This window comes from Bidens hawaiensis, unplaced genomic scaffold, assembly GCF_021521415.1.
Source record: "Bidens hawaiensis isolate Kalapana, Puna unplaced genomic scaffold, B.hawaiensis_p1.1 tig00015852_1, whole genome shotgun sequence".
NCBI lineage: Eukaryota > Viridiplantae > Streptophyta > Magnoliopsida > Asterales > Asteraceae > Bidens > Bidens hawaiensis.
Genome location: NW_027492416.1, coordinates 348,952 through 421,040, shown reverse-complemented (window position 1 = coordinate 421,040; position 72,089 = coordinate 348,952). Strand labels below are relative to the sequence as shown.

The following is a 72,089-nucleotide window of genomic DNA, read 5'->3' as shown; positions in this document are numbered from 1 at the left end:
ATGCCATTCAACACCACCTTACTGATCATGTCATTGCCATGCTGTTTAAACCTGTAAAACACAAGCATGTTGCCATCTACCATAACACTTGTATCCGAGCCATATAATGCCTTTATCGACCCCCATTCACTCTTACTAATTTCGACCGCAGCATCTTCTTTCTCCCACAATCCACTCATCTTCAGAACCCAAATCTCCCAACAACCATTTGCATTTGCTGATTCACATATTAAATTATATCAACATTTGAATTACAGATAAGGGTGGTTTGGATAATGATCTTGTGGGTTGGTTGTGAAGATCAACAATAATAATTAGTTTGTTATTTTAAATTTTAAACTTTTGCTTATCGTTTGTTTTTGATTTTCTGTTTGTTTTAGAATTTGAGTCCTATTAGAAGTTGGATAGGTTTTGTGGTAGGGTATATATACCCACGTAGACTTTGGTTAGTATGCATGTTTTCTTTTTAATAAACAAAGTGTTTCTTTTGAGTTCTGAGGCAACTTTCTTCTTCCTGTTCGTCAAGAAGGAGTTTGAGATATAAAGGTGTCTTCTTGTTTGGGTTTGCGATTATCACTGTGAAACGTTAATAGTTTAACAAGTGGTATCAGAGCCAATCACCGTTACGTCCGTTCGTATTCAATTCTCGACCGAAGTCCAACCTTTACGAGTCTCTCGAGTTGATTGCTTTTTTTTTTGGCGATTGACTGGTTGTAGGTCGAAGAATTAAACCGGTGAAGAAAAGAAAGAAACAAATCCAATAGTCATAGCGGAATTCCAAGGTCTCAGTGGCGTGAAGAAGTTGAACAACTCGAACTACAACACATGGTCTACTTGTATGAGTTCGTATCTACAAGGTTCGGATTTTTGGGAGGTTGTCAACGGTGAAAGCACGATGGAGCCTAGGATAGACACTAATGGGGCGATTCACAAGTGGAGAGTTAAAGTCGGAAGAGCTATGTTCATTCTAAAAACAACGGTGGAAGATGAACTGTTGGAGCACATCCGAGATCTCGCAACACCGAAACAAGCGTGGGACGCGCTGGCCACTTTGTTCTCGAAAAAGAACGATGCCAAGTTGCAACTACTTGAGAACGAGTTACTCTCTGTAAGTCAAAAAGAACTCACGATTCCTCAATATTTTCATAAAGTTAAAACGTTGTGTCGGGAAATCGGTGAACTCGACCAACAAGCGAGAATCGGTGAGGCTCGATTGAAAAGAATAGTTATCCATGGGCTTAAGCCTGAATACAGAAGTTATGTGGCGGCTATACAAGGGTGGCCCACACAACCCACCCTTGTTGAGTTTGAAAACTTATTATCAGCTCAAGAATCATTAGCCAAACAATTGGCAGAAGCCTCAATCACCGAGCAAGTCAAGAAAGAGGATACGGCGATATTCGTCGATCGTGGTAAAGGGAAAGTTCGATCCAACAGAAACCAAAACGAACGGGGTCAGTTCGATCGGTCCAAGAAGCAAGGTAATGTTGCAAAAAGTAATGTTGCAACTGTGGTTTACGGGGGCATATGGCAAAAAGTTGCCCATCTAAAATAGATGAAGAAGGTAATGTTGCTGCTGTACGAGAAGAGGAACAGTGGGATGTCGATGCTCATTATGCGAGTGAAGAACCGGTTTTAGCCCTAACAACCTCAATAGAGAGTAAGAATAATGTGGTAGATGAATGGATCGTGGACTCGGGTTGTTCAAATCACATGACAGGTAACAAAGGGAGGCTTAAAAATCCCGTGAAATATGAGGGCAATCGAGTCGTTGTAATCGCTGATGACTCAAGACATGATATAGCCCATGTCGGGCAGGTTCGGTTTCATTCGGGAAGCAACAAGGAGGAGTGGGTGTTGGATAATGTCTATCACGTACCGGGCATGAAGAAAAACTTACTTTCGGTACCACAAATTACCGAGACGGATAGATATGTTCTATTCGGACCAAAAGAAGTTATGGTGTTCGATGAGTTTGAGACCAAGTTGAAACCGGTCTTACGAGGGAGAAAGAACGAGATGGTGTATGTTCTCTCGGCTGGAATGGTGTACGTAGAAAAGACAAAGTCGAACCAAAATATAGACATATGGCACAAACGGTTAAGCCATGTAGGGTATGATAAGCTCGAACTGATGATTAAACGAAGCTTAATAGTTGGTCTGCCAAAGCTAGAAGTTAACAAAAATGTGGTTTGTGCCGGGTATCAGTTCGGGAAGTCTAAACAGCAACCGTTTGAAAGTTCCACACATCGATCAACCAAACCACTAGAGCTCGTGCATTCCGATGTGTTCGGACCTGTGAGACAAGCTTCAATATCAGGTATGAAATATATGATAACCTTTATTGATGATTTTTCTAGGTTTTTGTGGGTGTATTTCATGAAGGAAAAGTCCGAGGCCTTTAGCAAATTTAAGGAGTTTAAAGGCGAAGCCGAACGGGAGACAAAACACGATGTCGAGTGTCTTCGGTCCGATAACGGAGGAGAGTATACGTCAAGGGAGTTCAACGAGTATCTAATAAAGTGTAAGATACGAAGGCAACTCACATGTTCAAATACACCGCAACAAAACGGTGTATCCGAGCGGAAGAACCTAACTCTAACCGAACTATCGGGAAGCATGATTCATGATAAAAACGTACCGGGACGTTTTTGGGCCGAATCAATGAAAACCGCAGCCTACGTTAATAACTGAACACCGCAACAAAATATGAAGTATTTATCACCTTTTGAAAAATTATTTAATACTAAGCCAGATGTTAGTTATTTTCGTGTTTTCGGTTGTGTTTGCTATGTGTTCGTTCCAAGTCATCTTCGACATAAGATGGATAAGAAGGCGATTCGGTGCATCTTTGTAGGGTATGACAATGAAAAGAAGGGTTGGCGTTGTTGTGATCCTACAACCGGGAAGTGCTACGTATCCCGGAATGTTATTTTCGATGAAGCATCATCATGGTGGTCCGATAACCATGAGTCTTTACCCGACTCGCCGATGCTGAAACAAGAGTACGAAAATCAAGTAACACTTAATTTTGATGTTCCAAGTACATCAGTTGAAGTTGAAGAAGATGAAACAATCGGTGATGTCGATCGGTCCTCTCCTAGACGTAGTCCGTGGCAAACAGGTACAAACATTGAGAATCGTCAACGTAGTGTTCAAACCGAAGCAAACGAGACCGGCGAACCAAGTGTTCGGCGATCAAACCGTGAAAGAAAACCGAATCTAAGTTATGCGAATGTCGCTATCTTAGAAAATAAAGAAGAAACGGAACCAGAATCGATTGAACAAGCAAAGTACAGATATCAGTGGGCGTGTGCTATGAAAGAAGAGGTTAATGCCTTGGTGAAAAATCAAACTTGGGAGTTAATCCCAAAACCGAAAGATGCGAGGCCCATATCATGCAAGTGGGTATACAAGATTAAAGAAAAACCGACGGGTCGGTTGAACAGTTCAAGGATCGTTTAGTAGCCCGAGGATTTTCACAACAATTCGGGTTGGATTACGAAGAAACATTTAGCCCGGTAGCTAAACTTACAATGGTTCGAGTATTGTTAGCCATAGTCGTGAGTAAAAATTGGACGTTGTGGCAAATGGACGTGAGTAATGCGTTCTTGTATGGTGACATCAACCATGTTATTTACATGGATCAACCGAAGGGGTTTGAAAGTCTAGAATACCCGAACCATGTGTGTAAGCTTAAAAAGGCGTTGTACGGGTTGAAACAATCACGGCGAGCGTGGTTCGGTAAAATTGGAGAATTTTAGAGGCGAACGGGTTTGTTTCTACTTCGTCCGATACAAGTTTGTTTGTCCGAATCGAAGGGAATAAGGTGGCGGTGGTGCTTGTTTATGTAGATGATCTTATTATTACCGGTGATCTAGTTGATGAAATTGATCAACTGAAACAGAACTTGTGTGTTAGGTTTTGTATGAAGGATCTAAGAAGGTTGAAACACTTTCTTGGGTTAGAAGTTGAGTACAAGTTGGAAGGGCTAATACTGTATCAAAGGAAATATGCAGTGGGATTGTTGAGTAAATTTGGCATGGCATGTTGCAAGCCAACTTTAACTCCAATGGAAAAGAATGCACAGCTTAGTGCTGAAGAAGGTACGCTTCTTGAGGACCCAACTATGTACCGGAAGCTCGTTGGTAGTCTTATCTATCTAACGCTTACGAGACCGGACATATCTTTTGCGGTTGGTGTCCTTAGTTGTTATATGCAAGAGCCGAGGAAACCTCATTTGGAAGCGGTGCGGCGTGTGCTTCGGTATGTAAAGTCGAGTTCGAGTTATGGAGTATTGTTCAAGAGGGAGACTAAGATCGAACTAGTCGGGTTTTGTGAGATGCCGACTACACCGGTGATCTAAGCACTCAACGATCTACCATAGGTTACATATTCATGGTTGGGTCGGGAGCAATATCGTGGTGTAGTAAACGGCAACCAACTGTTTCGTTGTCCACCACCAAACGGCAACAACCATTTGCATTTGCTGATTCACATATTAAATGATATCAACATTTGAATTATAGATAAGGGTGGTTTGGATAATGATCTTGTAGGGCGGTGGTGAAGATCAACAATAATAATTAGTTTGTTATTTTAAATTTTAAACTTTTGCTTATCGTTTAAGTTTTTGATTTTCTGTTTGTTTTAGAATTTGAGTCCTATTAAAAGTTGGATAGGTTTTGTGGTAGGGTATATATACCCACGTAGACTTTGGTTAGTATGCATGTTTTCTTTTTAATAAACAAAGTGTTTCTTTTGAGTTCTGAGGCAACTTTCTTCTTCCTGTTCGTCAAGAAGGAGTTTGAGATATAAAGGTGTCTTCTTGTTTGGGTTTGCGATTATCACTTGTGAAACGTTAATAGTTTAACATCACATACCAACCCCAAGCTTCTACCATACTTCACAAGCAATGGCTTTGAACAGCTAGATTCATCATACGGAATAGGAGACGAAAGCACGTTCCATTTTTCAAAATACGCATCAAATTTTAGGATGCTGTTATTCGATAATAACATGTAGATCGAACCGCTCACTGTGATTGGTTGCGAATCAGTCAAGTGTACACAATAATCCAACATTACATGCTTTAGTGATCGCCATTCCCACATCATCGAGTCGAATATATCACAACCATACGTGCTGTAGAAATTTATAAAAAAACACTGCAACAAATTTATAATGTTTTAGAGAATCATTGCAACCGTCTCAGAACACTGCAACAAATTTATAAAAAAAAATAACGTAAGTCACCACACACATTATATATATCATTAATCCATGGTTAATATATATCGTTGTTATTTACACTTGTAGAGAACAAGAATGCAACATTCACATTCTAAATTAAATCACAAATTAAAGTATGCAAGTTACTTAACTTGTATTGAAACACTAACTTTTTATAAGTGTTAATGCATATAGTTTAGACTATCTTGTAAAATATATGAAGTTGGTTAAATGATTCTCTAAAACATTATCAGTTACAAAGAGCGAAGGACGAGAGAGACTTACGCCCGGTCAGAAAACCTGATGATCTTGTAACGTAATGGCTTCGAACCCATCACTACAATCGCAAACTTCCCTACCGATTCATGTGGTTTGGGATTTGGCAATGCCAAAACCTGCTTAGTCACAGGCTTGCAAACATGGTATAACTCTTTCATGAAATCCATTGGATCAGGGTTCCGAATCACAATGATTCCTTGCTCCGACGTCGCAAGAATGTTAGCATATATGGAAGATGACCAAGATCAAGACTGGCTGAATGAATTGACGAAGCAAACTCTATGTTGTACATCCAACCTCTTCTTGTATTTTGCATGAGATAACCAGACACGGTCTTTTTATTTTTCTTCAGGGAATCGTGAACACACCGTTCTTGTGCGAGTTTGTTGAATTCTTTGCTAACGCAACTCATGGTGCCGAGATTTTAAGTCAGTTCTTGACAAAATCTCGATGAACATATTCTCGTTCAAAAACTCAGAATCCATCTGAGAGAAAACAAGGTTAACGTTTGAGGGCTTAAAGGGATTCGTTAATGTCGAAGAAGATTATTGTGGTTTTCAGGGTGAATTAAGGTTCTATCTTCGCTAGCTTGGTCATCTTTGTATAGGTGAATTGAAAGAACCTTGGGGGCCAAGGTTTATTGTGCTATAGTTATTTTTAAAAAAATTTTAAATAGTTACCATAAATTAATATTACTTATTGCATTTAAAGTTATTTTGTGCGTGCCTTTTGTAATTATTAGTTCTTTTTTCTTAATTGGGTTGACACTTTCACTGCACGTAACCAATAACTTAATAAAATATTTGTTTTTTTATAACTCAACTTAAATAATAAATATAAGTAAACTTTTAAATTTCAGGGTTATATTTTGTCAATATGCTTGTTTGGAAACTTGTTCGACAATAAATAACATATTGATTAGATGATCAACGTTTTCAGATCCGGTCCGAATACCTTACCAGATCAAAGGTCGGACGACCCGGAAGGACGGATCGGTGTGTGACCAGACATCATAATTATATATGTGTGTGTGTGGGGGGGGGGGAAAGTTAACGTACAAATGAAATTAACGTGCTAAACATGAGAATCAAGTAGATTAATTATATATACAAGTAGAGTAGTTATGCAATTACATCATAGAGTAATTACGTAATTACATCATAGAGTAGTTAACGTACAAATGAAATTAACGTGCTAAACATGAGAATCAAGTAGAGTAATTATATATACAAGTAGAGTAGTTATGCAATTACATCATAGAGTAATTACGTAATTACTCTATTATGTATAAATAATAACTCTACTTTATTCTCACATTTGACACGTTAATTTCATTTGTGTGTGTGTGTGTATATATATATATATTTATATATATAGGAAGGGATATTTTGAGAACTTGCTTGAGTTTTAAGAACTTTAAAAACTTAATTATAGTCACACATTTAATTAAATGATTGGTTTTTTATGATTGTAATTAATTTAAAATTTAATATTAAGAGATGTAAGAGAATGAAATATTTAATGATAAAAGGGTACAAACATAAAAACACTCACAACAAAAAGACAAAATATCTATCATCATTTTTTTTATTCAATATTTTATTTATCTTTTGATCATATTTTTAAATAATAAAACCCATAATCTAATCCAAATTACATAAATTAATTTTATTACAGAAACTGCACAAATTACAAAAATTACCTCAAGAGCACAATTTACCCGAAATTACTACACAATACGCAAATACCATATATATATTACCCAAATTACATCTAAACCAATTACACAAATTACCCTAATTACATCTACACTAATTACACTAACTATCTAAATTACATTAATTTTCAACCACGAAATACACCAAATACATAGATTAGCAATTGCATATAATACACAAGGTACATAAAATTCAAAAAGTACACAACAAAACACACGGATTTAATAAATTACACAAAATACACCTCCTCCGTAGTTTAATTTCAAACTTTGGCATGTTTTTGGACAAAACGATACCACCGTAAAAAAAATGTGAATTAAGAAAAAATTGAAATAACCATAATAATATATCAAAGTTTCAATCAAATTAGAATAAAAGAAATAAAAAAAGAACTAAATTGAACTAGAATTTAAAGGATCCGATTTTCAAATTAGATTAAATTACTATATCTATTTAAAAAAACTACAATTTGAAAGAGTAAATTATTAACCTCATTTTGAATAAAATTTGATATCGTGCCAGTCTCCTTTAGAATAAATTTATAGCCGCTAAAAAAAATTAATCTCATTTTTTTATTCGAACGTTTTATCTTGTTTAAGATTAGAATGAACTTCATAATTTGATATCCATATTTTAAACCCAAAAAAATTGTAGTCTTATGTTCAAAACCGCTATAAATACAAAGACATTAGTAATTATTCTTTTTTTGAACGACTAATTTTTTTTCACTATAGGATTTAAACCCATGACCTCCCACTATAGAAACCGTAAAAGTTAACTCCTTGTTTTATAAAAAAAATCTATTTATTGAATCACAACGTTGAAGTATTTTGTTGGTTTTAAAACATTAAAAAAAGAAAAAAGAAATAAAGTGTGTGAATATTTTTCTAAAACTTACTAATCCCACTTCTTTAATTTATGGTTTCATGTTTGAAATTAAAACCCAATAATTTTTTAATCCAGTGAGTTCATAGACAAGTCAAATAAAAAGCACAAAATAAAAAAAGAAATACATAAAACAATTACCTCCGTATTATAAAACACTCATATTCCTTAATAAATTATTTTTAATTTTTAGTCAGATAGGATGACTTACAAGACAAGTGGAGAGAGAAGAAATAATATTTTATGTTTTATAGAAAGAGATAAAAATATCAATGACTAAATTGCTCTTTATTATTTTAAGTGTATAATGATGTAGTTAAATGTGGTCCATTCAAGTTGTTCTTAAGTTCTTAACACTCATATGAGTTCTCAAAAGAAATCACACACACACATATATATATGCAGGAATATGTGTCACGTTTTATATTAAATTAATACAAATAATAACGATACTCTCGTTATTAACATGAGAAAATAAGTAGTACAAATATCGTAATACAAAATAAAATTAAACAATGAAAAACATAACAAATATGTTAAATATAAAACTCAAGAACTTCAAATGATAAAGTCTTCAACTTGTTATTCAGAAACATCTTCTTGTAATCTCACTGACAATAACTTAAAAATAATTTTTCTGATTTTTACCACGACAACGGCTGCAAGAATGAACAAAACAAAAGTTGACGGTTGAGGCTGAGGCACGTGTTCAACACGCTTCCCTTAAAACAGATTTCGCGCATCTACATAAGACAAAGCATCTGTCTCCCAGGATACAACAGTCGAAGCAGTTTGTACTGTCGGAGATGTTCACGCGCCCGAGGTTACATCATGTAAATTATAGTGTTAGGACTTTCGGAAAAAAATAAAAAGAAAGAAAAGGTAGATGAATCGAATAGAGAAACTCATCTCTATAGGTTCTCAACATATGTGTCTTCAAGACTTTCTTCTTCACCAAGAACTCTTCATGTATGCATATATTTTTCCTTGTATTTAAAGCTTATATTTTTTCTAGCATTGTAAAAAATAAGGCACATAGCCTACTATGTACAAGAGTTATGGATGTCGAATAATCTCTTTTAATTAGAAATTTAATTAGAGACATAAAGTCTAATAAAAACTAATCAAGTAATAAAGAGCTCTACTCAAGAGTTTTTACCATATGAAGATTTTAATATTAATATAAATTCTAATAAATCAAAACAAGTTACATGAAGAATTTAATATTAATAATTCAATAAATTTCCATTCACATTATCCAATTTTTCAACAATATATAAATATATATATATAATTCATACACATATAAAAAATAATAATAATAACAAACTTTAATATTTATTTACGTTTTATACATTTCTTTTTAAATATATATGATATATGGTTTGATCAATAGATACATTAATTAAGTTTGGTTGGTTAGCTCATTGGGTAATTATTAAAGCTTCTATCTCTAAAATGACCCAAGTTTGAATCCAGACATGCACATTTTATTTTTTATTTAATGAAAAAAAGGGTTTTACCAGTTCACCCGCCGGATCAATCTGTTCGGGTCGACCACCACCCGGAAAACCGGGTCGGGTTTTTAGAGACGGCCCAAATACACTGACCCGGTCCGGTATAGGGACCGAGTCTCGGTTGGACCGGTCCGACCGGCCAGGCCGGTTTCAAAACGTTGCTGATGATCTTTTATTAATTTACGATGATTGTAGAATTGTAATAGAAAGTTACAAAACCTAGAAATTTTTTTTATTCTTTAGAATGACGGTTTATTATATAAAAAGTGGACCGGCAAACACCTAGATTAACATAAAGTTGCAATTTATTGGATAGGGTGTGGTATATCATGACCATATTTATGATTTAAAAAAAAGTGATGTAAACATTATATAAGCTAATTATTATGTATGTGAATCATGTTATAAATACTGTTAAAGTTTTAACAACACACTTGTTTTTAATACTTAATTTAAAGTTTTATTTAAAAATTAATGATCTTCACATAAAGTTTAACTAGGATAGAGTTCGTATAATACACGGGTGGTTAAAAAAATAAAACAAAATGGAATGTTATGAATCTATAACAATTAAGGAAAAGAAAAAACTAACATCAATTCATCCTAGTTGAGTTGGTAAGCCACAAACATTTTAAAAGTAAAGCAATGAGTTCGATTCCCACCAACAAAATATTTTTCTTTTTATTATTCATGATAGGGAAATTGTAAAAATGGAAACTTGCACACTTGGCGCCTATGTGAAGGGTCTAATTGAATAACATGTGTAAACAATGTCTTGCTTTAATAGTATAGGTAGAAGGTAGATGATTTTTGGTCTAGTATGGAGATAAAATAAGTATTAAAAACATATTTTCTATATTGAATTTGTTTCTTTATAGGGTAACTAGCTTTTGAACCCGTGTATTACACGGGTTTTGTCAAATGATAAAGATAAATAAGGTCAATTATTTTAGTTGTGATTCTCAAATACTTGAATTAGTTTAATGTAATTTAATGGAAAAAACAAACAGGGTTAACGAAAAGTACTAAAATAATATGATTTTGGAAACACCAGGTGTTGATTTGCAAGAAATTTAAACAAAAGTACTAAAGTTGTGTAGTTGGTCAAATCTTATGTATGAAAATGATACTTGATTCAATAATAAATATAATTTACACTATGTTATAACTCATTTGACAAAATGGTTTTGACCTATGACCATGAATAGCTAGAATGAATGAGATGAGAGATTAAGAATTAGGTAAAATGTAGGCTTAACACTTAAGGTTCAACATTTTCTTTTATTAGTATTGTAAGATAAAGTTAAAATGCTAAGGAAATCAAAAATAAGAAGTATGAGAATGATTTGTGGTCACACAAAAAAACTACTAAAAAAATTTCAAAAAGAATAACAAAAAAATATAAAAAAAATAAAAAAAAAAAAACAAAATGTTTTTCTCGTCATTCCCGTTCAAAAAATAATAATTAAAAAAAAGATGAAAAAATATAATGCCGAAAATGAACAAACAACACAATGATAAATAAAAAAAAAAAGACACAATATTTCATAAAATATAACACAATGCCGAACAAAATATAACACAATGTTAAGTAATATAACACAATATCAAGAAAAAAAAGACACAATGTGAAAGAAAAAATACACAATCAATGACGAAAATAAACAAAAAACACAATGATAAATAAAAAAGACATGGTGATCTTTTTTCCTAAATATTGTGTCTTTTTTAAGATTTTTTTTAGAACGAGGAAGACGGTTGAAAACAATTTTATGTTTTTACATTTTTCGTGTTTTTATTAAATTTTGAGTTATGATTTTTTTTATTTAATTTTCATTTTTTTATTGTTATTATTATTATTTTTTTGTTAAAAATCATTCTCGTCCTTATTTTGTCTCCCTTTGTAGAATAACCTGAACACCTAAAGTTAAACTAAAATAGCATATTTGTTAAATAGCTTTGAAGTGTTTCATTGTATATTTTTATATATACTCTCACTATAATTTATTTGTTTAACTAGCTATCGGTATATTGTTCTTAGAAAACCAAAAAAAATAAAATAAATAAAACCTAGTTATCGATATATGCGATAACTCGATTGAAGTAACAGTGAATAACATCTGGTTTTGATCTTTCGTGAGATAATAATCACTAATTCTGATTTTAGAGACGAGTGTAATATAACATGGACATATTTAAGAAAATGTGTGGATAATGTTATACAAGTTGGTTAAATTTACGCATAATCATGTTAATAGTTTAAAATTTTTAATAATAAACAACCTTCAATTTAAATATTTAGTTTACGTATAGATGAGTGAGTTTCATTTGTGAACTATAAAATTTTGTGAGAAATTTAAGAACTCATCTAGATCAATGAATGGTTGTTCAAAGGTGTATATGTAAATATATAGAAAAATAAGGAGATTAATTTAAAGCGAATAAAGCATCAGTATTATCGTCGTTTTTGTTATTCATGTAAGTCTTCCTTAATTTTCTTCCTCCTTTTTCTCAAATATTCTCTCTCTATAAAACATATATTTTTTATGATTGGCAGTTTTTTTATAAAAAAAAAGGGATTATTGCATTTCCGCAGTCAGCGTGGATAATAAACAATTTGGAATAAGACCCAAACTTTGGTAAATATGGCAAAGTAAATTGTTTTGTTGATACATTGCGCCATGTAACAAAATCCAACCTGTAGTTGGTATTTTGGTTTTTAGATTAATGGAAACGATTTATTTGATTATAACTTTGTATTTTATATTCCGACTTGACTGGCCCGAAAAATTTATAGTTTGATTGTGCGATATATGCAAGCCGAAAAAATATTAACTCATAGATAAAAAATTTTCGAATCCATCATTGGGCCTTGGTCTAACCAGAATAATTAACAAATTAAATTTTCGCTTGCAAAGTCATGATGAAGATCACTAGAAAACTGTCAATCCACAACATCTGAATCCTTTTTGGTGAATGTTCAAGATAGATCTTTTGTGCGAAGCTAACTAATATATGATGTGACATTTGTCAATTTCGGGTTATTTTATACTTGTATTCTTAATGTAAACCCGACCCGTTTTGTTTCCCGAACCTTTCGATATTATCAAAATGATGAATTGTATGTTAAATATTTGTTTTATAGTTGTTGGATAAAAAAAACACCCTTTTCGGTTCTTAAAATTCCCCGAAAACGCTCAAAACGAACTCCAGGGACTAAAACTACCAAAATGGAGACTTGAAGGACCCATTTGTAGTTTGTGCTTCTTGGGTCTATAACTAACCCATTTTCATGAAACACCCTTTATGAAAGACCCATTCAACTTACTCTATATATACACACCCATCTTCTTCATTTGTGCTTGCTCATTTCTTCATTTCTCTCTCAAATTCTTGAATTCTAAGGTTGTTCTTCATAAGCTAATCTTTCATTTTAACTAACTTCTCAACCCTTAAAGCTTGATGTTACAACATATATATAATATACACTCCTTGTTTACCTTCGGTCTTTCATTTCTCCAGTCTCGGCTGGTTGAAATGTCGGGCTAGTAAGGCAAGGTTACATGGAGGACTTTGTAGTCCTTGTTTATATATTTAACAAATCTAACCATATAACTTGTTATACTTGATTAACTTCTACATATTTTAGTTTATTGTTCATATTTGTCAAGTTCCATGGTATTGGGTATGTGGTGACTAGCCTCGGTTTCATCCCGAGTTGAGAACCGAACCAAAAACCGAACTTTTGTTTAAAAGCATTATTGTTAACTTTTTGAATGTAAAACTTGAGTATTATTATTTATAAGTTATTTTACAAGTTCCATGGTAATTGGGTATGTGGTAACCATCCTCGGTCTTATTCCGAGTCAAGGACCGAACCAAAAACCGAACTTTTGTTTAAAAGCTTTATTGTTAAGTTTTTGAATATAAAACTTGAGTATTAATTTTTATAAGTTATTTTACAAGTTCCATGATAATTGGGTATGTGGTAACCATCCTCGGTCTTATTCCGAGTCAAGGACCGAACCAAAAACCGAACTAAACCGAGTTCACTCGCTTAAGACACACAAGTGTGTTTTTAGCCACCAAAACTCATATTTTTCTTCAAGATTATATTTTAATCAATTTTAGTTAGTTTCTAAACATACTTGGCATATCGGTAACCAACTTGATCTTATAACAAGTTCGAACCGATAAGGTCGTATACTCGCTTAACGAACGTTAAGGTTCTTCACAATAGAACTACATACTTGGTTAAGTCTATTTTGATTTTATTGAGTTATCTCATAACATTTATTATTTTGGGAAGTTAACTGTGAGCTTAGTCAATTATCAAGTCTTGAACCGACAAACCCGAACACTCGTTTAAACCTCGTTTTGGGTATTCTTATAACCAAGGGTTTTGCAATATCGCATTTTAACCCACATTATTACTTAACATAGGTTGAGTAAAAAAAAAAGAAAAAAAACTAATGAATAGAATACCGAGACCCGGTTTCGAGTAAACTTATTTTACAAAACTCGTTTCTTTAATTTCTCAAGTATCTACATTTTAAATCCTAAACTTTATTTATTTACTTTATTTGTCATGTATTTTATTTAAACCCTTCCAAGACTACCTACTAACACAAGATCCGTTTAATATAGGTCTTGCTCGTTAAACCGATCTCTCCGATTATTCACGACACTATCTTTCAAGTTACTTGTTAATGTGAGTACTTTTTCATCCCCCATTTTCCATCTTTCATTTTGGGGGTGGCATTGCATACTTATTCAAATTCAAATGATTTATACTTGAGTCATAAACCACAACACGTATTGTATATGTTTACTTAAATAAATGCTCGATTTGGTGTTATATGCTTTACATGATTATGTGCAAATTCTTGAATGCTAAGGCGGGTAGCCTCTTGAATGCTAAGGCGGGTAGCCTCATCAAAGTATGATCGTACGTTAATTCCGAGTATATATGGTATCCCCATATAGAAAGGTGTCGTCAATGTATTCTTATTGACGATTTCATTATTGTCGTCAATGTATTCTTATTGACGGTTTTATTATCTAAATTGTTGCTATTATTTATTGTTTTCATATACTAGTTGTGGATTTCATACTATATACTTATTGTCCAAAACTATGAAAATTGCTCACCAACCTTCGTGTTGACAAACTCTATTTTATGCAATGTTACAGGTTTGATGTTAGCTTGATTGGATTACTTGAAGAAACTTATTATCTTGGCTTTAGGATATTAGAAAATAAAAGAACAAGTTATTTGTTTATCTATCTATTTGGCATTTTGTATGAACAATTGTTGTGTTATTTATGATGATATGGATTTAAATGAGTTATTTAAATATTGTAACTTTATAGTGTCATTGTGCAGTGAGCAATCATGTCGCGCCTCGATGTTTCCGCCTTCATTGGTCGGGGTGTGACATATGATGCATCAAATCTTACAAAAGTACGCTCAAATTCTTGCCACCACTTTTGCAAATATAACTGTTGCATCTAATAATGCATATAATGATATAACCTATCAAAAATTGTTCATGTCATACGACTTGAGATATAAACTGCACATCAATATGAGGGCTTCTTTATGTTCGATTATTGTTTCCTGGAGGTGGTAAGCTGCAAAAAACATATAAGTAATTAACTAAATGATTCAATTTATTTATAGAAATGATCTCTAGATGTATGTGTGAAGATACACTTTCTCATAAATAATTGAGGATAAAACTTGAATTCTTATACAAATCTTTCAATTTTCCAACTCAATCCAGCTCATTCGTTAATAGAGCTATTTACTCAATCGGAGACATTTATGAAACACCTCTAATAGAAGAACAAATTGTTAATCTTGAAAGAACTCATTGTCAACCTTTTTGAATATTAATCTATCAAATTCATAAATGAAAATTTTGTATCAGTATATGATCGATTCAATTAATTAGAGAGTTATGAGATATCTATAGTTTAGTAACATTATGGCAGAATATTTATCCTAATAAAAAACATGTCACGAAAGGAGATGAAATCATGCAGCAACGCGTCGGTAATCATACTTGTTTTTTATTACTAAAAATAAATTGTCCTAGCTGTACAAAACAAGTTATGTGTACAATATAAATGTTATATGGTTCACCAAGCATAATGTGCACCCCTTCAATCTTTTGTACTAGCCAAAATGTTTAAAGATTAACACTACTTTCTACCATATGCAACGTGACAGATGAAGTTGGTAAAGGGATACTCATAGTAATATTCCATCTTACGTATGCGATGTGGTGTAAAATATACATTAATTATATAATATTTCATGCTTTAAATAGTTTTTATTAAATAACACACTTAGTTTATATAAAAGTTGTAAAGTTTCAATAGACAACACACTAAAATGGAGTGTTTTCATTAAATTTGAGACCGGCGAATGAATATTTGATAAATTTTATATGTACTATTGTTATTACTATTAATTAAACTGTTTAACTAATTGTATATATATTTTTTAATTAATTATGATGATGGCTAGCAAACCAATTATATAGATTTTTAATTTATGAATACAACTACAAAGACGCCTGAAAAGCATTTAACAAAAGTCATTAGCATTTTTAAACGAGTTAAGCTTCAGAGAAAACATACTCAACCCCCCCCCCCCCCCTCTCTCCCTCTCTCTCTCTCTCTCTCTCTCTCTCTCTATTAGGAGGGATTAGGAAGTTTGCAAGTTTTATATATGCCTCACTTCAAAAATGGTTGGAGACTCATACATTACCTGGACCTCCCGTGGGTGAAGGTCATAAGTTCGCTTCACGGGGTCGTGGGTCTAGGGACATAGTGAGTATGGAAAAAGGAAGTGAAGTGTGGAATCAAATTGTGAGATCTTTGGTTGTCTTGCACACTTGAGGATATTATTTCTATGTATATGTTTAGGAGAAAGGTAGGAAATGGTGCTTCCACTAGTTTCTACTATGTGATCGTTTACTCAGTCAAATATTCCGTTCGTTATTCAAACTAGAAAACGAGAAGAATTGCTTGCTCAACGCTTGTATTCTGAATGGCTTATGGAACTAAATTTAACTTTTTTTTGTTGTTTTTTAACCACTCATGTATCATTCAGGCTCTATTCTAGTATATTACTACTAGGTTTTATCCCCCGTATTACAGTGGTTGTTTTACATTTTTTTAATATTTGTTCTTTAAATTTTAATTTTCTTTATCGTAAGAAAGTTAATAATATACTTAGGGTTTGATGATTAAAGTGTTTCACAAATAAATGATATGTTATAACCCGTTTAAAAACTATCTAGATTTGGAGATCCATGACCCACTTATTTTTTTTACTATAAAATTGTTTTCTTAATTATAAATAATAATATATTTTTTTAAATCGGATATTAATTTTTAGCATACCCCAATTTTATAAGATTTTCATATCAAATAATTGGTAAGTTTAATTTTTAATTTAATGAGATGTTATAACCCGTTTAAGAGCTATATGGGTTTGGTGAGATCCATACACGTGAATTCGAGTCAAATGTATGAGAAGCCTCCTTTTACAAATAAAGCAATCTGATGACTTGAGAGAATTTAGGAAGCAACCAAAGAGCTTTTAAAGGTTCCGTTTATATATATTATACTTGGTTTTATCCCCGTATTACGGGGGGGTTGTTTTACAATTTTTGTTTTTTAATATTTAATTTTTGGATTTTAAATTTTTTTTATTTAAGAAGGTTAATAATATACTAATTAGGCCATGTTTGGGATTCCTTATTTGCACCTCATTTTGACTTATATAAGTTGTATTTGATAAGTTACTCCCTCCAAGCTTATCAAAACATCCTCTTTTCTTCTTTAAAAACTTAAAAAAGTCACATTACCCAACACCTTTTTAACTTATAAAAGTTAATAAGTTACAAGAAGGAAAAAATAAGGAATCCCAAACACACCATTAGGGTTTGATGATGAAAGGGTTTCACAAATAAATGATATGTTATAACCCGTTTAAAAGCTATATCGATTTGGTGACCCATGACCCGTTTATATTTTTTACTATAAAATTGTTTCTTAATTATAAATAATATCTTTTTTTTAAATCAGATATTAATTTTTAGTATATCTCTATTTCATAAGATTTTCACATTAAATATTTGGTAAGATTAATTTTTAATTTAATGAAATGTTATAACCTGTTTAAAAGTTATTTGAGTTTGGTGAGACCCATACCCGTGAATTCGGGTCCGCATGAGAAGCCTCCATTTACAAACAAAGCAATCTGGTGGCTTGAGAGAATTTAGTGAGCAACCAGAGAGCTTTTAAAGGTTTTCGTTTATATATATATTATAGATAAATAATTAATTCATGCGGTATTTGTTCTTGATTCTTCTTTCTTTTGTTCGACGAGCTCATGATTCAACCTCTGAAAAATGTTTGATGTTAAACGCGAAGTATTTCATATCGAGGATCTTTTGCTGTTCTTTCTTAAAACCGAGTAATTGTTCAATTTTCGATTCTAACATTTCCCTACACCTTTTGTTTTTTTGTCCTGGCCAGATGAATCAGTTCCTCTGGGGTTTCAAACTCGTCATCCATGTCATGCAGATTAATTTTAGAAAGCGCACCCGAAGAAACTTGAGAGTATAATTGTTAGACGATAATGTTTTTGTCTGTTTAAACGAATCCTTATCAACGTGTTGAGCACCCGGCTTGCACTTTTTATATTGAATTCAAAATCTCTCAAAGGTTTTTTCGTACTAAACCCCAAATATACCCATGATGTTTTTATATGTCTGACGTGCTTCTATAAAAACATCGTAGTCACTTGACCACTATGTCGGTTATAAAGCTTAGTGTAGATTGTATCAAACTTTGAACCTTAAGACGTATGTCTCTCCGCTTGGCGGATATCAAGCCAGGGTTGTGGTATTCTCTGTAACATCACGACCTTGGGCGTAATATGTCAGGGCGGAATATGTCGGGGCGATACGTACAGATTGCTCACAAGCTCATGTCACTATTGATTTGACAAATATAATTAATTCATTTCATTAAATCATAAGTAAACAATTTTGCATTAATCAAATAACAACACAATAACTTTGAATTTCATTATGATAACTTTAAAAGATTGAGTTTTGCGATTCAAAAAGGAGTAGCGGCGCAGCTTGTTGCCCGCTTGCCTTCTGTTTCGATGTAATCCAATAAACAATCATATATTATATGAGCTAAAAACAGTTATAACAATTAAGTATTATGATATGTTTTTAATAACCTGATGACCCAACTTTCTAGTCTACAATCTTCAAATTAAATTTCAACTTGTAACACGTTTAAAATAATATATTTTGTCAACAATAATGTTGGTGAGAATTCATAAAGTTTTGCATATGTATATAACATGAAAAGTAGAAAATTCACAAGTCAAGCTGTAACAATGTAACTTCTCAATCATAAAGTAAAGTAAAATAAAATAAATACATGATATTTCCGTTCGCTTGACATAAGCCAAATCTACTAGGGAACCCATGTTCGTCAACCTAGTAGGAGTATTAGATGAGAGTATGAGACCACCAAGCATTCCAACATAAGTTGAAGAATCGGCAGCGTAGATGCGTCCCGTCGGACCCTCTAGCTATGAGTATGCGTATGCGTATGAGTTACTTCCACCAACAAAAATAGTAAATAGCTAGCACGCAATCATATAATTTACAAGCATTATCATATGAAACAAATACATACAAGATACAAATGTGAATTTTGGTTTACAACATGAAACATGAAATAATAATAAAACTTTGTAACATACTACACCCCAAAATGATAAAAGATTAAAAAGGGGTTATGAAAACTCACTTGTTAAAGTAAGTGAGTGAAAGCAAACTAAGCGTTTAAGTGAGCTAAACAGGACAAGTTCAGTTTGACAAGCGGTCATAGAAAATAAATTCTATATTCAAAATAATGAACATACTAATATCAAAGACGGCGGTAGGTTTTGTTCAAAGTTTGGAATTTTTAGAGTTTCTAACGAAAAATATATTTTTTCCCTCTATAATTGGTTTAGTAATGTTTTTGACATAAATATACCTAAGTTGGTAAAATTTATTAAGTATTTGGGTTGCGATTTTTGTTAATCAGTTTTTATGAGTTTGGGTGTTCGAGAAAGTTAAACGGCCTAAAAAGTAAGAAAATTGTTTAAGTGAGTGGTTCGTATTTAGTCGGACCCGAACCCGGTTTTATGTCGGATTCGTTTCCTGTCACACCCTGCCTTCGGGCCTAGGCGTGTGACTCACAGTTGGTACCACTTTTGTCAATTTTTCAAAGTTTGCAGCGGAAATGTTATTTTAAAATATTTACTTTCATAACATAGGGAATTAAATACCCTTGTTTGTTTTACAAAATTACTTGTTTAAAAAAAAGTTTAATATATATATGCCTCAATACAAAATTAGCTGAGCCACCAGCTGTAAATTATGCCTAGTGTTCTTCTATCTACACTGGCATATCCATCACTATTCCTTACTCCTGGTTACCTGAAAACAGTTTCAAAATACGTCAGCTATATGCTGGTGAATACGCTGACTTAATAAACCATTTTCACCATTCGTAATGACACAACACCAATAGTGTTCAACGACTCAGTGGGTCTCAATCCCATCTCATCAGAACTAACATACGCACAAACCACATAATCGGACTTCACTCGCCCTAGAGACAGTCACTTGCCTCATGGTCAGTATGTCTGTAGTGTGCCCACTACAGTACATATATGTAAGGATCCAGACACATGTGTATTTTAGTCTGAGTGTTTAGTACTACCTTGTATCAAAACGTTTTAGAGGATTTGAACCAACCCTCATGCAAATATTTCCATAACTCTTGTACATATGGATAACAGTCCATAGTTTTAAAGAGTAAAATATCTTTTCAAAATATACAGTACATAGATGTATTCACGTCATAAAACATTTCACACTATAAAAAGGTTGGACATATTCACCTTTTGTTGATTTCAAGATTTCTCACCAACAGATGTCTGATCTTTATCTCGGACCTATAGTACAAGAACAACATTCTATAAATAACTAGATCTATGATCTAGCTTTAGACCTTAAGTCTATTTGCATAACCTTTACCTTGATATTCATTTCATTTTATAAAACATTTATATACTACGTTTCTTTATCATGAAGAAACGTATATTCATTTCTTCATCCATAAGATATATCTTTATAATAAAGAATAATATTTTATTCATAATCTTATCTTATGAAAGCTACATTTCACTTATTATTAAATCAAGGTATAGACTATACCCCTGACTAGGGTCTAAGCCGTATAATAAAATAATCGGGCAGAACCCCTACCTTGTATGACTTATCTATGAAATGCTTAAACTTCACGTGGGTAGCGCTCCTACTTGCACGTACTTCTAGACAACGAGCGTGTTGGGAATGACGGAACTTTGGCACGAAAACCGAGGTAAAGTGTGATATGAGATGTGAGGTGATGTGATAGGAACTTTATCCCATGGCCGGCCATTTATAGGCAAAATTCGTGCATCTTTGCGTATTGCGAAGGATCTTCGCGTATCGCGAAGGACAAATGTAGCCGCAATTAATATTATATTCCTTTGCGTATCGCGAAGTTGCTCAATAGCTTGGCTGAGTCAACCCGTAGACCTGCCACGTATCAGCACCTTCGCGTATCGCGAAGGTGCTAAATTTTCATTTTCAGTCCCTGGTCTTTGATAGTTGTCATATCTTGATCATAGTTCAAAAATACTAAAGCGGCCCTTACGCGGCTCGCGGAGATGCGAGCGCGCGAAGTGAAAAATGCGCCATCAAAACGCCCATCGCCTGAGTCCAAGTGAGAGTGGTTAGCCCCATAAGAACATTATTATGGAAAACTCCTTTCTTATAAAGTGCTTCTATTTCTTTCCCACTTTCTATGTGGGATGGAGTTTCCCTTACTTATTCCTTAGCATAAAAATGCCTTTATTTCTTTATCTTATTTTCTCCATTACTTATTTCATAAATACTTTTAGTCCTTTAACTTATAAACTTGTCAAATTTGAACCAAAATTTTGTGGGTGTTACATCCTCTCCACCTTGGAATGAGTCTCGTCATCGAGATTCGTTAAAACAGATGTGGATATTTCTTTCTCATTTCCGATTCTAATTCCCAAGTAAACTCTGGTCATCTTCGGGAGTTCCACCTTATTTTGACTAACTTTAGCTTTCTACGTTTAAGTTTCTTAACTTGGAAATCTTCAACTTGTAGAGGTTGTTTTACAAATTTTAGATTTTCGTTGATTTCAACATCCTTTAAAGGCATAGCTAAAGTTTCGTCAGCCAGACACCTTCGTAAGTTGGAAACATGAAATACATCATGTATGCTTTTCATTTCTTCTGGCAATCGTAAGCGATAAGCTACAGTACCGATTCATTCTAATACTTCAAATGGTCCAACAAAATGCGGACTTAGTTTTCCTTTCTTGCCGAATCGTACAACACCTTTCCATGGTGAAACTTTTAATAAAACTTTATCGCCTACTTGAAATTCTAACGGCTTACGGCGAACATCAGCATAATTCTTTTGTCGATCTCTTGCCGTCTTAAGTCGTTCACGGATTTGCAATATCTTATCCGTTGTTTCTTGAACTATCTCAGGTCCAGATATTTGATTATCTCCAGTTTCAGACCAACACACTGGCGTTCTACATTTCCGTCCATACAATGCTTCAAAAGGTGCGGCCTGAATACTTGTGTGATAACTATTATTGTACGAGAATTCCATCAAAGGAAGATGATCATCCCAACTTCCTCCTAGATCAATCACACAAGCTCGGAGCATATCTTCAAGCGTTTGAATTGTTCTCTCACTCTGCACATCAATTTGAGGATGATAAGCAGTGCTAAGATTCAATTGAGTTCCTAACTCTTGTTGGAAACTTTTCCAAAAATGAGAAGTAAATCTACTATCCCGATCAGATATAATAGATAATGGCACACCATGTAATGACACTATGTTGTTCACGTATATTTGTGCTAGTCTATCCATAGAATATGATTTATTGATAGGTATGAAATGAGCAGACTTAGTTAATCTATCAATAATGACCCAAATAACGTTATGTTGTCGGGTAGTCTTTGGGAGTTTCATAATAAAATCCATTGTTATCATCTCCCATTTCCAAACAGGTAGTTCAGGTTGTTGAAGCAAACCTGAAGGTTTCTGATGCTCAGCCTTGACTTGCAAACATGTTAAACATTTAGCTACATACAGAGCAATATCCTTCTTCATCTCGCTCCGCCAGTAGTTAGGCTTAAGATTTTGATACATTTTATCACTTCCGGGATGCAGCGTATACTTCGATCGATGAGCTTCATTCATAATCCTTTCACGTAAATCCTCAATTTTTGGTACCCAGATTCTAGTACCAAGTCTGAGTACTTCATCATCTCCTTTGACTAAAGAGTCGATTGTACCATTACGTTTTTCTTCGGAAATTTGGTTTTCTTCAATTGCTTTCTTTTATGCCTCCTTGATTTTTGCAATTAAATCTATTTGTAGTTCTAGCCTTAAGGCTCTAACCCTCTTGGGTTTTTCATGTTCTTTGCGACTCAATGCGTCAGCTACTACGTTTGCCTTTCCTTCATGATAGATAATTTCACAATCATAGTCGTTTAAAATTTCCATCCATCTCCTTTGACGCATGTTAAGTTTCTTTTGATCAAAGAAATACTTTAAACTTTTATGATCAGTGTACACGACAAACTTTACTCCATATATATAGTGTCTCCATAACTTTAAAGAAAAAATTATGGCACCCAATTCTAGATCATGAGTTGTATAATTCTTTTCGTGTACTTTCAATTATCGAGAAGCATAAGCTATTACTTTGTTTCGTTGCATTAGTACACAACCCATACCTGAATGAGATGCGTCACTATGTACAACAAAGTCTTCTGTACCTTCTGGCAAGGCCAGTATAGGTGTATTAGTGAGCTTTTGTTTGAGTAAGTCAAATGCTTCTTGTTGCTTGGTTCCCCATTCATACTTAACATTCTTTCGAGTTAAAGAAGTTAAGAGAACTGCTATACGGGAGAAATTTTCGATAAATCTTCTATAGTATCCAACCAAACCTAGAAAACTTTGAACTTCGGTTGGCGATTTCGGAATTTCTCATTTAGCTATCGCTTCAATCTTGGCGGGATCTACTTGGATTCCATTTGCATTGATAACATGACCAAGAAATTGTACCTCATGTAGCCAAAATTCACACTTAGAAAACTTAGCATACAATTTCTCATTTCGAAGTAGTTCAAGCAAAATCCTGAGATGAACCTTATGATCCTCTTCCGATTTAGAATAAATAAGTATATCGTCGATGAATACGATCACAAATTTATCTAAATATGGCTTACAAATTCTGTTCATCATATCCATGAATGCTGCGGGAGCATTTGTAAGTCCAAATGGCATAACTGTTAATTCAAAATGTCCATATCTGGTTCTAAATGCAGTTTTTGGAATATCTTCTTCTTGGACTATTAATTGATGATAACCTGAACGTAAATCGATCTTTGAAAAACAACTTCCTCCTTGTAGTTGATCAAACAAATCGTCGATTCTTGAGAGCGGATACTTATTCTTGATTGTTACTTTGTTTAGTTCATGGTAATCGATGCACATTCTCATCGAAACGTCTTTATTTTTCACAAATAAGATCGAAGCACCCCAAGGTGAAGAACTTGATCTTATAAATCCTTTCTCTAATAATTCATCTAATAGTTTCTTTAATTCTTTCATCTACGTTGGAGCTAATCTATACGGGGATTTGGCTATTGGAGCGATTCCAGGTACTAAGTCTATTCTAAATTCAACATCACGCTCTGGTGGTATTCCTGGTAATTCTTCTGGGAAAACGTCAGGAAATTATGAAACAATTGGTACATCTTCTAATTTCTTCTCTTTAGGTTCTTCTGTCATATACACCATGAATGCTAAGCATCCTTTGCGTAAACATTTATTAGCTTTAATCATCGAGATTAATCTAACATGACCTTCATCTTTGTCTCAAGCAATTTGAATTGTCTTCCCATTTGCACGAATTTCGATTGCTTTCTTATCACATAATATACGGGCTTGATTATCGGAAAACCAGTCCATACCTAAGACAATATCAAAGCCTGCCAATGTCATGGGTAACAGCTGGACAGGTATGACATGTTCTGCTAATAGAATTTTACCCTTGTTCAATACTTCAGATATTCTAACTTGATTACCGTCGGCCGTTTCTACTACGAGAGATTTGTCTAACTTAACTAAGGGTTCGTTCAATAGACTATAAAATTTCTTATCTATAAAACTTTGGTTTGCACCCGAGTCAAAAAAAACCGTAGCATAGACATTATTGACGAGAAACGTACCGGTTATGACGTCCGGCATTTCAGCGGCCTTTTCGGTGTTGAGCATAAAAGCACGTGTATTTCCCTTTCTTCCTCAATTCTTGGTTCTACTACCACTTGCACCATCTCCTCCAGTTTTCTTCTTCGGACATTCATTCTAAAAATGTCCCATCTCTCCACAGCCATAGCAAGCAATCTTATTTTTCCAATAATCAGTTGTTGCATGACCCACTTGTTTACAATTGGTACAGGTAAGTGATTGATTGAACCTGCACCTTCCAAAGTGTCTCCGGTTGCATATATTACACTGCGGAATTGGTGACTGTGAGTTCTTCTTTTCTCCACGGTATGGTTTCTTGTTGTTGTCCCTTTCATTCTTTTTAAACACGATCTCTCTCTTGAAGGTATTTTCTTTCTTTTCTTCTTCTCGGGTTCTTATCAACCCATTCATCATGTATCCAGCCAACTCCATGGCTGAATCAATAGTTTGAGGTAGAGATGATCTGACCATGTCTCTAATCTCTTTTGGCAAACCCCAGATAAAACGAGTGACTTTGTTATTTTTTGACGTTACCAAGTGTGGTACTATCCTACAATACTCCAAGAACTTAGTATTGTAGTCCTTAAGATTTGTCCCAACAACTCTATGATTTAAAAACTTGATTTGAATTTCATCTTTCTCATTCATAGGACAAAACTTTCTGATTACGAGCTCCTTAAATTCTTCCCAACTCAACTTATACATGTTTAATCTACCCTTAGCTTGTATAAAAGTATTCCACCATTGTAGAGCTTCGCCTTTAAACGATTGGGAGGAATACTGAATTGCTTCTTCCTCAGAGCACTTACTAATGACATTAATGGATTCCATTTCTTCAAGTCATCCCAGTGCAGCAATAACACCATCGCTTCCATCAAAATTCTTGGGCTTAAACGTTTGGTATGTCTTATAACTACAACCTTTCTTAGTCTTTTGTTTCTTGATTTTCTTCTCCTCATAATCGCTATCAGCATTAGAGCTAACATGTTCTTCTTCTTCTTCTTCTTCTTCTTCTTCTTCTTCTTTTCTCTTAGACTTGTTAGATTTCTCATTGCTCGATGTTTCCTTCTTCCTCATACTCTCAAGCATAGCTGGAAAGGCTTCGGCAATTCCTCTTGCAATCAGTTCTTGCATATCTTCTTTTTTCACGAATTGATCACCAATAGGAGGGGTAGTATTCACTTCTTGATTTTCGACAACTTGATTTTCAACATTTTTCTTTAGTCTCCCTCTCGTATTCCTTGAGGGTCCACTATTGACTTCAACGTTCGAATTTCCTCTTTTCGACATTCTATAGACGAGAAATAGGAGGTAACTATTAGTTACTATCTCTAAGAATTTACCAAAGGCATATATCTTATCCGTACTTTCATATACTTAAATAGGTTAAAGCCTAAGTACTTTTATCAAATACTTAATTCGCTAAAACCGATGGCTCTGATACCAACCTATCACACCCTGCCTTCAGACACATGTGTATTTTAGTCTGAGTGTTTAATACTACCTTGTATCAAAACGTTTTAGAGGATTTAAACCAACCCTCATGCAAATATTTCCATATCTTTTGTACATATGGATAACAGTCCATAGTTTTAAAGAGTAAATATCTTTTCAAAATATACAGTACCTAGACGTATTCACGTCATAAAACATTTCACACTATAAAAAGGTTGGACGTATTCACCTTTTGTTGATTTCAAGATTTCTCACCAACAGATGTCTGATCTTTATCTCGGACCTATAGTACAAGAACAACATTCTATAAATAACTAGATCTATGATCTAGCTTTAGACCTTAAGTCTATTTGCATAACCTTTACCTTGATATTCATTTCATTTTATAAAACATTTATATACTACGTTTCTTTATCATGAAGAAACGTATATTCATTTCTTCATCCATAAGATATATCTTTATAATAAAGAATAATATTTTATTCATAATCTTATCTTATGAAAGCTACATTTCGCTTATTATTTAATCAAGGTATAGATATACCCCCGACTAGGGTCTAATCCATATAATAAAATAATCGGGCAGAACCCCTACCTTGTATGGCTTATCTATGAAATGCTTAAACTTCACGTGGGTAGCGCTCCTACTTGCACGTACTTCTAGACAACAAGCGTGTCGGGAATGACGGAACTTTGGCACGAAAACCGAGGTAAAGTGTGATATGAGATGTGAGGTGATGTGATAGGAACTTTATCCCATGGCCGGCTATTTATAGGCAAAATTCGTGCATCTTTGCGTATCGCGAAGGATCTTCGCGTATCGCGAAGGACAAATGTAGCCGCAATTAATATTATATTCCTTCGCGTATCGCGAAGTTGCTCAATAGCTTGGCTGAGTCAACCGTATTGCGAAGATGCTTCGCGTATTGCGAAGATGCTTCGCGTATCGCGAAGGTGCTAAATTTTCATTTTTAGTCCCTGGTCTTTGATATCTTGTCATATCTTGATTATAGTTCAAAAATATTAAAGCGGCCCTTACACGGCTCGCGGCGATGCGAGCGTGCGCCATCAAAACGCCACATTACGCCAATCGCCTGAATCCGTGCGCGTCGGGTGCTTCGCACCCTCCGCTATGACTAGTGAGAGTGGTTAGCCCCATAAGAACATTATTATGGAAAACTCCTTTCTTATAAAGTGCTTCCATTTCTTTCCCACTTTCCATGTGGGATGGAGTTTCCCTTACTTATTCCTTAGCATAAAAATGCCTTTATTTCTTTATCTTATTTTCCCCATTACTTATTTCATAAATACTTTTAGTCCTTTAATTTATAAACTTGTCAAATTTGAACCAAAATTTTGTGGGTGTTACATTTCCTTCATGGTAAAAATCTTATCCTTTGGTTAGAACTTTAGTAGTTTATGTTTCAAAATTTATATGTAGAAAAATAACCAAATTTTGTCCAAAATAAACATAAGCGAGTTGATTTCGTTTTTAGTCGGAAGAATGTCGTTTGAAAAATATTTTTAATATAGCATAACATCATAAACAAACTAAACTTGCAGAAAAATCAACGTACTAATCCGAGGAGTGAACACAAGACAAAAAGAATAAACTTTAACTTAGGTGGTTTGACTTTCCTTGGTCAAACTTGGACTTTGCACAAATTAGAGAGCCAGAACATAATTGGGAGTGAAATGAGTTGTGGTGCAAGCTTTTTAGAAATGAGGTGGTGTTTATATAGGTCAAAAATCGTTAAAAATAAGGTTAAAATGAATTAATTGGATGACTAGTCAAGTGGCTAGTTAAAAGACATAAGACTAGCAATAATGAATGCAACTGAAAGATCTTTGACCAAAATTGATGAAAGACACAAATATTAAGCTCAATTTATAGGAGAAATAGTCCAAAGATGTTTCAGCTTGGTTAAATAAGTCAAAGAAGTTAATAGAATTGCGCGTCTTTAAAACCTTGAATAAAATCATAAATTGAAAGTTGTAACATAGGAAATTGATTAAGAGATGTTAATAGAGTCATAGCCAAGATAATCAAAACATTATAAAAATATATCTATAAATAAAAACAAATCCAAAAATTTAAAATAGGTCGGATTTTCGAATTTGAAAATTAACGAAGTTACATTCTCCCCGATCCATTGTATTGAAATTTTTTTAATGTGCCTATTGTTAAAAAGCGACCCTTTTGACTATTTCATATAAATAATATATTAATACAGTAACAATAATAAATATATAATAGACAAGATGGAGTAAATGCATATAATTAAGACTTATAAAATAAGTATCATCATTTTAACATGTCAACCCAAGCATTTATTAAGCATTTGGCAAAGCAATTTCTTCATTTATGATCTTTTGAAGAAACACTATTTACCTAATTATTTAGTCCTTAGGTTTATGTCTAGTATCTCCCACATGGGGTTAAGTATGATCCGGCAGATCTGAGCAGCTTCACCTACAAAACAGAACACAGTGAGCTCGTTACGAGAAGAAGATAGGGGGTCTTCTCGTAACAACCCTCCAGCATGAGAATCAGATTGTTGTTTGTGAGTTATAAGTTAATCGCATAACATTAGCGAGTATTCTCGCGCCAAGAGTTGGAATCCTTTTACCATTGGAGATTGAGGAGTATTTACTCTTTATAGCCAGGCGGGAAGAGAGATAAGGTGTGTGCCACCTGTCATGTCATGAAATCCACCAATAAGAGGGCTTGCATGTCACACCCCGGCCTAGGGCCTAGGCGTATGACCAATAGTTGGTACCTGTTTTGCAAATATATCAGAGTTACGTTCTTTTAGCGGAAGTCATAAAATATTATTTTAATGAAATCTCGGGAATTTAATACCCGTTTTGATATTTCAAATTCCTACCATTTTAAAATATGACTTTTCACAATATTTTAATTAAAACATATGAGCCATCAGATCACCTCTAATGACTATGTCCCCAATCTTCTAATCTGGCTTGCTTGTCTGTTCTACCTCTACTGTTTCCCTGAAATGTGGGAGAAAAATACGTCAGCTATGTGCTGGTGAATAACGCTGACTCAATAAAACATTTTCATAATTCATCATAATATTATCATACACAAAATCACCTTCATTAAGATACAACACCAATAGTGTTCAACGACTCAGTGGGCCTCATCCCATCTCATCGGAACTAAAAATACCAATAGACCACATAATCAAACTTCACTCGCCCTAGAGACAATCACTTGCCTCATGGTCAGTATGATTGTAGTGGCCTGCTACAAATCATATATGAATGGATCCAGACACATGTATTTTAGCCTGAGTGTTTAGTACTACCTTGTATCAAAACGTTTTTAGAGGATTTGAACCAACCCTCATGCAAATACTTTCATAACTCTTTACATATGGATAACAGTCCATAGTTTATAAGAGTAAAACATTTCATAAACTTAGAGGATTCGTACCAATCCTCATAAAAATCTTTTCTAACTCTTTATCTATGGATAACCTTCCATAGTAAATATTTTAACAGTACATAGACGTATTCACGTCATAAAACATATAAAGGTTGGACGTATTCACGTCATAACATATTTCACACTATAAAAAGGTTTAGACGTATTCACGTCATAAAACATTTCACACTATAAAAAGGTTTGGATGTATTCACGTCATAAAACATTTCACACTATAAAAAGGTTTGGACATATTCACGTCATATCATATTTCATGTTATAAAAAGGTTTGGACGTATTCACCTTTGTTCTTGATCAGTGTATCTTTCTAATTTTTGCATTCTTTCTATCTCGGACCTATAGTACGAGAACAACCTTTGTATAAATATCTAGATCAATGATCTAGCTTCAGACCTATAGTCTGTTTCGTATAGCTTAACCTTGACAATCATTTCTTTAAAACATTTGGACCTTTAGTCCATTTGTCTATTCATTAATCATATACTATGTTTCTTCTTCAGGAAGAAACATCTATATTGGGTTTCTTCTTCAAGAAGAAACTTTGTTTTAACTATAACCTTTGCATATATTTCTTTATCATAGAGAAATATTATTTTATTTCTCACATTTCTTAATCACAAAGAAAACAATACTTTGACTATAACCTTTACTTATGAAAAGGTAGGTTATGCTTATTAGTAATCAAGGTTCAGGCTATACTTCCGACCATAGTCTAAGCCTTTATAATAATAAAATAATAACTTAAGCAGAACACCAACCTCATTCGGGTATTTTAATTGCCTAAGTTTTTGTACGGGCAGCACTTCTACTCCCTTATCACTTATTGAAACTTAAATCGTCAGTACCCTTGCTTCTAAATTGCTTGACAAATCTACGGTGTGTCGGAACTTCAATTCTTGCGCGAATCACGAGAAATCAAGACCTCAGAACCTCATAGTAGTCGGGCACGCATCCCAATGTTAAGTGTGTGTAATAAAAGGTGTTTTTGGGATGAGTTTCCTTCAAACCCGTAGCCCCTTTTTATAGGCAAAATTTTGGGGACCGTCGCGTAGCGCGACGCCCTTTTCCTTAGGTCGTTGCGTAGCGTGACGCCGCAATTTATAAGATGATGCCACGTGTGGACACGTGTTTGGCCACGTGGCACTGATTACTTAACCCAGTCATCGCGTAGCGCGATACCCCCTACCTTCTGGACCATCGCGTAGCGCGCCGCCCCTTTTTCTAAATTCCTGGGAAACACCATCGCGTAGCGCGATGATCAATATGTTCTACCCGTCGCGTAGCGCGATGGGTCTAGAAAACCAAAATTTTATTTTCAGCCCTTGGACTTTGTTAACTTGTCACGTCAGTTCAAAAATACTAAAGCGGCCCTTATGCGGCTCGCGGCGATGCGAGTGTGCGAAGTGCGCCATCAAAACGCCACATTACGCCCATCACCCGAGTCCATGTCCGAGTCCGTGCGCGTGCGCATCGGGTGCTTCGCACCCTCCGCTAGGACTAGTGAGAGTGATTAGCCCCATAAGAACATTACCATGGAAAACTCCTTCCTTATAAAGTGTTTTTATTTCTTTCCCACTTTCCATGTGAGATGGAGTTTCCTTACTTAGTCCCTTAACATAATATGGTTTCTTTTCTTTATCATACTTTTTCCCATTATCTTTCTCATAATTAATTTTGGTCCTTTACCTTTATACACTTGTCAAATATGGAACTAAACTTTGTGGGTGTTACATTGCACGTATCCAAGAGGAGTTGGCGATCAAAGTCGCTTATTGATTATGACCTTTGTACTATTTGATACTATCGATGGTGCGTTGTCGGTTTCTTATTGGTTGGACGTCTTCTTCAATAAGATACTTCTTTTGTGCACTATAACTAGGAAAATCTTTAGCGTTACTTATCCCGAGGTATCAGAGAATGTTTGGCACCCCATAAAGGTTTTGTCAGCACGCACTCCAGTACGTCCTGTACTTCATACTTGGCGTTAGTTGTCCGTCTATACCGCGGAGGCCTGCGTTTCCCTTTAAATGGGTGTATAGCCCTACCTCTTCATCATCTACGTTTCTTTCTTCCTTTTTAAGTGGTGGCATTAAAAATCAATGTCGATGGTCGTTAATTTTCTTGTGTGTGTGTGTGTTTTTGGTCAATTGTGCTTAGGAAATGGTTACGGGTTAGTTTAGAGAACTAGTTCAGGCGTTGTTAGAATTAAATTCCATGGTTAATCACAACCACAAATCCATCACACAATTAATAAATATACAACTAGAATTGGTTCTCATTTATCTCTCAACTAACGCACATAACATTTAATGCTCTTAATTGGTATTTTTCGTCACATTATCACTCTTTTTAGTAAACAAAAACATATATAATGGGTAATGTTCCTTAAATCATTATTACTTCAAGACACGCATGAGCTTTCTTGTAGAAAACGTGCATTGGGAGATGGCGTAGTGGCTTTATCGGCCCATGGCTAAGATGATTCTCAATATATTCTTTCCCCCCTGTACTGTTATTCTTTTATATATATTTATAAATATTAGTACTTCTAAATATAAAACACCAGCAACTCTATAAGGGAAAAAAAGGGTGAACGATTTCATTAACTACGGAGTATTAAGAAATAAAGAATTGTATACTTTTGTTATGCTTATGATGCCTTTGAATCTAACCACCATGCCAACAGTACTCCACACTCGACAGACCCAGTGTTACTGGTTACCTACCACCTTGTTTGTCTGTTATGTGTGAACACGTTATAAATAATTTCATTAATGAAATTACAGAAGATAACAAAAATGTATCTCAATTATATTTTTGGTTGACTTCAAAAATCAACGGAAGGACCACGGTGTGAATGCACATTTTAGACAATATCGATTTTTTTTAATAAATAAATATAAATGACTTACCATATGAGGTTATTTGTCATTTTGTCTACATGAGAATATAGTCACATTTATGTAGGAAAATGTTCAGTAAAAATATAGAGGGAATTGTGGTGTGTGACACGACTGTTTTAATATTTGATTCAGCAAAAAAGTTAGTGTAGCAGTTTGTAAGAAGGTAATGCATTAAAAGTTAAAACAAGTATCAACTTCAACACTACACTATACTAAGATATATAGCTTATAAGTCTTCATTGAGTCATTTCTATATGTAATGTCTATTTTTTATCACATTCACTATCATGTTAGATCGTCGATATACTTGTCAAAAGTGGAGGAGAATTCGAAGAGAATGCAAAAGAACTTATGAATGAGTGCAATAATGTGTGTTATGAAATAAGAATTGAAACTTGTGTTCTGTTTTTCATGAACTCAATGAGACAGAATACAAAGAGTTTAATGAAGATCACATACATAAACCAAAAGTTCTAGTAGTGTAGTTCATAATGAAATTGGTAAGCCTATCAATATATTTTTTTTTTATTTTTACATTTTGTTTAGAAAACCATTAGATAGTATGACTCTACCGGCCAAAATGTGACTTTTTCGGCCAAAATCGTTTTTCCGGTGACCTTCAAGTAACGTCTGTTAGGATTTTGTTATTCGCGGACCGTTGGAAACAAATATGTTAAAAGTTGGGACCGTCAGCAGCTAATTCCTTAGTTGGGACCGGCAACGACCAAATGATAATAGTGTGGATTAATAAAAACCAATACACCTTATTATTATTATTTTTTACTTTCATAGGCATAGTAGCTTGTTTGTATTATATATCTAGTATAATTTAGAAGTTTTGTGTCACAAAAATTTTTTTAGAATATTTTAATTATTTGTGTTTTGTTTTTATGTAAATCATTTTGATGATTAATAAATTGTAACATCTTGGTATGTTGGTTTGTGTTAAGTGTGTTAGTGCTTGGCAATGACATTAATAGACTACTTAAGTTCAAGACCCATATGAAGCAACTTTTGACATTATATTTTGTTCAAGACTCATATTAAGCAACTTTTAAGATTTCATTTTTGTTAAGTGGATGGAGACTCCTTCAAATAATTTTTTTTTAGCTTTTTCATTTTATTTTTTTTAAAATATTTTATTTGTGTTTTTTATTTAATATGTTAATATTAATGAGGCCTCATTGGGCCACTTGGCCGAAGACATCATTTTTGTTATGATTTTGTTCCGGTATCGTAGCGAATGTGACGGAAACCGATCAAATTCGCATAGAGTCGTCACGCTTTCTTTTAGCTCAAGTGTTGTAACGATCGTAACCAAAACCGACCGAAAGCCGATTTTTTTTTGTTCTAGTACCATAACGAACCTGACGGAAACTGATCGAATTTGTGTAGACTCGCCGCCTCAACGCTCAAGTTTTACCAATCGACTCCACCTCATTGGTCCACCTAAATTTTTAGAATTTTTTTGTTTTATATTTGGTTTTAGTTTTGGTATAATAACACACGCAATCAAAACCGGCCGAATTTGCGTCGACTTACCGCCTCAACGCTTAGGACCAACGACGCTTGGGTTTACCACCGTCCGGGTTTTACCATCCTGCCCTGACGCAACGCGCCAGGTAAAACACTAGTATATTATAAAAGAAAACTTTTGTGCCGCTAAGCCCTTATTGGGCCAAGCGGCGGCATCAAATTTGTCCACACCATTTTGATTTTCTTTTTTAGTATTGGTAGCATAACTAACGTAACGAAAACCGATCTAACGCCAATTTTTTTACGTGACGGAAACAGACTGAATTCGTGTAAAGGGTAAACTCACTGCATCAACGTTCGAGACTGACAAAGCTCGAATTTTGATGTCATTTGATTTTTTTTGTTTTAATTCCGGTACCATAATGAACGTAATGAAAACCAACCGGATGCCAATTTTCTTTTTCTTTTTTTTTTAGTTCTGGTACTGTAACGAACGAGAAGAATACCGACCAATTTCACGCAGAGTCACTGCCTTTTGTTTTAGTTCAAGTACCACCGTAACAAAAAAAGACCGACTACCAATTTTGTTTTAATTTCGGTACAGTAAGAAACCGATTGAATTCACATCGACTTATTATCTCAACACCCAAGACCAACAACATTTGAGTTTTATCACCACCTAGATTTTACCAACCTACCCCGGTGGGGTAAAATCCTAGTTTATTTATAAACCACACAAACCTTCAAGTCACATTATAAAAGGACAAACAAAATAATTTTAAAATATTCAAATAAAAACAACAGCTTTATTTTGTGAAGGGGGGCGGTATGTATATATCCGCCCTCAATGGCTTCTCCTATTTCACATCATCTCATTTTTATCAGTTGTCCAAAAATAAAAGATGGTATCCATGGCTATTGCTTCCATGTGGGCTTCCATGACTGCCTGGTTCACACCCACTGTTATCTTTTGTGCTACAAACCTCATAATCGCCACCATTTTCATAGCCTCAAACAACAGCCACCATGACCATGACCATGACCATCCACCCACACAATTCTCTAGAGTTTCTTCATTCCTCGAACGAGCCAGATCAATGAAGTTTACTACTTGGTCTGAATCTGAACCCTCAACGGCGACGTATAGTTCATCCAGTCGACTCGCTCAGTCAATCCATGATGAACCACCACTGAGTCAACCCGCTTCTTTCTTCCAACGAGTTACGTCCTTTAAATTCTCTGAAACCAACCCCGACTCACCTGCTCATCAACTCGCCCGATCTCCTTCGATTATCGAACGACTCAAATCGTTTAAACTCTCCGGAGCTACTTCGGGTTCCACTGAACCGGAAACTGCCGGGTCGGACCCGGAGCATAATAATATGATCAGAAGCAAGTCGGATAAGACAGCAAGTAAGAAGTCAATGTCGAAGATGAAGAAGTCACGTAGCGAGATGAGGATGGCGCCAAGCGACGAGGAGGAGGATGTTGACTTGCGGCGACCGGCGACGGCGAGGGAGAGGCGGAGTCATGACGTGGATGCAAAAGCCGATGACTTCATCAGCAGGTTTAAGCAACAGTTGAAGTTGCAACGACTTGAGTCGCTTGTGAGGTATAATCAAAGGCTGAAACCGGAGTGAGTAGTTAGAAGTTAGATAGAACTCATGGGAAAATATAATATTAATATTAATATGAACGCGGGAGATTAATAATCTAGTTTTGTCGTATGTTGTATCTGTTCTTTCTAGTGTCACATGTTCTGTGACATGTGAGTAGGGGCTAGTGACTCCGTACTCTTCTTGGATCTTCTCTCTCAATTTAGTCTCTATAAAATAATGTGTATTTCTAAAAGTGGTTGATGAACTTATTTTTATACTGTATTTCTTTTAATATAATGCTACACTGGACGAACAAAAAATTGATCTTAACTAAAATAAACAAAGCAATATGACCCTTTTTGATAGTTGATACCAAGCTATAGGTAAGTAACTAAGTTGGTTATACTTTTCATTGACAATCCCACCACTTCAAATTGACTCATTCCAGAATCTTACATCACTAAAGAATTTTACACACCAGCCATTTTCTGAATTATTGAAAACTTTATGCTCATGTGATGAACACTTTCTTTTATTCTTTTTATAGTCTGTGAATACAATTGCCAACATTCTGATGTGTAAAAGAAAAGTTTACTATCTCTCATGATACAAATAATTAACTTGTTATTTGGTATATTTATTTTTTAAATTTAAACTTACCAAAAATGTTTTTCTCTTCACTTCTTTGTCAAGTTTTGTATAACTTTTAATAAGTCTTTTGTTTAGTTTAGTTGTAAAACAGCATCTTAAATCAGGGACACGTTCAAACTAAATACTGCTTGATTAATCATTAATTTTGAGGGTTTGAAACTAAATACTGCTTGATTAATCATTAATTTTGAGGGTTTGACTTTTCGTATATCAATAGCGAATCCCCGTTATGATCTTAGACAGCTTAAAGTTATCCGATTTAATTCCTATCGCCTGAAACACGTTCATAAAAATATCCAAAGAAATTAACCTGAAATATCGAGAGCCTCGTGTATAATTCTACCAATTCAAAAATTTTGATAACTTTAAGGGTTTTTATTACAACTTTAACAAGTTAAATAATTGATGTCATAAACCTGACTAAAAACATAAACCTAATAAATTTTCCTTCTTACTACTTAACATGTGAAAGTCGTTAGTTTAGGAGATCACTTTTACCACTTGGTGGATCATTTGACGTCTTCAAAGCAATATCATTTTTAGTAACCTCAACAAGCATTGAGATAGTTTGTTTGATACGATAGTTTCTTATTCGTGTATTTGGTTCATTAATAGGAATAGAAAAGTGAATATTGTATGGGTGAATTGGTACACAATACTATTCTCTTTTTTATTGTTTTCTTTTTTCCTTTCTAGCTTTTTGCTAGACAGTGTGTTATAAAATATTATCAGTTGTTCAAAAAACATTTCTTAAATATAAAAATCTACCAAAACCAAGTCATTCATCGAAATGTTTGTTAAATTTTCACTAGTAAAAAACCGAACTTTGTGATATGCGTAATGGCTTTAACGCCCTTGTAAAATGTAGGCCAAGTTCTTGCTGATTGATTAACGGGGTCTACATGCATTCCTCTCTCACTCCTGCTAACAATCTCACGAGGATGTTCTTGGCGCCGCGTTTTGCTCATGTGGCTAGTCTTAATAAAATTGAAAAAAAACAGAGAGATGTATATGATAACAAACGTTTAACACTAATAAATAAACTATCGATGCATGATGAGAAATTCAAACTAAACATAAGTATCTTCATTAAATCACAAGCCTTCACTGTTATTGGCTATTGCACTATAGCTAGGGATGAGATACATATTTATAAGACGTCTGGACTAACTAATACCTTAAAAGGAGAAAGTCATTCAATAACTATTTGTAGCATTCCAAACTATTTGCCTAAAGCAATATTTTTATAATCGTAGGATTAGCGCCTCAAACGGTCTGGTTCTGTCACAATATAGATAGAATTGGTGTGGAAAGTATAACAATGACTAAAGCATTGGTGATTGGTTCGGATAAAGGAAGCTAAGCGCTATCCTATTGAGAAGACGATACATCTTAACATACTATGGCCACAGATAACAACCTAATTAGTTGTGAACAACCACAACACACTAGTTAGTTGGGAATGCATGCCGCGTCACTTGACTGTTTGAATCAAAGTATCACTTACAAACTCAAATAAGGCTAGCAAGTCATATTCATAAATTTCACTCATAACTCATAAGTATACGCAAGTTATTGCTTTCATACTGGAGTTTGGCCGTATAGAGGACCCCATTTTTATAGCGAGGCTAACGGGTGTCAACTTATAAGGCTGGCCAATGTTTTTCTGTGCACTCGTTATCAGAGAAAGTCAATAGATTTCTCTCAGCACAAGCAAGTTATCAACTAAGGCTGAGGGCATGCAGGAGGCTACCATAATCATTTTTATTTTTTAATAAACAAAAATTAAAAGAACTAGAAATATTATAAATGAGTTAAGTCAATACATGTACGTTTTTAGCACTACCAAAAAATTCAAATCAAATTTACAATTCCCATTAGATTTAACTTTTTTAAAAATTTCTTTAATTTATGTGAATTTATTCTTTAAAATTGTGACTGTTTGATTTCTTCAAATTGGTAACCAACCTTAATTGTTTTTTTCATAACGTTTTGTTTTTGTTAACAATTTTTTAACACTTATAATTCCACTGTACCTTAAAGACGTAAGAGAATTTGAAGCAACTTTTATATTTGTGAAAGGTCAAATACCATACCACTATATGAAAAATTAATATGTGTTTTGTTAAAAAAGATTATTTTTAATTAATACAACCATATTATTTGTATAATTAATATATATATTCTGTTAAAGAGTACCTCATTGTTAATTTTAATTTTAATTAAATATTACGAAAAACTAATCCACATTAGGTGAGAATTTGACTTCTCATAAATTATAGATGTATTATTTCCTTATTTAAATGAGACTGACCAATCAAGTCATGTACATTTACTAATGTACCGACACGTTCACTGAACTAGTACGTACCCAAGAGATAAAGTGTGAATGGAAAATTTATTGATTTCTACTCTATGGGAGCCCCATCGCTGATTCACTTATTCCATCCCTGTATTGACTATTGAGTGGTGCAAATGACAGAGACGTAATTTTGAAATAGATGAAAAATAATAACTTATGGAATGACCAAACAAAATAAAATAGATTACCACAACAAAACTTGATTTAAATAGATTTTACAAGTTACAGTGTCAGGCATCTCTTCTTGTTCTATTTGTCAAGACCCATAACCCGGTTATTTCATTTTGATCATGGTGAGTAGAGATCTAATCAATACAAACAGTTTCTCGAGTTTTACTCTTTAAACTCGAGTAGGCTTGCAAGTCTAAACAAGTTTATTATTTATATAAATATAAATTTATTTAATATATATTTACATAATATTTATTATTAAACATTAAACAATATAAAAGTAAGTAAATTATATATATATATAGGGGATATTTCAAATGAGAACAAGTTTTAAGAGCTCGAAAGAACTCAGTGTAACGATTTTTTTTCGAATTTTTTTTACATATGCGTAATTTATGTAAGTTACATACACGTAAAAAAATTACAGAATTTTTTACGCGTCGAGTCGACTTATTACACATGTGTAACGGACGTAAAAATTAGTGTAATCACTTACAACTTTATTCTCTCTCCTACTTTGACTTTTTAGTCAGATTTAGTCTCAACCACACAATCCAATCCATTTAATAAAATATGTGGCTAAGAATTGAGTTCTTAAGTTCTTAAAACTCAACATGGTTCTTAAAATATCCATCCCTTATATATATATATATATATATATATATATATATATATATATATATATATATATAAAATCTTTTTTTATGTATATCAATATATTAATAAATATTAAACGGGTCAAGACGTCAAGTCCTAGCTCAACATGAGGAAAAAAAATACTCATCTAGTATCAATTTACACCAGCACATTAAGGGCAAATACCCTTTCAGGGACATCCGATAAAATTGGAACGATACATAAAAGATTAACATAACCCTCACGTAAGGATGACACACACAAATCAAGAAAGCATAAAGAGCAAATGGTATAAAAAAAACTTTAAAAAAAGGGTCTCCAATAATCCAAAATGGCTATAAAGTCGTTACCAAACAACTGCCAAAAATGTCATTACCACATTGGTGAGGTGATTAGGAGATTTTTCTTAGGGTTTCTCAGCTTATGTGCGCGCTCTTAATTATGGTTAGCACCATTGTAAGGGCAATTCGAACTTAGGTAACGCAGTATGAAAAGTGTTATGACTATTTAGGAGAGACACAGTTACCATTGCGACATATGTCTTTAAAATGAGAAAATAATACTAACATTTCAAACCGGTCCTTAGTGGTGACTATGATTTTCTTAATTAGGGCATTCAAAAGATAGATCCAATATGAATATGATGATAGACTTTAAGATGGTATCAAAACATTTTTCTTATTAGCTCACAAGTCATATTTTAGGTTTAAGTTTTCTAGAGTAAAGGACGTTAACTCTTATACAATGACTGTAACACTCCAATTCGAGTAAGACTATTCGTGTCACTTATACAAAAATAAAATTAAAATTCAAATGTCATTCCATTGATGTTTAAAGTGTTACAATAACATAAGGAATGGCGAATATGTTTCATTACATTATTGCTACAAAGGTACTTTTAAACACCCGAGCACTCTCTGACTTTTTATCCCCGGTTATCTTGATAACATGGCGTACAAGAAGGAAATAAAAATGTATGTATGATCGAAAATTGTTCAGTGAATGGACAAAAAGTATTCAAGTTATCAAGTATTAAAACCACATGTTTTGCTTCCATAAAAGGCTTTAGATTTCAAAATCGTTTGCGTAAATGTTTACAAATACATGCAAGTAAATTAAATCATATCATAAGTCATATTCAAATCATAATTAATGCTTCAACTAATTAGCCCATTACCTTTGAATAAATTTGTCTTTATTTGGTTGGACCCTCCTAATTCAAAAGCGCCAATTAAACATATTATTTTTTTCGAACTGTGAAATTTTATAACCAAGTAACGGCAAAAAAAAAAAAAAAAAAAAACTAAACAATCCACGAGTTACCCTACAGGCCTACAATCCTGAGTGCAGCACCCAAAAAAACAAAGAGATTTACATAAAAACAAAATGCATCCCCTTAAAAGGGTATAGTGTATGCATGATGCTTAAATATTAAATATACGATATTCTTAAGTTTTCTAGTGTGTATATAAATTGTCATTACACAAAAGATTAAGGTTGGGTGTGTCATATAAAGCGGTTTGAACACACTCTATTTTATATTTGATATGTATTAATAATTTGAAGTCATTCCACAATTAATTAAAATATCTTCGCTTCTGATTTTAAAGTCATTTTCTAAACCACTTCTTCTTAACTTGCTGGAAGACAGAGAAGGCTTTCTAAATGAGATTGACTTCCACGAATATGAAGGATAGAAAGATGCTATTTGTTGTGATTCTATCAATTTGTGCATCAAGTTTGACGAAGATCACAATCTATTATGAAGAAATGATAGCGCTAATTAACAGATTGAACAAGCAGCATTCTTTAAATTTCCACTTTCAACTAATTTTGTATAGAATTCTGCAAACTCGTACATTGCATAACCATGTTGATTCCCAAGAGGTCGACGATGAAGAAAAATGACCATTATGCCCTATGTATAAAATAAAACACGTAAAGTAATCTAAGTCTTAGCACAGGCCATTTTGACATGATATTTAGACGTGTTAATGCTGAAACAAAACACCAAAATTAGAGCATATTAAGAAATGGAGGTGCAAAAAAATACTGGTTCCGGACCTGACCCCATGGTTCTTACCTGGAACCGGATCCAACTATCCAACCCTACCCGACCCACGGGTTTGGACTGGGCTTTGGGTTTCTCCTCGTACCCGGAAGCGACTTACACCTACTGAAACCTATATTATGAAGTTTGAAAAAATACGACAGCCGAGCTTTTAGACCATACCAATAATAACATAACCCATTAAAGTTTTATCCTGATACAACTTGGATTGCATATAGTACAACATCAACATGAAATGAAATCCAGATTTCAGCACTCATGGTCACTTGAATTTGACTCACTTTTAGTATTATTATTATTATTATTATTATTATTATTATTATTATCATCATCATCATCATCGTTTCTTCACCACACCAGGTAATCTTTTACTTTCGCTAGCTTAACTGTTTAAAGATTTTTGAAGCTTACATCTTGTAGATTGGTTTATGGTAGGATATAAATAAATCTTAAATGGGCTTAGTTTAAATTTTAAATTGAAATCATCTCATCGAGCAAATATATGGCAGAATTAATAGTGTTTAAATCTTATATTGGATTTATGTTTTAACAAAGTAAACTGCTTTTGACGTATTCAATTATATTTCCTGAGATGCCAATTAGTTAAACAAATTATATATATATATATATATATGTATGTATGTATGCCCACCGCCTGTTTGATAAAATGCTTGTGTGAAAATGGACGCATTACTAGCTCTTTATTTCACCTGTTTCATTTGGTAAGGTTGTTAAACACGAGAAAGCTTGTTTGGAGAATCAACATGTGTTTATCCCTTTTGTCTTTGACACTTTTGGTTACTTAGCTCCAGATGCCGTGAACCTTCTAAACAGAGATCAAAAAGTCATGCATAGCAATTTATCGGCTCATAAGAATCAAAACTTTGTTTTTAGTAGGATTGGGTTTGCTATCCAAAAGGGGGTTGCGGCGCAGCTTGTTACCTGCTTACCTGCCACTTCATTGTAAATCGTTTGATTGGTTTCAACGAATTATAATATTAGACATTATTAAAAAAAAAGTATTTACTATTTAGATCATATCTTTCTTTCTTTCGGTTATAGACATAGATACCAAATCTAGATTTGTTGGCTATGTTGTTTCATTGGATATACCAAAATGGCCTCGTTTCTTTTTAACATAACGACATTAGTGTGTGTTTTATGCTTCTACAGATCAATGATGAATAGCATAAAGAATTGCACAATTTGACGTTGTTTACGTATATACAGTAAAGGAAAAAAGACATCATAAAGCTAGGTATAACCACCTGGTAAGGTTAAAAATCCGGTTTTTAAAACATTGTGAGGCCGTGTTACATTTTATGACCATGTTTTGGCTTTTGACAAGTAATTATATGTTCATAGCTAGTATTTGATATGACATTTTAATATGCATGTCTTTATTTGATATGGAATTTATGTTTTGGACCTTTTAAGTCTCATGGTTCGTGTTAACTTTCCTTTTTATGTATCTGCAACATACAATCTTCCAGTTACAAGCTTGCTGGCATTGCAATTTGTTGGTCATGTATTGTTAGTTTAATTGGATAAATATATTAAGTTAATGAAATCTTTATTTTTTCTAATAGTGGATAATAATGCAAGAATTAGGCTATAGTGACCCAGCCCGGCTATTCGGATACTGATTAACCCGAAATCCGAAAATAATAATTAGAAGTTAGAAATGGAGAATGGGATGTGTGGTTTTTGATCAAATTATAGGTATGGAGATAGAGAACTGGGTGTGAATGCTTAAGACCTCCATCTCTACGGAACACAATACATCAATGGCTTCTTCATCATCACCGTTTTCACTTAATTTCACTATCCCACATGCTCGAACAAGCTCTTCGAGCTTCAAATTGTTTTGCAGTAATCAAATAATTCAACATGACACCCAACAAATTAGCCCCAAAAAGAAGAACCCAAGAAAACCAAGACCAAGTTTTTCAGAACAAGTTCTTGACAAATGGTCTCGCAAACCCACTTCATTGGGTGACAAATTCCCATGGTAGAAACAAGAAATTAGACAACAAGAAACCAAAACTGCAATCAATTTCATAGAAGAAGAAAGGGTTTTAGATGATTCAAGAATCGGTAGCAACTCGTTTGCGAGTGACTCAGTGAGTTTTGATTCCATACAAAGCATAAAGCTTGCTCCTTGGGTTCAAAAAACTAATACCCAGAAACAAAGTTTTGATTTTGAAGATGGGAATTCACAAAAAGATAGTAACAGTGGTGAAATGGATAATGGGTTTGCTTTGTCCGAGTCAAGAACAGTGAGTGACTCGGTGAGTCCCAAAGCTGTACAGAAAAGAAGTCTCGAAAGGGTTTTTGTTGAAGATGACGAACATGTTACAAGTGATGGTCAAGAAAGTCAAGGGGTTGAGAGGGTTCCATGGGAAAAAGAGATTTGTTTCGGGATAGTAGTAATACACCACTGGCTGAGAAATTGATACCCGAGTTCGAGTTGAAGAGACTGAGGAACAAAGCTGGGAGGATGGTGGAAAGATTTAGAGTTGGTGTGGCTGGGATTACACAGGAGTTAGTGGATTCAATACATGATAAATGGAAAACTGATGAGATTGTGAAGTTGAAATTTGAAGGGCCTGCTGCCATGAATATGAAAAGAACCCATGAAAGTTAGAGGTCAGTAGCTCGGTATTTGCCTTCTGTTTGGTTGATTTTGTAGGTATAGACAAAATGAAAAATACAATGTTTTAGGTTTTCAATCGCTAGAAACATGAAAATAATCAGATTTAAAGAAACATGTGTGTAAGAAAACTGATTATCTGAGATAAATGTATAGTTACTTGACTATCCTTAGTTATGTTAAATTTGTTGAAACTTCAAAACACTTGAACTCAAATTGAACTTGATACTTCAATAAGTCAAAGCTTACTTTTTTTTCCTAATGGACTCTTCAAATGTGTTTCATAATTTCTTTCTAACAGAGTAGAACGGGTGGCTTAGTGATATGGAGATCAGGCAGTTCGGTTGTATTATTCAGAGGAATGGCTTACAAGCTTCCCTGTGTGAAATCGTTTATTGAACATGAATCAAAGCCTACAGAAAATGAATCATCAATAAAGTATGCGGGTCGATATGTTAAGGATCTTTCTGAGGAAGAATTATTAGATTTAAAAGAACTCAATCTCGTTTTAGATGGATTGGGCCCACGGTTCAAGGATTGGTCAGGCCCTGAGCCACTACCTATAGATGCAGATTTGCTTCCTTCTTTGGTTGAAGGGTATAAACGTCCATTTAGACTTCTCCCATATGGGACAAGACTCGGTTTACGAGATAAGGAGATGACCTTTATACGTAGGACGGCAAGAACAATGCCTCCGCATTTTGCACTTGGTATGTACTAATCTTCCATTCTATTATAACCTACCCTTATGAGATTTGTTCAATTTTTATTCTTGATGAGTTTCTTATCTTAACTTTGTAAGAAGGTTGAGTGCCCTTATTGTTTCTTGAGCAATACTTAATTCTTGATGAGTTTATTAATTGTTTTGTTGTCAAACAACTAAATTACCCTTGATTGCCATAAAGGAAGAAATAGAGATTTGGAAGGCCTTGCAGTTGCAATGGCAAAGCTATGGGAAAGAAGTGCCATTGCAAAGATAGCCATCAAGCGAGGTGTACACAACACGCGTAACGAAAGAATGGCGGAAGAGCTCAAGGTTAGATTTTTGAAATTTATATTCTTTCTTTTAATATGTGTGCTTTGTTTGGTTAAAAATGACTAAAATGCCTTTGGGTGGTTTGATTTAGAGACTGACAGGAGGGATTCTAGTCTCCAGGAACAAGGATTATATCGTCTTTTACAGGGGTAATGACTTTTTACCCCCTAATGTCACAAGGACATTGACTACAGCACAAGAGCTAAGCATTAACCGCCAAGAAGACGAAGACAAAGCACGAGAAAAGGCTTCAACTTTCATTGATTTAACTACTAAAAACTCTCTTAAAGGCCCGTTAGTTGCCGGGACCCTAGCGGAGACCATAGCGGCTACATCAAAATGGGGAACCGACCCTAGCAGCGAGGAGATTGAGAGAATGAGAAGGGAAGCAGCCGTTGCCCGACACACTTCTCTTGTCAAACTTCTTCAAAACAAGCTAGCCCTGGTAAGTTACAAAAACGTCCCCATCCCTCCCACAAAATTAACTATTTGCCCATTGTCATTGTTATAAAGATAAAATTATCATGAGATGGGGCTTCGAAGATCCCCATCTCATGGTCCAAGGGTATTTTAGTCATTTCCCTCCTCCATGAACTTGCCTAATTTTACATTCTCATAGCTATACCCTTTAAAGATTTATATAAAACTGGGTTGTGAGGATTCATGTGGTGGCGTTATTTTACTAATCTCGTGAAAATAATGTAAAAAGTGACGGAAGGTTAATCAGGCATCATGTGGTGGCGTTGATAGCCGAAAGACAAGGTACATGCACCAATTTACCGGTGTGCCGATGGTTGAGTGTTATGTGCCTTATGTCCAAGGCTTGATGCAAAACTACTTTCGAGCCGGGGGTCTCACTGGAAGCAGCCTCTCTATTCCTACGGGGTAGAGGTAAGGCTGTCTACATCTTACCCTCCTCAGACCCTACCATAGCTCTGCTATTGGTGGGATATACTGAGTACGATGATGACGATGACGATGACGATGACGATGACGATGACGATGACGATGATGATGGGTAGTTTAGTCACTTTACATATTTCACGTGATTGCAGGCGAAAGGAAAGATAAAAAAGGCTGAAAGGGCATTAGCTAAAGTTCAAGAATATTTAAAACCATCAGAGCTTCCTACCGATTTGGAAACTCTAACTGACGAGGAGAGGTTTTCTCTTCGTAAGATAGGTTTAAGTATGAAACCATACTTGGAGTTAGGTATATATACGTTTTCCTACCTCACTTAGTTCTTTTAATCCTTTTTATATTATTTTGAAAAAAAAAGGTTTCATAATGTTTAGGGAGGCGGGGTGTTTTTGATGGTACGATTGAGAATATGCACCTACATTGGAAGTATAGGGAGTTGGTTAAGATAATGGTGGAGAGAAAAAGCTTTGCGCAAGTGAAACATGTGGCTATTTCTCTTGAGGCGGAAAGTGGTGGAGTATTGGTGTCGGTAGACAAAACCACCAAAGGCTATGCCATTATTGTTTATCGTGGAAAGAATTATGAACGGCCGAAGGCAATAAAGCCGAAAAATCTTTTGACTAGAAGGAAAGCTTTAGCTCGTGCAATTGAATTGCAAAGGCGCGAGGTAGGTCTATATCCAATAATGTTTCTAAGGGGATAAAATTATTAAAATCTGTTTTATAGTTCAAAGATTAGATAATGGCTGTTGATCATTGCTTTCTGAATACTTGCAGGCTTTAAAGTATCATATGTTGGAGTTATCAAGAAGGATTGAGAAGCTGAAATCAGAACTTGTATGGTTTTTGGAATTCTCTGTAACTTCAATTTCAATGGCCTACAAGGGTATTTTTGTAAATAAACATGAACTGTTGGGCGTTTGGATTTGCAGGAGGATATGAAGAAAATAGATGAAGTTGATGAGGAGACATTGAGGTCAAGGATAGAAGATGATTCAGGTTCCGAATCAGAATCTGATTTGGATGACCGTCACGCGTTGGGGGAGGTAAATGAGAAACAAAGCATTTGCTAAATTTTTTGAATAATTTAATTGTGTGTATGTTGATAATAATCTTGATGTTTGTTACGTCTGTTGTTACAGGATGAGGAAGCATACCTTGAAACATACAATGATGGTGAATAGTTTTACACGAATCATTTTACTTAAAAAGTTTATGTACCATGTAACTGTAAAATCTTATGTACCATGTAACTGTAAAATCTTATGTCAAATCATTTTTTTCTAGGGGTGTTATGTGTCATGTTTGCAAGTTGAATCCAAACATCCTTATAGCATCACATACACAAGACTCGAAACCAAATTGCAACTTAGAAAACTAAATGATAATCTACTGTTTTTCATTCAAAACTCAAATATATCCACATTAAAAACAGAAATACCATATTTACAACATTATGTTGCTCAAGTGTGCATAAACCAAAGCCGCCTTCATGCCACTTTTTCCTCTTTCAGGTAAGAGTTAACATGTGAAGATCTCCCTTAATGACTAATGACTAGTTTAACCACATTTAGACCAGAAATAAAGGGAGAACAAGCTACAACCTGAGGCCAAATTAGTCATTTCTCAGGCCTCAACTGCAGTCACCTCTTCATCAGTTGAATCAACAGCAATAATGTCTTCAGTATCTGTTGATTCCACCTCTTTTTCCTTTTTTGGTTCCTCAATAAGCTTTACCCTTAATTTGGTTTCTAATTCATCACGCACAGTTAAATTCTCAGCTAAGTAACGCTTAATGGCATCTTTTCCACAAAACTTCTTATCTCCCATACTGTAATATGCACTTCCGGCTTTCATAATAAACTTGTGTTTAAGACCAAGTTCAATAAGTTCTGACTCACGACATATGCCTTTGCCAAACTCGAGCTCAAATTGTGCAGTTCGGTAGGGCGGAGCAAGCTTGTTCTTTATAACTTTGACTTGAACTTGGCTTCCAAGTGTCTGTAACACATATAACAAATACGTAAGTATAATATACTCGATTTTGCTAAGTCAAGAATCAAGATTCAAATAGACAGTAAAGTTAAAAAACCAATACCTCTTCTCCCTTTTTGACAAGACCTATTCTCCGAATATTTAATCGGATTGACGAGTAAAACTTCAACGCGTTTCCGCCACAGGTCACTTCTGTGGGTCCACCAAATCCAAAAGTAGCCAACTTTGACCTTACCTGATTAGCATTCAAGCACATATCAAATTATCAATGCCAATGATCGAAAATGAGTCAGCGATAAAGAAAGATCATATCTGTTACCTGATTAATGAAGATCAAAATAGTTTGTGATGCAGATAACGAATGGCTCAATTTACGAAGTGCCTGACTCATAAGCCTAGCTTGCATTGCCATATGTGCATCACCCATTTCACCGTCAAGTTCACTTTTAGGGACAAGGGCGGCAACCTGATAGTGCATTATCAAACCATAATCAGAAAATAAAAGAAGGTTCATCAAACAATATGTGACACTGTCTGCTAAATTTGCATCCAATATTCTTTAAAAATTCCTAAAAATATCAAATAAAGATCAAACTTACACTATCCACAACAACGACATCAACTGAACCACTTCTGATAATAGTATCTACAAGACTCAAAGCCTGTTCCCCACTATCCGGTTGTGACAAAAGCAAATCCTGAGTGTTAACACCTATAGCTTCGGCTAACGATGGATCAAGAGCATGCTCAGCATCAACAAATACACAATAGCCTACAAAAGATTACAAAAAGGAAATTAATTTTCTGCATAAGGCGGTAGCCAAAAGCATAATTTACTTTCTGAAAGACTTAGGAATTAACCTCCTTGTTTTTGTGCTTCGGCAATCACGTGGAGAGCAAGAGTTGTCTTTCCAGAAGCTTCTGGACCATATATCTCCACTACACGTCCCTGCATCAGCAAAAGGTACTTATTTATTATAATGATTTCACATGTTGACTGATACATAGGAGTTTAAATGAGCCAAGTTGCTTGCAAGCTACTCGAGCTTGGATCGATCAAAAGCTTGAAACGAGCTGAGCTTTTCGAACCCAGGCTGAGCCCGAGCTTCAGCCTTGTCTATTTTTAAGTTTTACGTATTTTGGACTTTCTGTGTATTAATTTTATACTATACAGTCAAGCTCAAGCCGAGGATTGGCTCGTTTAAGGTACTACACAAGCTCAAGCTAAGCTTAGGCGCGTTTAAAGTTTTTCTCAAATATGTAAAAATAATTTAAAACGTATATAAATTAATTAATAAATAATAAACAAGTCAAGTCCAGGAAGATCCCTAGCTTGAAAAAACAACTCACAAGCCAAGTTCAAGTTTTAAAAAAAGAGCTAGAAACGAGCCGAGCTCAAGCTTGTAAGTCAAAATGAGCCAAGCTTCAGCCTAGTTGAGCTCAGGTCCGGCTCATTTACACCCCAACTGATGCATATGACTAACACCATGTGTTTAAAACTAACTATGCATATATGTATTACATAACAAAAATACCTTTGGAAATCCACCGACTCCGAGCGCTATATCCAACGCAAAAGATCCCGTAGATACCACCGGGACTTGTCTAGGAGACGCAGACTGACCAAGAAACATGATAGAGCCCTTTCCATGAGAAGTATTGATTTGATCAATTGCTTGCTTTAGGGCTAGATCTTTCTTAGACAAATTCTCCTCGCCAGAATCACTTCCATCGGACTTCGACTTCTTTTTACCTAAACATTATCTTATACCCGTAAGCCCATCACCATTGAAGAAAAAACTGTACATGTATGTTTCGTAGAAAACTTTGCATCTCTGCAAAACCCTGTTTTAATCATTATAAAATATATCCTAATTTGTATGGTAATGTTACAACAGAACAACAGTTGAAGTTTAAACAGCCAACCATCTACTTATTCATAAAGTTTCAGCCTTTAAAATTATATTATTCAAATCATTCGCAAATAACATTGTAAAGTTTCAGCCTTTAGAACTATTAAAGTATGAAATGTAGCAAAAAAAAAAAATAACATTACTTATTCATAAAGTTTCAGCCTTTAGAAGTTAAATATTCAAATCATTCAGAAATAACATTGTAAAGTTTCAGCCTTTAGAAGCATTAAACTGTGGCAAACAAAATCATACCTTTAGTAGAAAAGCTTTTAATCTGAAATGCTGATCCCAGAAAACACCTGTTATGGGCCTGCACATCAACCTGCATATACAAAAATAAAAAATAAAATAAAATGATTCACAGAAATACAGATGAAATTAAACATGAAACAGTACCTCAAAATAAGACATGGAGCGTTTTAGAATTGATATGTTTCGAAGTAGCCTGGCCATTGTGGTATATTACAAGATTTCTTTAGGGTTTAAGCAGTTTGTTTTTGCCCTCTTTTCTTTTGTTTTGAGAGGGAGATTGATTGGTTTGATTTTAGGGTTTATGGGTTTTCTCATTTTTCCCTCCTTTATGTGTATTTACAACTATCACCCTTTGTGTTTTAACTATACGGATACTCGTACCAGCTAACATTGTCCGATTTGTTTATATAAAGTTTTATGTATTTGATTTTGTATGCCAGAACGAAAACTTCTTGAAACATTACCCACGTACTACTTATCTAGTGATGTTTTAGACGTCGACTTATTTATAGAGATAGATTTATGTTAAAAATTTTAATTATTCCAGTAACGATAAAATGTATATTTTAAAAAACAAACATAAAAGAGTTTTGGTTTGCTGGAAAGGCGAAAAGTATGACAACAAATAAGTTTCATAAATGTTTGTGTACTTATTGAAATTACAAATACAATCTACACGTAACCTTTGATATAAAAACCGAAAATTATAAATTACTTTTTACATTTTGATTTGAATTTAAACACATAATACAGTTCTTCATTTTTAGCATTCCAAGTTCATGTCAATATTGTGTATAGAATTGTTAATAGTCAAATTAATGGGTTAAATATCTATATAACATGCATAGTAATTTATTTAGGTTGTTGAAACGAGTAAAATTTGACTATAGTTGAGGGAAGGAAGATTGTAACTTGAAAAGTTATTTCTTAGGAAATTTAAGTATTTTCTCGATGTTAATGGCGTTAATGCTTTACAACTCACCAGCCTAATTAACACCTATGCTTGAATTAGGGTTAATGTTTTTAACTTATATCTTTCAACTTTTTTATTATTGGTCAACCATTTTTACACATTTAGATAAATGAATTAAGCAACGCATGTTTGGATTGCACTTATTAGTTGTTTGAGTTAGGGTTAATGTTTCAACATGAATAAAAATATGAGTTGTGTTTGAGTTTGAACAATTCAAATCAAAAATCATCAATCAAAAACCACACTTTTGACACCCCTAAGTGATTCTTGAGAAAAGAAATTTAAGATCTTGACTATATATGCAATTTACCTCAAAGTGTAATTCTTGTGCATAAAAAATGCACATTTGGACATATCAAAAACATGTGTATTGTTTTTTTAACATGTATAAAACTTTGTGTGTCTAGTGTCTACTTACAAAAGTTGATTATGTCTTGACGAACTTAAGCATTTTGATGCGTGGAAACTTGATGTGTTAACGAACTTTGTAAATACCTATTATGCATCAAAACTCATATGTATGTGTGAACTTTTTGTTAAAATGACCATGTAGTCAACTTAGGTATTTTAAAGCATTAAAACTCCAAATTGCAATTTTGATGTCTCCTTGTAAATTGTTGCATCAACATGTGTTACATTGGTGCATCAAGTACTCTACAGGTTGTATGCAATGTTGCAAACCTTTGCATCGAAACTCATTACACCTACACACCAAAACTACAGCGTTTGATACTTTGATATATGATTGTAGTTGATGCATCTTTGTAAACATGTGAAATGTGCTTGATGTATCTATGCCTCCTATAATTTAACACTTACCATTTTGTTAAAATCGTCCCATGAAACCATCTCTTATTGTTGAGTAGTTACATGTCTTAACACTTTCTTACACAAGTTTCGATACATTATACAACATCTAACTTCTACCTATACTATTAAAGCAAGATGATTCCACATGTCACAATTATAGAGTGTCCACATTGAATTCCACATACACAAGTCCTTTAAATACATTTTCCACCTAATTAACATTCATTAAATTCATTAAAATGTATAACAATTCATTAAATGCATAAAATCCTTTATCCATTATTTTTCTTTTAGTACCATTCTAAAATTATATTAACTTCTTCATATAAATCTAGAAAGACTAATCTTTTAACCTTTTCAATTCAATATAAAATTCTCCATTAATTTTATTTTATAAACATTTAATTCAATAACAAAATTTCGACTATATAAATCAATACAATAATTAAAATCTTAGAAAATTATTAAATGGTGAAAATCTTGGACAAATCTTTTAATTTTTTTTATGTACATGTGTTTCAATTTTAATACTTTACGTTATAATTTGATTTAAATGAATAAAAAATAAAAGTCATAAATAAAACTTATTATATGAAATAACTGAATTTACGTATTACATATAATAATTTTTATTTTTATTATAATTTCCACCCGTGTAGAACACGAGATCTAACCTAGTTAAGTATATTATAAAACATGAGGGCCAGATTGAGATATGAGCATTATTGTATCAAACTTATTACTATTAGCACTCATTTGAAAAGATCCTTTTGTGATTCCTAGTGAACATGTTCACAATTGGTTTGGCCGCTTTTAATACTTATAGGCAGGACTGGTAGATATGCTTTTCTAAGAAACTAATGAACCGATTGGGTTGGCCAGGTCGGCTTGACCAGCCAAACTGTCATATGTAGGTGATATATTTCATCCTCAAATTAACATAATTGTAATTATTTTTATTCGAGCATTTATGTTGCTTGTATGGTTTAACTTTTATACATATTTATGCTTCATCAATTACTATATTTTTACAAGAATATATATACTACAATTCACATTCGTTTACTATATATCATAATATTAAATAGTTAATTATGAATGAATTGGTTATGAAATGCCATTCACAATAGAGTATGTAATAAAACACAACACAACACTTTTGAATTGTATGGATTATTTTTGCATCATTTACAAATTACCTCTGTAACGCCCTAGTTTCAATAAATAATAAATAAGATATTTCGGGTTCTAATTTAGCCGTTGTGTTGAGAGGCGTCAATTAAATTAATTAAATAATATGTAGACGTATGGATAATATTAAGAGAGGTTAATGGACTTGAAAGAGATTTGGGTCTAAAAGCCTTTGAGCTTAGCCTATTTAAACTCCTAAACCCTAAATCCATCCTTATCCTCATCATCCTCTCATTATTACCCAATCATTATCATACACACATCCAAACACACACAAACCTCCTGTGCACACATTCCTTATTTTTTTTATTCAAGATCTAGTTATCCAAATCTTCAAGGTATGTTTAAAAAATCAAAGATTCAACTTTCTTTTCAACTCGTCTTGTTCTTAATCCTAAGTTAATAATAATAACAAATGAGCAAACGGGATTTGAAAGTTAGTAACGAAATGAGCCGAACCAACCCGACACGAATAAACCTTAAACAAACCGTTCGTGGACCAATCAACCTAAAAGAACCTTAATCGAACGAAACCAAGGCGACATAAACGAACCTCGACCAAACCGAGTGGAAATCGGTCCTAGTTAAACAAGCAAACATATATATATATATATATATATAGGGTAAGGTTAAAATGAAAACCCAATTGAGTTGTGAAAACCCGTGAAAACCTTATGTAACATCTTTCTTTTTTTTTTTGTTACATGTAATATATGTTGTAATATTTAATACAAAACATCGAAACATAAAAAGAAAAATGTTTTGCTATTTTTTAACATTTTTTACTAATTTTTATATATGTTTTCATGAGAGAGAAAAAGTTATATTTATATTTACATTTACATTTTTTATTCACTTTAATTGTGGACCACAAGATTTAAACATTAATTAAAAACATATGGTTGAGAATGGGTTTCTAGAGTTTTCACAACTCAATTGGGTTTTCATTTTATACTTAGCTTACACACACACACACACACATACTAGAAGGGTGCCTGCACGATGCAGCGGGAAACACAAACTTTGGTAATCATGTAACAAATTTTTGAGTGTTCATTATTCCGTTTGAAACTGTCAGACCGTTTATTAGTTTGGTTTCACGGTTAAAACTGTAGCTGACCATACATATAGAAATGTTAATTATTTACTTATTTAGTATTAGATATGTTTTATTATATATATTAGATATAGTTAAAATATACGATGATAAGCTAAGCATCTTCAAAGGAGTTTTAGGTTGAAAAGTCACCGGATCTCACCCCACCACCAACCACCATCACCGATCAAGGCCGCCGCCCTCTTCTCTCTCCCCGCTGACCACTCTCTGAACATAGCCGCCGTCCAAACCCGATTCAGGCCCCATACCATCCATTTCATCTTCGAATTCTATCTTGTTCTTCAGTTGGGGGAATTTCCCGTTGAATGACCCGAATCAAATTCAACGGGTTCTTTCTTGATCTACGTTTGACTCAAACCCACCTGGAGAGCAGCTTCTTTGGAAATTGGAATTGATCTTGAATACCTTTTCGATTGACCCCGAAAAAAATTGGGCCGGATTGAAACCCGTATACAACGGACCCGAATTAATCGAGTTTCTGGGTAAAGGTTGTAGCGGAATCAACGCAGATGATGTTGAGCTTTTTAAAGCTGAAGCTTTATCACTAAGGTTATTAATTAAAGATGTTGAGAGTGGAATGGAGGTGGACGTGCCGGAGATCAACCCAAATCGTCCAACCGATCTAAAATAACAACATGTGAAACAGACCCATATGATTAAAGGAAGTCAAAAGATGGAGAATTGGGTTGGAAATATGGAAATATATGATAATGAAAAGGTGGATGGTTGATAGAGAGAGAAAGTGTGGACTTTTGGTGGAGATTTTGAAAACATAAAAGTGAAATTAAATTGTGCGGGTGGTTTGGAGGGAATGGATTCAGAGGGCGATTAAGAGGTGGGTAGCGTGGTGGCAATGAAGGTGGCGGTGGAGATGGGTGGTTGTGGTAACTTGGTGTTACGTGGGGAAAGGAAGAAGAAGATGGTGGTCTCCAGAAATTATTTTTGTGATTTAATTATTCAATATAAATTCTTTTAATATTGAAATATAGAGAAGTTACCATTTTGCCCATCATATGCCTTCACTTAATTCACTTTTTAGACGATTGTTAGTCTAAAGGACTAAAAACGAGACATTTTATTGTATAAAGGACAACAAGTGTAAGTAAACTTTTTAAATGACATGTTACATAAATTGATTATGTTTAAAGGACAAAAGTTGTAATTCTATCAAATATAGTTAAACAAAGTTTTATTTAATAAGAGTAAGTTGTCTTTTACAACTTTAATTTAGTCCAATTTTCAGTATTGTTTTTTTTTGTAATATTTGTTTTTGATATGATTTCGTCTTCTATTTATTTTAATAAGGTTTATCATTTATGTGATCAGAGTTATCTTTGTTCGTATTATGTTTCTCTTAAGTAACGTATTGGTTGGTGTTTATTTTGAAGTGAAGGTATAGACAAATTAATAATTCTTATTTTAAACTCAATTTATTATCGAAGTACAAACTATATTGAAACCTAATCATTGATAATGGTTCAACTTAGTTGAGTTTTAATTTTAAACAGTTCAATTTTGATTTTTGGCGACAAAAAAAATACGTAAAGTTAGCACATGGTTTAATTTAAAACCATCAAAATCGAACCACAAACAGTTCTGCATAAAATATTTTTTTTTTAACTTCGTAAACTATAGCAATATCATACTCAAATTAAAGATAATAAAATGATCGTTTTTATGATGCCATTTATTTTAAAAAAATATTAACGTATGAAAAAGTTATGAGCATTTAAAAATCGTGCAGGTAGTTGGGTTAAAATTGAAAATTAAAGAATACATAAGTAAAATATGAAGGACCAATTTTGGAACTTTAACGGATTAAAATTGTAATTATTTTGAAGAATTTAAAATGCACATGAGTTTTAGTGTTACAATGACATTGTTGCCCCTGTTGAATGTTGTACCTCATGCATTAAAGGGTTGTAAATTACTTAAAAGAAGCGTCTTAATTTGCCCACGAGTAGTATATCATATATATTATAGATATAGATGTGAGAATACATATACATAAAGGAACAAAAGTATAAGCAGATATGCGAAAACCCAACTTGAAACCAGATCTGAGTCCCGGCGAGAAAGGAACTCGTCTTCTGCGAACAAAGGACATGCACAACCCAAGGCGAGACTTAACAGACCAGACACGATCCCCGATAAAACCCATACCTCCCCCTGTTCGTGTAATAGTGAACATCAACGGATAGCCGAAGTGCAGACTTAATCAGAACCTAGGCAACCCGAATCCAAAAACAACAAATCGCATCCCGTGCGAATAACACCTATGCGAAGGGTTTTCAGAATTCGCGTCGCCTCCTATGCGAATCAGATCAGCCATTCGCACGTCATGCGAAATTCCAGTCACGCGAAATCCGGGTATGCGAAACCCTTAATTCGCGCGACAATGCGAATCCTTACGCAAATGAAATTAGTGAGACAAGCGAATCTCCTTTCCTCTCTGATTCCCGTCTGGAGGGTCGCCGAAGATACCAGATTGGCGGCGGCGGCCTCCGTGATGTAAGAAGAAAGAAGAAGGGTGTGAGGGGGGGGGGGCCCTACGTAGGTTGGGTAGAGGGTGGGTGAGATGCTTATATAATAATAATAATAATAATAATAATATATGAAGGTATGGACTTGGACAAAAACCGAACCCAAGGCCGGACTCGTCTAACGACCCGTGAACCGCCCGAAATAAAGGAATGTGAGTTGAAGGTGAACCAAACACAAGAGCCCACTCGTTGAAGAGGTGAAATTATTAATGGAGTTAAGTATAGACCCGACGCGACCCAAACTCGCTAAGGAAACGTTAACTTGTAAATGCATGAGAACGTGAATTAATAATAACGAAGAGAATATAATATATATATATACAAACATATATATATATATAGGCTACGTATAAAATAAAAACTCACTTGAGTTGTGATAACTTTAGAAACTCGTTCTCAACCACATGTTTTTAATTAATGTTTAAATCTTGTGGTCCATAATTTAAGTGAATAAAAAATGTAAATATAAATATAATTTTTTCTCTCTCCTGAAAACATATATAAAAATTATTAAAAAAATAGCAAAACATTTTTTTTTGATGTTTCGATGTTTTGTATTAAATGTTACAAAATACATTACATGTAATAAAAAAAACGATGTTACATAGGGTTTTCGTGGGTTTTCACAACTCAAATGGGTTTTCATTTTAACCTTACCCTATATACCTATATATATATATATATATATATATATATATATGTGAGAAGTATAGTTTGAAAACCCTCTTGAGTTGAGAAAACCCGTGAAAACCCTATGTGACATCGGGTTTTTTTTTGTTAGATGTAATATATGTTGTTACATTTAATATAAAACATCGAAAACATAAAAAAAATGTTTTGCTATTTTTTTAGTAATTTTTATATATGTTTTCAAGAGAGAGAAAATGTAAATAAACTTTTACATTTTTATTAAATTTAATTGTGGACCACAAGATTTAATCTTTAATTAAAAACATGTGGTTGAGAATGGGTTTCTAAAGTTTTCACAACTCAAGTGGGTTTTTATTCTAACCTAACCTTATATATATATATATATATATATATAATAAATAAGGGTTGTATTACATCATCATCATCATCGTACTAAGTATATCCCACCAATAGCAAAGCTATCAACGCCACTACATGATGCCTGATTAACCGTCCGTCACTTTTAACGTTATTTTCACGAGATTAGTAAAATAACGTCAAAATTAGTGCAATTTCACTTTTGCCCACCCGAGGGTTCACACATATATACATCATATGTGCGCACCACAAGCAGGGCTAAAGGTTGTATTACAATAATAGTAATACTTAAATAATAAATCTATAATAGTAATAATAATAGTAAGTTGTTAATAATAATGATAATAATAATGTTAGACATGAGAGGTAAAAGTAAAGGATACAAGGTAAATGAAACCCGAACCCGTAACCCACCTTATGCCAAACCAATAATATATGGGACCCGTTCAGAAACACTTAAACATAAAAGCACGTTATACCAAAGGAGGAAGTGAAGGAACGTACGAACGTAAGATAACTTGTAAAATATTAGGAACGTATATATATAATGTAAAAACGTGAAGACAAGAACTTAAGACAAATTATAATGAGAGTTAAAATGATAATAAAATAGGATTAAAGTACATTAAATTAATATAAGCGGTTAAAGAATGTTACATGTCGGTTCGGTTAAAAGTTAACCCCGTGACTTAAGAAAATATATAATAAACAAACATTGAGGATTAATACGTGTACATTATTAACAATTAGCCGCGTGCAACTCAGGAAGAAAATTAATATTAACGGTGAACGTAACAGGATCCAGGTGAGTTCTAGCCCCTTTTTATGTGTTATGTTTTCGGGGCCGTGTGCGTATTACGATGTGTTTAGATTTACACACTTAACTTAAATGGTAAGTGTATATTATATATATGTTTGCGTATGAATGTGAATGTTATGGATTGATTAATTAGTATGCACGTAGTTGCTATATTAGTTATGATTTAAGGAAGTAGAAATAAAAGGTAACAAAGGTAGAGTCGTATGGTATGTTAGAGGGCACCGGGCCCTAATAATAACTGAGGTATGTAGGGCACTGGACCCTTATAATATCCAAGGTAAGTAGGGACTGGACTCTGAGGATATTCAAGGTATGTAAGGTACCGGATCCTTATTAATTCTGAGGTATGTAGGGTCTGGACCCTTATAATATCCAAGGTCTGTGAGGACCGGATCTTTATAGTATCCGAGGTATGTAGTTAACAAGAAGTATAAATGTATGTATGTATGTTCGAACAATAGAGGAACAAGTAAGTATTAATACGCATCTTCGGACGCGTATTAGTAAGAAAGTGAATGTAATGTATGTTAATTAACTAGAACTCACTCAGCGTAGCTGGCTTTTAGTATGCACGCAGGTAAGTAGAATGAGACATGTTGCTTGATGAGAACACGTGACAATAAGAGGAAGACCAACATCGCTATGAAGAAGACACCTGTGTCGTTTATGTTTTATTCTTAAGACTTATGTTTTGTTATTTTAATACAAGATGTTTATGTTATGTATGAATGGTTAACTTTTATTTCATCGAAATGTTTTAATTAACTCTAATCTTACGAATTATGTGAATGAGTAAATCCAACCAGCGTAAAAGTAGGGCACCCTGGCTCGGGGGCCTTACAACCTCCCATTGTTAAAATAAGTTATAACACAACCACTTCTTTATAATCTATATAATATATATAAACGAAACTCCTAAAATCCTACGTGTAGCGATGTGGTCGCTCCCCCATTTTATGGAAGCTACCAAATTGCTTGATTTTTAAATAAAGGCCTCTCATTGATTTAACCCAAATTCATGAGTGTGGGTCTTACCAAAACCAGGTAGCTTTTAAACGGGTTATAACATCTCATTAAATTAAAAATTAATCTTATCAATTATTTGATATGAAAATAAAACAGGGATATACTAAAATTTAATATCCAATTTAAAAAGAAAAAGATATTATTTATAATTAATAAAAAATTTTATAGTAAAAAACATAAGAGGGTCATGGGTCACCAAATCCAGATAACTTTTAAGCGGGTTATAACATATCATTATTTATGAAATCCATTCATCGTCAAACCCTAAGTATATTATTAATTTTCTTACAATAAAGAAAATTAAAATTCAAAAAATAAATATTAAAAAACTAAAATTAAAATCCAAATATACATATATAAATACTAAAAACGAATAATGTAAAACAAAACCCGTAATACGAGAGATAAAATCAATAATTTGCTTAAGCTAATATCGTAAATATTATTTATCAAACAAAAACCCATACACAACCATCATATTTTCTTAATTAGATTTCTCATTTATGAAATTTATTAAAAAGCTATATAAGCAAAAAATCAGATTTTTAGCTTTTTTATATTTATTTAACAAAAATTCTTAATTGTGTTTTTCATGACTAATAAATAGTTGTAATTCCATTGGTTAAAAAAAGCCCGCCCGTTGTCACGTGTATAAAACTATTAATTAACTACTACAACGGCTTCTTGACTCACTATAACTGATTACCAAATTAACTACCCATCCATCCATTCATCCTCTCACACTCTCAAAGCTTAATTGTTTTCATGGCGGATCAATCATCATCCCTTTTCCTTCACAAGAAACTCGATAAAGGCTTCAATCTCGCAATTGGGTTGTCGAAATCTCTCATCGACGACGGAACCCAACTGGGTTTATCTCGAATTCTTGGTTCAGAGATGAATAAGAAAAGGTGCTTGGACAAATGCGCACTGGAAGCTGAAGTCATCGATGATACAGCTCTGATCGAGACCACTGGCTCTGTCACTAGGTTCAAGAATCGTAATCAGAACAAAACTGATGTGGGTTTTGAAAAGAGCTCAAGAAACAAGGAAGAAAACGGTGGTAAGAAGAAGAGGAGTAAAGGGTTTAAGAAGCAGCAGATGAGGTGTTCGACCAAATGCCTGAATGAGAAGAAGTTAAAGGGTTTAAAGGATCATGAGGTTGAAGATAAATGTGAATCTAAGAAGCAGATTCCAGAGGGGAAATTTGGTCATAAGGGGTGCAGAAAGATGTCTGCCACTGTGAAATATGTTTACCGAAAGAAGGAAACCGAGAAACTTGAAAGCCGGATTCAAGAAACCGATGTGAGATTGAAGGTTTCAGATGAGGATGAAAAGGTTTCTGAAACTGTAAATGAGAAGGATGATGGGGTAAAGTTAAGCCCTGAAGTTGAAAATGCAAGTGCAAGTGAAAGTGCAACTGTTGAGTTCAAGAAAAGTGCGTACACAAGGGCGGAAATGGAGGCGCTTAGGTTCGTGGATGAGCCGGGGCAAAGGGCCAAATGGGCTGAGGTGTACGGAGGGTTTGGACCGTCGGTGGCTAGGGAGTACAATGAGCTTGTGGCTGATGCAAGCAACCGGCCGACACAAAGGTACAACCGTTTGGCAAACTGTGGTTTGGGTTTGGGTTCTAGTCGTCATGCTAATCCTATTCTTGCTACGCCTCCGGTTTTACCTTTGTGTTCGCCATCGAATCATAGGAAGTTTGATCGTGTGGGATCCAGGGTTAGTTTTAATTGAAGTGGTGTTAGTGAGATAATGTGATGCTAGTTACATATGTGATGGATAGGTCATGTGTCTTTGTTGTATTTTGTTGTTGATGATTTCATGTGTCATGTAAAGAGAATGTAAATGATTTTAGAGCATATTGGGAAATTTGTGCATATTGTAGAAAGAATAAGTGTGGATGAAACAACTACTTGTTGATTGCCAACTTTTGATCAGATGTTCAAATTCTTTAGTGATAGATGAATGAAAAAGTTATAGATGATCTTATCATATTTTTGTTTTAAGAAAAAACATAATATACTATAACCTTTTGGATGGAAAGATGTTTATAAAATGTAAAAATGTTGTAGTCTATTTCATAAAGAATAGTTCTATCAAAGACCAGTCGTATCACAAATTACTCATTAAAGGTTTTTTGTTCAAATACGATAGCAATACATTGCTACTAAGGGTGAACCGAGTGGAACAAATGATGGAGCCGGCAGTGATCTGTACCAACGGGAACACCATTCCACCCTAGGTGATACTTAAGCCACTTTTATATCTAGTAGGTTGGTGAGCCGACTCCACGAAAAAACGAAGAAGTAATGGTGCAAGATGGTTGGAAACACCACTTTGATACCGATGAGAGGAGCTCGGAATAGCCATTTCCACTCCCTTCACCCTAAGTAAAGTACTTTGGATAGGTAAATAGTTGGAAATAGTTTCATTTATGTAAGGTATATAATCAGTATATGCAACCACAAATATCTTAGATATGAATTAGTTCACCCCCCTTGACGAGTGGCATAAACAAGTTGCTTACAAGTTCCACCATCATCCATCTTAATAAACCAATCATATGCTTCTTCTCATGAGTCAATTACCAATTCAGCATAGATAAATATACACCTCGTATAATGAATTTATTACGGATAATAAAGTGAACTTACTGTTGTCTTTATTACTTTTCCTTTCTAATTTAAGTTCCATTTTTATTGTACAAAATTATTTTTCGTGTTTTTTCAGTATTTATTTTATTTTTAAAACGTACAAGTGTTTGGAGTTTTTTTCCCTAAATTTCATGGCTATTGATCAAAGTTTGGCTGTGATAAGATTTTGGTTATTATTCTTTAAATCTATCTATATAATATATATAAACGAAACCACTAAAATCTTATGTGTCGCGATGCGGCTGCTCCCCTTTTTTATGGAAGCACCAGATTGCTTAATTTTTTAATGGAGGCCTCTCATTGATTTAACCCAAATTCATGGGTATGTGTCTGACCAAAACCAGATAACTCTTAAACAGGTTATAACATCTCATTAAATTAAAAATTAATCTAACCAATTATTTGATATCAAAATCTTATAAAATAGGGATATACTAAAATTTAATATTCAATTTAAAAAGAAAAAAGATATTATTTATATTTAATAAACAATTTTATAGTAAAAAACATAAGCTGATCATGGATCACCAAATCCATATAATTTTTAAACGGGTTATAACATATCATTATTTCAAACCTAAGTATATTATTAATTTTCTTACAATAAAGAAAATTAAAATGTAAAAAATAAATATTAAAAAATAAAAAATGTAAAACAATCATTCTCTCAAGCCATCAGATTTTTTTATTTGTAAATGAAGGCTTCTCAGGCATTTAACCTGAATTCACAGGTAAAGGTCTCAACAAACCCAGATAACTCTTAAATGGGTTATAACATCTCATTATATTAAAAATTAATCTCATAACATATTTTATATGAAAATCCTATAAAATAGGGATATATTAGAAATTATATTATTTATAATTAAGAAACAATCACCAAACTCAGATATCTTTTAAACCAGATTATAACATATCATTTATTTGTGAAACCATTTTATCATCAAACCTCAAGTATATTAATTATTAGCTTTCTTACAATAAATAAAATTAAAATCTAAATATACATATATAAATATTAAAACGAATAATGTAAAACAACCCCCGTAATACGGGGGATAAAATCGAGTTACATATATAAGTAGCTTTATTAGTTTTGGTATTTTGATGACTTATTTTATATTCAATTAAATCATAAAAATAATACAATTAATATGAGGGAAAATTCTGAAAATGATCCAAAATAAGAGAGAGAAACCCAAAATGATCCTTGAAAATTGCAACTTCCAAAAATAGGCCCCTCAAATCTATCGGATCCGATGCTTTGGGAATCCATCCGATGGATTTCAATACCCACTCAGAAATTGCCAAGTGTCCCACTACCCACCTACCTAGTTGATTTTCCCTTCAAATTAATCGATCCAAATAATGTTTGGATGAAAACCATCTCCTCTAAAACCATCTCCCCAGATACCTTTCATGTTGTTTTTATCTCTTACGTGAGATTTCAAAAAAGTTGAATTTTTTGTTTTTTGAAATTCATTTTCTCAGATGAATTTTAAGTGAATTTTGTCTTTTGACATAAAACTCATATTCATCTTCATCTTCATCTTCTTCGTCTTCATCTTCCGGCCATGAACGTAAATCCCACTTTCCGGCACCGGCACCACCACCGTCACTCTACCGCCGGCAAAAACCCACCACCACTCCACCTATCGGCGGCAAAAACCCACCACCATTCCACCCGCTGGCAAAAACCCACCACCACCACCGTGGTGGGTTTTTGCCGGCGGGTGGAGTGGTGGTGGTTTTTGAGGTGTGTTTTTGCCGGCGGTGGAGTGAGGTGGTGGTGCCCGGAAAGTGGGTTTTACGTTCATGGTCGAAATATGAAGATGAAGAAGATGAAGATGAATATGATTTATTGTTTAAGATACAAATCATTTGCGGAGACGAAACTCACTTGAAATACATCTCCTCGGATGTATTTCAAAAAAAACACAAAAGTCATCTTAATTGGAAAACCCACGTTGAAGATGAAAACAAGAGGAAAGGAAGCTGGGGAGATGGTTTTCATCCAAACATTATCTGGACCGATTAGTTTGAAGGGAAAATTAACTGGGTAGGTGGATAGTGAGACACTTGGCAATTTCTGAGTGGGTATTGAAATCCATCGGATGGATTCCCAAAGCATCGGATCCGATAGATTTGAGGGGCCTATTTTTGGAAGTTGCAATTTTCGAGGATCATTCATTTTGGGTGTTTTTCTCCTATTTTGAATCATTTTTAGATTGTTCCCTTAATATGATATACTAGCTTTTGAATCCGTGTAATACATGGGAATTTTCAAATGATAAAACTTAATAAAGGTCGTTATTTGATATAAAGATACAAAATTAAAGGGAAAAACAAATTAAATACATATTACAAACAATAACCAGTTTAGAGTCCTAAATTTACAAGTTTGAGAAAATCTCTTTATATACAACATTCGTCGTTTTATCACAAGTATTCCCTTCATCATCCAATATCAAAAGTTTAAGACCACGTCTGCTGGTTACCCTGGATAACGCAACATATAATTGTCCATGGGAAAAAACAGGACATCGGAGGAACAAACCAACCTTGGAAAGAGATTGTCCTTGGCTCTTGTTAATCGTCATAGCAAAACATACAGAAAGCGGAAACTGTCTTCTGCTGAATTTGAATGGAAACTTTTTATCAGTTGGATTCAAAGTAACTCTGTGTATAGCATGACGTTTGCCAATCTCACTGCCTGATACAACCTCTACCTCTATAACCCGATTACCAAGAGATTTTACTATTAACCTTGTTCCGTTACACAAACCATTCTTCTGATCAATATTTCTTAGCAACATAACCGGGACACCAACTTTTAGTATCAACTAGTGGTTAGGACAACCAGGAAACTTTAAACCATTGAGAACATCGGGTGAGTATAAGCTAGGATCAAAGTCTTCATTTACGGATTCTGACTTGTCAATACTATCAGAACTTAGGTATTCCTTATGCTCTCCAGGAAACCTTGCTAGTAATATATCATTAATCTCTTGAACAACTTCGTTTTTTGGTGCCAGTATGGCTCTTTCTTGAAAAAAATCCTTTTTTTTATAATTCTGAAGTATTGACGGATAAACAAATTCAATTAAAGCAGAAGTCAGATCAACAGAATCTTTAATAAGAATATCATGAGGAATATCTATTTGCACTTCACCATGATTTGGACCACCAAGTTTTCCTTCCCCGATTTTTAAAAGCCATTAAGCAAATAATCTAGTTTCCTCAATGTTCGGATCTTTACTTCCTAGAGTTAACCTCATGTTTTTGTAAGTTTAAGCACTTTGCAATATTTCCAGATGTAGGACGAACTTAGAGACACATTCACTATTTGGTGTCTACTTCCATTAGTAACAACCGGAAGTATTTGTCTAAAATCTCCCCCAAACACGACAACCTTACCACCAAAGAGGCTATCACTTTTTAAAATGTCCTTAAAAGTTCGATCCATAGCTTCAAATGCATGCTTGTGAATCATTGGGGCTTTGTCCCAAATAATCAAACTGGTTTGTTTAATTAAATCTGCAACTTTGCTTTGAGGATCAAAAGAACAAATAGAATCCTCAGTTAGATTGATTGGAATTTTAAACCGGGAATGAGCTGTTTGACCACCGGTCAATAATAACGAAGCAATGCCACTGGAAGCAACATTTAAGACAATAAGGCCTTTAGATCTGACCGATGATGCTAACGTCTTCCATAGAAATGTTTTACCGGTTCCTCCATATCCATAAACGAAAAACACACCACCTTTTTCTTTCTCAACGGCCTTATTTATTTCATTATAAACACCGCGCTGTTCATCTGTAAGTGAGACAAAAAAAGTATCAAACTCATGCTGTAAAATTTCACGATCATAACACGTCTCTTCAATAATAATTCGATTATTTGCAGAGTCCACATATTCAAGATCGGAAAACGGCATTGTATTAAATCTTCTTAATGAGGAATTGTTACGAAGCAGAATTTTCTCAATCTCAAGCAAAGTCAAATTCTTGATTTGCTCCTCGTTAATTGATAGTCCTGCAATTTAATAACAAAATAACCACATTCATTCTTTGCAAAGATAAACATATAAGCAAAAAAATAAAAAAACCAAACAAAACATCTAGACATTTTTATGTTAATATTATTGTTAAAAAATAATACCCGGACAATCCAAAAGCTGCTGTTGTTTGTGAATAATATCTTCTGCCAAATAATTCCATGTTTTCTCCCAAACAATTTCTGGTCTTGATAGACTTCCACACGTTAGCATTGTGCAAAATAAATTTCTTAAGTAAAACCCGGTACCGGCATTGCTTGCTTCCACAATACATTCGATATACTCATTGTCATCGTCTAAAAGACCAAGCTCATAACATGCGTCTTTAAAGGTCGGAAGGATGTTACCATTAACTATGCGAATGTTCTCAAATTTTGTAGGACCTTTGACTTTATTTAATAGAATTCGTAGATAGTATCCTTCGCCAGCTGCAGGTGAAACAGAATGAATTCTACCAATTGAACAACTTTTTTTCTTCGTTGCCATTTCCTTTCTTGAGTTTTCCAAACGAAACGGAAAGGAAATTCAACATAAGAGAGTTTTCGAGCTTCTGGATCCATACCTACGCATGATTACATGACGTCAATTCCAAATAGAAAACGTACATACATTAAGACTACATTAGAGTGTTAATTCTTTTTTTCCTTTAAATTCTTTTTTCACATAAATTATTTTCAAAATAACATCCATTTAATAATTTTAGATAGTTTTATTTATCCATCACAGATTTACTTAATGTATCTAATACTAAAAATGCTAAGAAACAATGCAAAAAGAGGAAAATGAGATTGGATTCCAAGAGACAGAAATAAAATTCAAATAATTATCAAATTTGTTTGCCAACAAATACCAAAGGTGTGTTGTTGACCATAAATATTCATCATATTATTTTTATGAACTAATTTTGTATGCTCATATAATAATTTTTAACAATTTAATGTAATTTTGTATTTTCATCATAATAATTTTGGTAAATTTTAACTAATTTAGTGTAGGTAAGGACAACATTCAATTAGGCTTAACATCGTTACTTGAAAATAGATGTCCATCTTTGTAAAATGAAAACATACTTGACATAAGAGAGCTTTCGAGCTTCTGGATACATACCGTTTATGGTCATCCAATCTGTAAACATTGATTCTGAAACAGATGCTTTGTCGAGGACATCGTCAATATCTTCCTCTTCACCATAAACAATGAGTTGTTGTCCGGGAAGATGAAATGGAAGTCTAACAACAGATGGTGTTCTATAATGGACCTCGTATGAAAATATACGCCATGATGCTTCACAAGCAGACACATATCGACAATCATAATATTCTTTAATTTCGTCAACCGGTTGTTCAGGAACATCTTCTGTGCCACCGCTTTGCTCTAAGAAAGCAGTTGCTCTATCTAGACCTTTGTTGATGTATTTAAACAAATATTTTATCGACCCTGATTGATTGCACCACTCAACATTTATGTGTGCCTAATATCTTTTTAAAAGTTTCGGGCTGTATGGAACAATGCTTCTGTTATCTAGGTTAACATTAGACTTTTTAACAAAAACTCCATCTTCACGCCTTATGTATATTGGGTATCCATTCGAATCAACAGAAGTGTGATCGGAAAAACTTTTCGGGAAGTTTTTTGAACACTTTTTATTAATCATGCATGAACAACTCATGTTTTCAGCACCACATGGCCCATGAATCATAAACTCGCTTACAAGGTCATACAACTCTGGATCTTCTTGCTTGTTAGGAATCTCAGCTGAAATAAACGAATCTATCTTGTCAGTATTATTAATCTTGTAATCATGGTGCATGAAGACACAAACGTGAGCATGAGGCAATCCACGCTTTTGAAACTCAATCGTGTAAACAACTGCAATAAAAATTTATATCATTAAAAACATTGTTATTAGCATGTGCTTTTCTAAATTTATTCATTAAATCAAATATATAGTGAAAGAGCATAGTATCATACCTGCTTTAACTTTCCCAAACAACGAACCCTCCTTTAAGTCTGTGACAAATGAGTCAAGTTTAATTTTAAACAGTCTACACAATATATCAGGTCTGTCTTCAGCTTTCAGGTTTTTCTGGTTAAAAAATCTTTTAACTTCTGGCCATTTTGGATTGCAAGTCATGGTAATAAAAAAATCTGGGTATCCAAACCACTTGCATATCGCCATAGCATCTAAGTAGTTCTCCCTCATGTAGCGTGCACCACCCGTAAATGAAGAAGGCAGAATGACACGTTGTCCAATGCTAGATATATCAAAATTTCCAGAGTTATGTAGGTTAACTAACTTTTCATATGACTCACATCTAAGATTTTTCTGTTGGCATCGTATATAAAACAACCTCTCGCTTTCAATTGACGTATATGCATCAACTAAAAGTTGTTGATAAAGCCTTCCTCCATTTGTAATCAATGAGAAATTATTAGCTCTATCTTGAATTCTATATGCAAAGAATTCTCTCATTGTCAATCGCCCTCTTTTGTTTTTGTTTGTCTCAGTAACAGCTCTATGATAGATGTCAACCCTATAACCGTCATCACCGTATGGAAAAAAATAGGATATTGAAGCGGCATATATGAAGGATGAAGTTCACTTATGCGTTTTAATGATCCATCTTGAGTATTAACAACAATATCTCTCTTTTCAAGTCAGTCACCAATGTCTCCAACAATCAAAGCAGCCACTTCAGAAGATGTAGGTAAGTTATATGTCCTACCATCTTGTTGTCTGCCTCCAATAAGGCGTAACCTTACTTCCGCCTGAGGATTATCTTTAAAACAGTCTCTCACCATACGATAAGTTTGAACCAATACGTTGTTCGAATCTAACATGATCTTCAAATAGTTGATAAGCTCAATATCATCATTATCATCAGAGGATGTGGACGCAATAGTTGAATCACTGAAAAAAGAGCGTATTAGTTAAGTATAAATATTAACAGAATTCGAGAATATTGTTTAAAACAAAGTAAGAGTAAATCGTACCCGAAAACACCTATTCTGTTGGAAACTTCATTTTCGGTATCATATATATATAGTTGAGAGAACTTTGGTTTTGAACCTCTTACCGGAAGAAGACTTCCCATAGAATGATAATTTTGTCCGCTCAACCTAAATATTGGAGGAGCACTACCTCTATTAATAGATTTGTCAATTTTGCCATCCATTGGATGGATTCCCAAAGCATCGGATCCGATAGATTTGAGGGGCCTATTTTTGAAAGTTGCAATTTTCAAGGATCATTCAATTTAGGTGTTTTTCTCCTATTTTGAATCATTTTCAGATTGTTCCCTTAATATGATATATGACGTACTCTTTCACACGTAGAAGCATCGATGGGCAAGTGGGCAACATGAGTAGTCATTGCCTTTGAATCATCTTGAATTGTTGATATTAATTAGTGGGCCATGATCTTCTAGGTTAAGAGGAGTACTGATGTTAGTCATGTTACTAGTTACTTGCTATTATTTTCTTTGAAAGCTTCTATCATTCTTTGTAAGGCTAGCTATAAATGCAATAGCACAAATGCACAATGGTCTATGGATGAGATAATCATCAACATAAATCGAATGAACCATGTTATATTTTGTGATAGGTCATAGATGCGATGAATGAATAAATATGCGATAAAATGGGATAAAATAGGTTGTATACTTTTTTTTTCCGTTTGTTTAGTGATATCTTATATTGTTCAATCATAAATAAGTTATTCTACTTTATTCAACCTAAAACATATATGGTAATCTGATCTAGTTTTATTAGACACAAATGTTTAGATTACATCAAAACAGAAGGCAAGCGGGCAACAAGCTACGCCGCTACCCCTTTTTGAATTAATTAAGATGTCTCAAGTGAGGTTAGAATCCACAACCTCTTGGTTGTAAGTAATACCCATTTGCCACTAGACCAAGCTAGTAAAACTAATCTTCCTTTTCCTTGTACCGACCGGTATTTCAATTATACGGACCCTTGATTTTTTCAAAGAAGACAAACGGAGGGCTTAACCAAAGTTTTAGGGGAAGCAATCAAAATTTTCGGGTATGACGTACATCATTTTTTAAGGAGAGCACCTGTTGCTTTTGAGGTAGGTCCTCCCATTATCCTGGTAATAAACGGTAACATTTGTGTTCCTCGTGATCATTCCCAAATTTCTATTAAACTATATTGCACAACCACATACACTTTAATCATATGCTGATCACAACTATTTACTATATAGGATATACAAACTAAAAAACTTGTTTATTCTACACGCATGAGTGCCTTATTGCACGAAATTTAGGTTATTAACTAAACCAAAGTTAAAAGTATGTGTTTTGGAAACGTTGTTAAAAACTAATTAATGTGTTTATAAGTATATTTTAACCAAGGTTACCAACCCTAGGTTTAGTGTTTTATTAATATGGAAACCCGAATTGTTTTTTAATCATTCATTGTTGTTTTGGAAGTCTTGTCTTACGATCACATGTCATAATAAGTTAAATTGAGGTCTTAAACCTCAAATCCATTGTCACTAACCTCTCAAACATCAAATTGAAGCCAAAATTTGCGAAACATGGTTGCTAACCCCTAGTTTATTCAAAGCGTGTTAGACATAAATAATTGAACCGTTTAAGTGTAACTATAAAGATCATTTTTATTAAAAAAAAATGAGAATTTTCATGGAGATAAGAAAAACAGAAAAACTTAGAATCATAAATATGTTGCCGAAGAAAAGCCAAGGCTCAAGCATGAATGTTGACTGATGTCATCAAGATAAGCAAAACTCTTCTTCTCAATCTTCATGTTTTAAAGATTTCTTTCTTTTTAATCCATATATCCATCTCCACATAGATTCACTATTTACATTTTTACTTTTTAGAATTAAATAGTTTATCTTTGAACATTTTGGTTTATATTTCAAGAATAGAAAAAATAGGAAAGTAATAAAAAGATATAGATATAATAAAGAATGGCACGTGGGAGATTATATTATAGTAAATTTTAAACAATGTGAACTCTTCATGAGTTTTTTACCAAAATGGGGTTTGAGTAAAAAGTATTTACCAATACGGGGATTTTGAAACTTATTTACCAAAATAGTTTTTTTTTTTTTATAATTTATTTGTTTTCTTATTAATATAATACTCAGTTAACTAATTAACCAATTATTTCATAAATAAAATCAAACTCTCTGACTATTATTGCTGTTCAAATTGACGGATTATTCTTCAACTCTGCAAACTAT

At 33.8% G+C, this 72,089-nt stretch overlaps 2 protein-coding genes, 1 non-coding gene and 1 pseudogene across 4 annotated transcripts; 3 read left to right on the top strand and 1 right to left on the bottom strand.

Moving 5' to 3' along the window:
- Positions 1-35,289: 35,289 nt before the first annotated feature.
- LOC143549860 (pathogen-associated molecular patterns-induced protein A70-like) lies at positions 35,290-36,027 on the top strand. The gene has a single exon (XM_077040647.1). The coding sequence runs from the start codon at positions 35,290-35,292 to the stop codon at positions 36,025-36,027; it is 738 nt and encodes a 245-aa protein (XP_076896762.1).
- A 3,961-nt stretch (positions 36,028-39,988) lies between these two features.
- On the top strand, positions 39,989-40,092 carry LOC143549880 (U6 spliceosomal RNA). Its single transcript, XR_013138219.1, has one exon. It is a non-coding gene; the product is annotated as a U6 spliceosomal RNA (small nuclear RNA).
- Positions 40,093-43,602: 3,510 nt separating this feature from the next.
- On the top strand, positions 43,603-47,669 carry LOC143549859 (CRM-domain containing factor CFM3, chloroplastic/mitochondrial-like; annotated as a pseudogene). Its single transcript, XR_013138215.1, has 9 exons — positions 43,603-44,529; positions 44,831-45,239; positions 45,435-45,565; positions 45,657-46,010; positions 46,621-46,777; positions 46,861-47,153; positions 47,263-47,322; positions 47,418-47,531; positions 47,628-47,669. The product of XR_013138215.1 is annotated as a CRM-domain containing factor CFM3, chloroplastic/mitochondrial-like (transcript).
- A 260-nt stretch (positions 47,670-47,929) lies between these two features.
- Positions 47,930-50,935, bottom strand: LOC143549853 (DNA repair protein recA homolog 3, mitochondrial-like). Its single transcript, XM_077040644.1, has 8 exons — positions 50,790-50,935; positions 50,646-50,715; positions 50,016-50,233; positions 49,342-49,429; positions 49,080-49,252; positions 48,800-48,946; positions 48,584-48,715; positions 47,930-48,486 (listed from the first exon to the last, which is right to left on the bottom strand). The coding sequence occupies exons 1-8, from the start codon at positions 50,844-50,846 to the stop codon at positions 48,112-48,114; spliced, it is 1,260 nt and encodes a 419-aa protein (XP_076896759.1). The 5' UTR covers positions 50,847-50,935; the 3' UTR covers positions 47,930-48,111.
- Positions 50,936-72,089: the final 21,154 nt, after the last annotated feature.

Bases quoted from the DNA above. Each gene is read 5' to 3' on its own strand.
- LOC143549860 (XM_077040647.1), top strand. From the start codon at position 35,290: ATGGTATCCATGGCTATTGCTTCCATGTGGGCTTCCATGACTGCCTGG.
- LOC143549853 (XM_077040644.1), bottom strand. From the start codon at position 50,846: ATGGCCAGGCTACTTCGAAACATATCAATTCTAAAACGCTCCATGTCT. The intron at 48,947-49,079 runs GTAAGTTTGATC...ATGCACTATCAG, and splicing joins ATGTCGTTGTTGTGGATAGT to GTTGCCGCCCTTGTCCCTAA. The intron at 48,716-48,799 runs GTAACAGATATG...AATGCTAATCAG, and splicing joins TTTTGATCTTCATTAATCAG to GTAAGGTCAAAGTTGGCTAC.